The following is a 72,089-nucleotide window of genomic DNA, read 5'->3' as shown; positions in this document are numbered from 1 at the left end:
TTCTAGATCAAGTAATCTTTCTCAATTAGGGGCATCATGGTGGGGGGGTATCCAAGGTCTGTATGTACAAATAAAAAATTTCAATGCTTAGTAGACCCATATCCATAAAACTTTAACATGCATGCATCCATTAGATCATACAATATGCAAACTTTCTAGGTTGTTGTCCTAGGTCAAAATAACTTTGCAAAAATGTAAACATGAAATACCATAAGAACATGCACACAATTTGACACAAGAATTTTTCATGGAAACCTAATTTGGGAAAAACCACTAGTAACATGCTACTAATTCTCACTCTTTTGAAGTGATGGCCTGTTAAAGGTTACAATACACACTATAAATGTGACCTAGTCAAAGGATTTCAATCACCCTATTAGGAGTGAGACTTGTTAGAGGACATTAGACCATTCCATTAGAATGTCACCCAATTAAAGGATTTACAAATGAGTGTTAGGTCAACCTTAATCAAAAGGATTTATCCAAACTAGTAAAATTGTTAGAAAGTAATAACATGACTTGATTTGATAAAAACTTACAACTCACTTGTAGATTACAAATCTCTTTTTTGGTTCCCAATTCTGCTTGGCATTCATACTCTTCGGCTCTGATATGTAGTGCCTCTCCCATTTGACTTTTGTAAGTCATCCTGATGGATGCAACCTTGTTGATCTTTTGTTGTTATGGATCATGATTGTGACCATGAGTGGTCTACACCATTGAGGTGATTTGATGTATGTTTCTTTATTAGTTGCTTTGATTATGCTTATGGCTGAGTTATGAGATTATGATGTGATTTATGGTTCACTAAGGTTTGTGCCAGTGGTTACTAGGATCGATGCGGTATCATAAGGTTGTTCCACTACTACATTTGACCTCATTTTTCTACCAAAAATTTTGACCATCGACTAAAAAAATTTAGGTTGGTCAGAATGTAGAAGACAAACATTTCTTTTTTTTACATCTAAGCCCTGTGTTGGTCAAATTTTGACCAACACGGGGCTTAGATGTAAAAAACAAAAACATTTTCGTGCACGCAAGTTCATTTGCATTTTGTTGGTTTTGATCACAGCGGGCATTGAGGGAATGGAGATTGTTGCTACAGATCTATTTTCTATTGTCTAGGTAAGTGTGGACTTATCCGATCTGAACAACTTTACATGCATGATCTGAACAACTTGTTATAGAAAAAATTGTGAGTTTCGATCCATACTTGCAAAGTCAATATGTGGGTTCATGTGTTTATTAGTATTTTTAAATCGAGGGTTTATTATTTTTGTTTTACCAATGTGTAATCTCATAGGAATACATTTTAAATAGGAGGCACAATCCCTAACTCTGTGAAGGATTTTGAATGACATGGGTTTTCCTACATCCATAGCGGCACTCATGGTGGTGAATGAGATCTCTGCCTCCATTTTCTCCACTGCATCTTCCATTGGTCATGGATCCAAAACCCCCTCAAAAGGTTACACATTTTTGCTTTGTTTGTCTCTCCCCATTTATACTTGCGGTCTTCAATATCAAAATCTTTGCCCTCTAAATTGAAGCTTATGCTTCACATATTGATCACTGTATCTTGGGTGATCAATTGGGAGCTGGCAGAAGTAGCCACAAGATTGGCATCTAGTGTCACAATGGTCTACGGAATCTTCTTTTTTAGTTTGAACATGCGGACCTTCATGTTTTCTTTCATAGGGAGGAATGGGAATGCCACAACACTTGTGCATGCCATTTTTCTCTAAAACAAGTTCATACTCAAAGGACCCCATTTGGCCTGAAAACCCCTAGTTCATTTCACTACCTCAGAGAAGATTTCACATATTCCTAACATCTCACATTCATGGCTACAAACATGTTCATTTCCACACAAATGGTCTGTATTTTGATCCAAATCATGGAAGTGATCTTTGATACCACATGTCCTGCTACAATCATCTATCATGCACTTGCTCTTGGAATATCTCTTGTAATACTAATGCATTTTATGGTTGGATTCAATAGCCACAGCACAGGGATTATTGCACCTTGGAAGAGAATATTTTGTGCTAGAAATGTGTTGAGAACTGCATTTATGCTGGCCCAGGTGCCCTGGCTCGAGAGAACTTTGCTCGCTAAAATTTGAAGACATATCACATAAGTAGCAGCTCTCACCACATGTATGATTTTTCTTTTTGCAATTGTGATTTCCTTCATGCCCTACTAAATCCCCACATAAGCTTAAGTTGTCTCCTTCTTAAGCACAATAATTGTAATTTTCTATACACAAATGGCTCCCCATGCAAGAATGTTGATCACTATGGCCTTTCTCCATCACACACCTCTAGAAGAAAATAGAACATTTGCATCCACAAACTGATAGGCCTTGCTTTACTTTGTTAAGAGCTACATCAACCTCTAGCTGTAATCTTTGGACCTCATCATTATTAGAGAAATCTATGGTGTCTAGACTTATGCCCTAGTGAACTCTTGCATACCTTCTATCTACCAATGCCTCCAGGAAGCTCTCAAATGATGAATGCCACTCCTTGTTGTTGCTATCATTCTGGGGTAAAGAAATCTCCAATTTTAACTTGATTTGAGAAAAAATGTCTCTTATAGTAACACGAGTTTCTGACACTGTACATGGTGAGAGATATAATCTTGAATCTCTTAAGTTCCATGAAGAGTCGCCAACAACAAAAGGAAAATCAAAAACTTTTTCCTATGTGTAAAAATTATACAAACCTTCAATTCTCCATTTTTGTTTGTCACAGAAAGGTATCCCATGTGGACTACAAACATTAGATTTTTCCTCAAAATTTGAATTGTCATAGCGATTCACTTGGTGTTAATAGAAGTCCAGTATTTGGTTGCAATTTGGGCTATTATAAGCTTCAAATCCCTTAGGAAGGTGAATCCACTATCATAGAAAGAATCAATTCTTTCTACCACTATTTCTACTATTTCACTCAGACTCTCTCTATAATACTCTGATCTATTATAAGGAGCCATGGTAGCAATCTTGACCTTTCTGTCGAACATTTTCAAAATGAAATTCTCTTACGATTGGTTGTATAATTAAGAAATCTTTTGATGAAACTCTTGCATAAGATGTTCTACATCAGATGTTTCCACATCCTTGATGGTGATGTAAAATAGGCCTTTAAATAACATTTTGTCCTGCTTCAGCAAATTGATCCCACTTTGAGTTTGTAACCGGCTGAAAGAGACTTTTGTGTCTTTATCTAAGTCAAAATCCTATAATACCAAAAGAAGTTTCATGGTAGAAATGAAAAAATCATTCATGTTTTCTATTTTATACAAATTGAATTCCCCTCTCCCTTTGACTTATTACGCTATCTCTAGGAGGCCACGGTTTAATTAAAAATTGAAGAAAAGTTGTTGGTTATAGAGAAATGACCATTTTGTTGAATATTGTAATGTTTCTAACAGTGGCATTGAAAATAGAGAGAAGCATGTCTTCCTATTCACTTATCTCAAAACTGTCGAGTCCCTCAAAATCTAAGAGCACATACAAGCAGCTCCTTCCCTCACTGCAATCTCCATCTTCATCCATTGCAATGGTCATCCATACACCATCTGTGCACTTGTCACCTGCAACATCAAGAAGAGACCCTGATAGATAATTTAACAAATATGATTTTCCACTACTTTGCTTCCCCATGGAAGAAATGACCTTAATCTTTCCCTTCCAACTATTGAGGATTGCATCATAGAACCCAAAGTGTATAGAGTAAACAAGTGATACATTATCCACGTAACTAACATCAAGGGGTATTTGAAGTCCATCCTTCAAAGCTACCATTGCATTGTTTCCTGCATGAGCAATTTGGATGGGAACAAGGGAAATAAGCTTCTAAACCCACATTCCCATTTTCACATGTTTATGTTGCTCTGCGAAAGCTGAAATTAAGTATTTCTCTACATTATTCACTTCAAATTGAATCTTCATTCCTAAAAAATCTTTATTATTTCCGACCATTAATTTTCTAATTAGTGCTTCTAGATATGTGAGACAATGACCCTCCTCATGAGATTTCTGATGACCTCCTTGTCCCAATACTTGGCTAGAACCTTATGTAGTCTTGTCTTGACCACTTTCTTGCTGATATCAAATTTCCTTGGAATGAAAGTTGAGTTTCCATTTTTCCATTAAGAGAGAGTAGCCATTGAGCTTTTGATTTCCTTGACTGATAATAAAATTGCTCTATCATCCACTGATGGGAGTGTGTTCATTGAAAAGTCATTTGGGAGTTTCTAGATTTTATATCCATGGTTTCACTTTGATAATAATTGGGGAGGTTTTTCAATGAGATAAATGTTTATATCTTATGCATCCTTATTGAAAATCATGTTTAGATTAGATCATCCAATGCAATACACTGAAAACCATTTACTTTTAATTCTTATGCTAGAACATATAATGTTTCTTTTAAGTTCATTTCAAATATTTTAACTCATTATTAAGCTAAAGAGTATGTGCTTTGGGGATCACTTTGAAATTTGTCTTGTAAAACTTAATGAAAGATTCTAGAAAAAGAAACAGTTACAAGAAGTAGATACAAAACCAAAAGGTCAATTGGGTAGATCTATAATTATGTAATTTGAAAAACTATAGAGGTAGATATTTATGATCCCTCTCATGTTGTGAAATGTGAGTGCAAAATGATCAGAAGGGCTTCTTATGTTTTAGGAGGGAGAGCAGCAGTATGATTTCTTTCAAAAAATAATATTTTGTTTAGGGATTTCAAGTTTGTGAACTGAGTTTTCATCAAAGAAATAGAGTAGATCACTTAGAATCTTTGTGTCTATTTTCATTTCCTTTAGTTTGTCAATGTCTTGTGTGTCTTTGCAATTACTATTGTTTCTCTTTGTTATCATCAAATTATGAATATGTTAATGGCTGGATCTAAGAATCTTAATTTGTCCATATTACTTTGAGGGAAATTATTGTTTATCCTCCTAGTTTTTTATTGCGAGTTCAAAAGGGATGATCTATGTGTTTTCTTCTTTGTTCTCTTTATGCTAAAATTTTAGTTGCATATGTGGCATAGCTACGCACTTTTCTTAGTTTGCCTACTCTGCTTTCTGGTTTAAAGCATACCCCAAAATATCAAACTATATTATACGAGGGAGCTCTCTTTTCAAAATGTAGAGGAAGATTGCCAATGCAATGGTGATCTCTCAACTATTGTTAGGGTTTTTTTTTTTTTTTTTGGGTAAATGAAATTGACATTTAATTAAATATTATAAAATCAAATTCATTCACCAACATTTTATAAGCTTCAAGATTCATAAAGCTATATTTGATGCAACTACTAATGTAGCTGGCTTGTTAACATTACTGGTGAATCAAAACAAAAGATCATTTAATAAAGGCAATTCAATTTTTGCTTATTCAACAGGACCTAAAAATCTAAGTGGGATGGGTGGCAAAAATAGAGGATGATAATGTCCACATCAAATCTCAAGAGAAGAGTTTACAGTGCACATAGAACTTCCAAGAGAATAAGATCTACAAATTTTTCCAAAGGTGGTGATAATGTGAATTACAAGCATTATGGTGCCAGTTGCATGGTTGTTGAAATGGAAAATCATGTTCTCATGATGTTTTGATACAATCAAAGAAGATATTCTTATATTTTTTGATAATTTTGTTGAAAGTTGTTATATAACTTCATGGGTTACTAAACTACGATATCGTGAATTTCATGATTTTGTGAAATTGGATCACACAACTTTCAGTTTAATCTTTTGTGTTTAGAGCTAAAGCTTTAGGCTTTGAAGGGTGTCTAGACTCTAAAGTGGTCAAAAGTTTTCATTGGTAAATTAGAGATATTCAAAAGGAACTTTAAATAGGAATTTTAAACCACAAACTATATTCAATTCTATTATTAACAAAAACTTTTTAATCATAATGCCTGAGGAAATCTACTCAAATATATAGTTCTTTCCTAGTTTTAGACCTCTCTTTTATTTACTTTGAACTATGATTGTTCAATGCTATCATCAACCCAATAAAAAAAAATTCATCATAATGTTCAAGCAAATCAGCTCAAATCTATAGAGGTTCCTTCCTAGTTTTACAGTCTCTATCTTATTTACTTGGATCTATGATTGTTCAATGAGATGTTGTCAAAAAATAAAATTTCATCATAATGTTCAAGGAAATCTGTAGGACTCTTTCCTCATTTTAGATGTCTAAGAGTGATCAAACAAATATCTGAAATAGACGTTTGTAAAAATGTATCTTATGTTATCAATTTTGTTAGCTGGCTAAACTTAAACAAGTGGTATATTCTACTAAATCTCGCCGCTATTTACTTGGAAGGTCATTAGTCGATATTGCAATTTTTTATCTTCATAGTGAACCAACATTTCAAATACAGCCTATGCAAATCCAATTGAAATCTTGTAAAAGCTTGTAGAAGACACAGTCTTAATTTTAAAGAAAATCATTATTACCTTGAGGAAATGTTTTGTAAAATTGGATAGTAGAATGAGATGTGGTAGTCAAATTTGACATAAGCCCCAAGGTCACATGGGTCATTCCATCCATAGCTAAAATCCCATCCTGAAACTCATCCCATCTTTCAAGTCTAAAGAAGGAACATTGGTATTGAAGCCTGGGGTCTTTTTTTTTGAACTTATAAAAGATATCCTTCAATTTTGGGACAGATATGTCATACATGCCCTTATTTGCAAACGATAGATTTGTATTCTGTGAGTCAAGATGTGACCTTTTTTTGATTTTTTGCTGACATGCATAATATGGTTATAGAGTTGCATGGAGTTAGCATTGGCCTCTATGAACAAACATGGCCCTTTTGGGGTCTGTGAGAAGACATGGATGTTTGGGGTTTTGTATTTTATAGTCACTGTGTGATTTGAGAATGGTCTTTCTTGGCTTTCTTGTTTGACAATTTTACCAAAATATCATGACAATCTGAGCTCCATTCCTTATAAATGGAAGAGCAACCATATAATTGCTTACATCACTGCAATTCAAAAAACACCTAATTGTTGAAACATTTGCTTGTCTTATTACCAAAAACCATCTTGATGTTGATGTGCTTTTAAAACTAATTGAAACCTTGTAGTCACTGTAAATTCAAATGCTCAATTGCTAAAACATTACCTCTTCAACTTTTTATCAAATACTCAATTACTAATATTGATGTTGATTTAAAACTAATCCATGAAATTGCTTCCATCGGTGTAATTTAAATGCCCAATTACTAAAACATTAACTCTTTAACATTTTATGAGCTTTCAATATTTAATCAAATACCACTTTAATATTGATGTGATTAAAAAACTAATTGGAACCATTTGTTTGTTAAATCAAAGATGGCCATGCAATCGCATTTCATGTTTCAAATCAACTGAAATTTATTTCAGAATGAGAGAGAAACTCAGATTTGAGAGTAGCTTTAGAAGAGAAGCATTCTCACACACACGTGCACTTTTCTTCAACACTTAAACCCATTCTTCTTTTTGGGATAACAAGATACAGTCTTCCGCCATCTCCACCTATGTCTTTTAGTGATAAGGAGGATATTTTTAGCTCTTCAGAGTGTAAGACTTCAATAAATGATGCAAGACCTTTGTCACCTTCTCATTTGCCACAAGATATTAAGCATTTTATGTGTGGTGGAAAGAAAACATCTCAATTTACAGATTCAGTAAGGGCTAGAAAGCTTGATGATGAATCCAGAAGCTCCACAAATCATGCAGAGGACTACACATAGTCATCTGGAAGGATAGCTTTGCATATCAATGAGGAAGTGAAGAAGCCACATGTATTAAGTGGTCATTCAAAAGAGACTGAGCATCCACTTGACTATACTGACCATCCAATTCCTAAAAAATATGGTGCAAGTGATAGTGAACAAGTAGGCTACATGTAAATTTACATGATGGAAGAGAGCTTCTTGAGTTTTGATAGCCATTGCAAGCATCCCAGGTCACTTCATGAAAATGTTAGAAAAATGTATAGATCATTACATGTACCAATTCTTGAGCCCCTTTTTTCATTATTGGACCTTGCAAATATCACCAAGCGACCTAAAATCCAAAACTCTCAAAGTTAATCAGATGAAAAGAAATCACTATGGCTTCTCATTCAAACTCCTTTCCTGTTCATTTGCTAGATAAAAATTGGAGTCTAGATTAAGATAGTAGCATTTCATTCTATTATTCATTATTATAATGATTTTGTAAATTACCTCATTCTATGTACTATGATAATTATATTTTCTTATCAAGAATATCATGACACTCAATTGCTTCAGCTCAGTGGGGTTGGCTGTATACTAGTTGAAACATTTATTTATACTCCAATGTAGTCCAGTCTAAAATTTAGTCAATATTTCATTGTTCAAAAGCTATTATTATTCTATGTAATATCATATTTTTTTGAATTCAAGTGCATTTAATATCGACTCAGTCTTCATGCTTATTAGGCAGAAATAATATTAGAAAGAAATTGTGTAAAATATGGCAGCATGGAGTTCCTCACATTTTCTACAATGAATGTTTAAAAGAGAGCAATTCTTATGCTTTAGCTAAATGGTTATATCTTCCAGATCAACATGGTTATATCTTCCAAATCAACAAGACCTGAACATTGGTAATGCATTTAAGCACCATACTTGAAAAGGGTTTTTCATTTGTCTTATCAAAATAAATTTCCTTCAATCTAAGAAAAGGATTTGACAAATGTTTCTTTTGCATATGGTACCCATGTGGTGATACATAACATAATTAATTGTACTTGGAACAAATACAAATGTTAGTTTCACTGCCATTTCTGTGAACAATATATTTTTTGTGCTTACAATCAATGTCCCTTACTAATGTTTTTCATCCTAATTGTATGAACTAAGTCTTTTCTTGTGAACCATATTGAATTAAAGCATGCTTTTCCTTGAATAGGGTTGTTATGATTTTAGCAGATGTATAAACTATCATTGTTGGAGCTCTATTTCTCATGATAGATTTTGAGTTTTTGATCACTTCATGTACAAATCTTTCAAGCTTTGAAGAAATTTTTGAATGGAGATGTCATATTAACGTTAGATCCAAAAATAAACAAAAACCCTGCTGCAAACTTGGTGATAGAGAAAGTGTTATTAAGGAGTGGTTAAAAGGCTTGGCAGTGATTTTATTTTGATCAATCAGGTATGCTTCAGGTGTCCAGACTTTTTCTACTCAGAATTTAGCTCTTGTTTATGGACTATTATTATTATGAGCTTTATAAGTTTATATAGTTCATTTCTATGTTAAAAAATGCTATTACATTTTGGTTTTCTTTGTGTTGTACATAATCCAAATTAAACCCATTTATTTCTTATTATAGGGCCGCATCAACCTTATGCTTGAAAAAAGAAGAGGAAGCTTCATGTTATAACAGTAGAACCATAAGAGCCATAGATAATGTTGAAGATAGTCATGATGTGCCTATTAGCATCATGACTATCTTTGGCATTCTCCTATGGCTCCTAAGGGAGATTAGCTACCGAAGATGCTCTATTAGCTTTTAATATGCTTCATAGATGAGATTGCATTATATGAGATTCATTACTACACACGGGAATGGGCTCATCTTCAATCTTCAAAAGATTGAAGATGAGCCCATTCCAAGTGTAGTAATGAATCTCAAAGCTCCTTCAACCTGAGCATATGATGTCTTTCGAATGATCTTTCTGAAGCTACATCAACATTGTATCCTTCAAGTGTTTGATTCTTCATCTTTCTTCTTTATTATTCTACAGAACAATTCTTATGGTTTAAGTTTTTTAGCATCAATTTGTAATTTCAATCGGAAATCTCTATATATCTTTTCTTGCTAGATAGGGTTGCTTAGTTTTTATGTAAATGTCTTTTCTTTTGCAGCTTGGACTTGAATTCACCACCAATGTTCTTTATACTCAACCAACAATATATTTCTACCAAGTATAGTGCATTGTAATGGTATTGTTCATACAATGTTGATGTTTACTCAAGAAGACTATTTTTATTTAGTTTCACTCACCAAGTTTCCTCTTCGGTTTGATTTTGAGCTGGTGACACTTGAGACTCAAATGCCTACAAATGGTTCATGCAGTGTCCAGTCTCAAGCCCTGATCACTAGGCAAGCTCCTAGCTCTTATTATAGTTTGCTTACTATAATGTCACATCCAGTTTGTATGTGATTCTACTAACCTAAAGGATCCTTAACCACAAACAATAGTAGTCTCCTCTGCCCAAGATAATACAACTTTGTTTGGATTTAAATAAAAAAATCATAGTAGCATTATTAGTGAAGGTTTGTGTATGCTCAAAAACTTCTTATCTAAGAAAGCCTTCTTGAGGGTTGTGAGCTTGTGTACTTCCCCTTTACATCAAAGGTTCAATGCGAGCATGTTGCTAAGACCCTGCCCAAGGTTACAAATGCAAAGTGAACTAGTTTTTAATGCTTCTCACTAGCAATAAAGCATGTTTTATTAGCCCATTATCTAGCTAGTTCACCTTTATTTCAAATTTAATGCAAGGATGAGGAGCTTCTTGGTCAGGGTCTTGCATTAAATGATGAATTAGATTGTGTGCTAGGGAAATACAACTCCATTACTACAGGGTCTCCTATTACGTGAAAAAGAACATCAACTCATGCAGCTCCTCTTGTTAGTGTCAACCATGAGGAAGATGATATTGAGGATAATTTAACACAACTAGCTCACAGGTAGCTTATCTATGGATGGCTAGTTCTTATAGAAATGTGATTGTTGATTTAAACAAGTGGTAATTTAGTATTTTTTAAAGTGTCCGCAGAAGCTTTGCCAAGATGTTTCTTACACATGCCATGGGTTTGTGTAATTTTTAAATAATGTAGTTACTCATCAAACTCTTTCAACTAGTTCCTTTCATCTATTAAATCCATGTACTATGATTTGACAGGCTTCTATAGAGAAAAATCAAAAGAGAAATAACAGTATTTTATACATTGTAGGTCAAGATCTAGTGCACAAGCTCATCAGAGAGTTGATAACACTGAAAAGAATCAGTGAATAGGTCAACTCCCATTGATACCTCCACCACCAGGACTTTAAAATATTGATACTCACAGCCAGCAAACTGAGCAAACAATGGATTTCCTCAGTGCTAATGCTTACGAGTCACCAACTGCTGTAAACTTCTTATCTATAAAATGCAATGAGGTAACTTCACCTAGTAAAAGTGGAAGTTTTTAAAAATTAGAGGTTGTTCTCTGGGATGGTTTGTACTACATATCTTCAAGTTGCTTGCTACAAGTGATGGTTTAGGTGTCGCATCAATTTTATTGAAGCTGTTGTATAGTCTTTTGTTCAACTAAGGTTTAGTACTCATTATGTGCTATATTATTCCTAGTGCACTGCAATTTAATTTATTTATTTTTGTTACTTTTTTTTTTTTAATATGAAATTCCTTTTGAAGATTTGTATATTGAAACAAAATTATGTTCTTACCTAGAAGGTAAACAATTCTAGTGTGTGAGCATTATCTTTTCTTATCATAGTATTTATGGGAAGTAATTCCCTGTGTGGCCTTGCACCATTCTCTAGTTCACAATTTGATTGTGGCATTTTGTTTGAAGAAAATCTTTATAATTACAAATCATGATTAGAAAACTATTCCAAAATTTTGGAAGTTCTTCATTCACCATTGTTTTCATTGGTAGTTTATTCACTAGGTGATTTCAAATCATTGTGTTGTATTTGCAATGATTTAGTAATTGAAGCTCAGTTCCCTAATAACAGTATTTGGGACTTAACTAAAATTAAACAGACAAGAGAAGACTTTAGCATATGGATGCTAGACTTAACTAAAATTAACATTGAAAAAACTAATTTATTGTCAAGGTAATCAATCTGTGAAAAGGTCATCTAATCTGCCAAGCTAAAAGCATTTCAAATTCCATAAAGTAACTAATTTTCATAGTTATTCTTGATGGCAATACAAGACATAGTTTGGTTGCTTCGGTGTAACAACCTCAAAAATTGGGGTAGTGTCGAATGTGTGTGTTGTGAGTTTTACACTGCTTTTGCACGAGGCTGGTTAAACCAACACCATCAAAGTGGAAGAAGATGCCATAGATTTTGTACATGTTTACTCTTCCACAAATTCATCACTTCCCTTACCTCACCATGATTCCTTATGTAAAGGAATACTAATTGCTTAGTAAGGTTTGTCAAACATTAGGGTTATTATATTGCATATTAGTTTGACAGGAAAAATGGTAATCAATTTCTCATTCTTTTCCCCTATCTTAATATTTTAGTAGATAAGAATATAAACTGAAAGAACCATCTCTTTAATACATTGCATTATTAAATTACATTTATAATATATATTTTAGTGAAAAATGACAATTTGTTTGATTTTTCTTTGTGGGCAAGTTTTATAGGTTATGCTCCTCCACTCGGTAACAAGAATACCAAAAATAAAATTGCATTCAATCACATTGGATAAGGTTCAAAGTATTTCCAGGTATAAAGAAAATCACTTTTTCCTATTTTATTCAAAGTATTTGCAAGGTACAATAGTGCTTCCATCATTTTTGGGAAAATAATTCTATTAATTTTCTTGCTGTCAAGATTCATTTTGTAATAGCTTCATCATGGCACCCTAGATTCATGTTTCTTAAATCCTTAATATAATACTTCATGGCTTGATCAAGCATTTTCAATTTCTCATTATCATATAAATTATTAATATCAATTAACAAGTGAGCATCATCAAGACCCCAAAAAGTTGCTTTCTGATGATAATAAAGAACATAGTTGAGCATGGATAAAATTTCACAATTTTTCCCCTAAATCATATCACATAATAGTCTATTTGATTTATATCAATAAATCATTATTCAGCATCAACACTGACTGGAGTATTTTTCATTTCAACATATTCTTGCCCCATAAGTGCCCATGCTGAAAGGTAGTTCTTTTGATATGTAGGAGATAATTTTCACATCAAATTAGATTGTGATATTGCTGCCAGGATTTAACTATGTAGCTTTTGAGTCCAACTCATTGACTCATATTTCATGAGTAGTAATGAAATTTTCATGGCCGATGTTGTCGTCTGCTAATGAGGAGGCCAAGTTAGGGCTGAAGATGAGAGTGGCAGCATTGCTGGCTAATCTAGTAAGGGAAAATGAGAGCAGGAGGAGGGCTATTGTGGCTTTTGGTGGAGGGGTAGTGGTCGATTGGTTGTTTGATATGCTATCCTCTCCTTCTACGCCGCCACTCACTCAGCCTGAGGCAGCCAAGGCACTTTCCTTTTTTTTTTCAGATTCTACTACATGTGAAGTAGTTCTTGCCAGGTTGCTTGCCATTTCTCACTTGTTTTATTTTATTAACTCCATACATCCTCACTCTACCAAAAATGTAAGGATTTGGTATAGTTGATGCTTCCATAGCTCATAATTATGTTATAATGTTGAATTACTTTTCAGAAGAGTCTTCTAGTGCAAGCTGGAAAAGAAATGTTAGAACTTAAGTATGATAGATCACGGTTGTTATCAATAGATATATTAAAAACATGCTAGGAAATCAGTCACAACATTCAACTTTGGTTTGTAATGTTGGGATTGTTCCTTATTATAGAATACCTTCTATATATTGCAAAAATTTGGGATCCTTCCTCACCATATAATTATGTTTTTGCTGCCATTTCATAGACAACTGAAGAGGCCTTGATAATACCTTTTTCAGAAATAGCATAGTAGTCTTAAGACTTTGCCTAAATTAATTGTCTAGTCATCCCTATGAATTGCCACTTTGTAGTAATATCAACTTTGAAAGCATTCCCTTTAAGTATCTACCATTCTTTTACTTTTATATTTTGTTTCTTTTAACAGAAGTGATATGTCATTGAAGGTGTGAAATATATTCTTACGTACAGTTGCTAAATAATTATTGTAATATGTGTTGATAATTATGCCTTATTCTTCATAATGGTGAAACATCTCCTATTTGAAGGTTTCATTCTAAGGTTGCATTTTCTTTTTATACAGCCAAAAAAGATAAAGCTCTTACATGTCAATGGAGAAGTTTTAAAAGGCAAAAGCCTGCTTATTTCTGCCATTATGGATATTATTACAAGCAGCTGTGAGAACCCAAGCAAGAAAGTGTTTAGGTCAGGCTTCCTAAATGTGAAAACTTGAGAGACATTGCTATAATTCTTTAGGTCATTGAGGAGGGTGGACTAGAGTTAGATGAGTTGCATGATGGTGACGACAATGATGATGATAGGAAAGGGATGTGGGGTATTGGTATTAAGGTTCTTGGGCGCACATGTGTCATTGGGTTATTGAGATTCCATGATTTCTTTAGGCTAGAGTTTCCATTTTTAAGGCACTGGAATAACTATATATTACCTCATTCACATTTCTCTCAATGTTCTTTCTCTCAAAACCATTTGTCGGACCATGTTGCTATTGAAAATTTATCCACAAAAAGTGGCAGTTCCTATGTTTCAGTTCCATCAGTTTTTTTAAACACTGTTGCCTTAAATGAAAAGCCTTAACTATTACATGTTGCAGTGTCATTAGCTACATGGGCTCTTGATAGTTGGTCCTCAGCATCTGGTTCCAATCGATCTAAGATTGAAGAGTTAGATAGAGATGGTCATGCTATTATGATTTCATTAGCAGCACCTGAACGTATTGGTAAGTGGCATGGAGCATTGATTGCACAACTACTCATGGAGGATACAGGTGTACCTATAGTTGACTTTGGAGTTGAATGGAGTTCATCTATTCTTTCTATGGCTGTTCAAGCTTGTAAAGCTTAGGATATCCCTCTTGTACGTGTGGCACTTTCCTCATTTTTTGTGACCATAGAAAGAAGTAGTAATGCATGAAAGGTAGTAATGGAAAAATACCTAAAATTGATCTAGGAAATTTCCAAATAGACACAGATAGATTAGGACATTCAATAAATTCTAGCAAAAACAATAGAGTTGCTATGGACTATAGGATCCCCTCTTTCTCTTCAAGACAACAAGCAATGGTCTAGAATTCTTTTATGCTAGGTTTCTAGAAGACACTCTGTCGAAGGCACAAGGTCCTCAGCTGCAAATGTTCTTACACAAATTCCTGAAGTGCATGGGTCGAATACCATTATCATTTCTCAAACATGGATGACTCTATTACTTTCTGAACTCATTGGTCTTTGCAAGATCACACCTACAAAGAGGAATAATACTTCATCAAAATCTATAGAAGTCAAGGAAAATAGCAATGTGCAGGTGATTTTTTGACTCTATAAAATCTATTATATTGTAGTTATTAGGAGAAGCACACCTTTATTTCCCTTAAAGTCCTAATTTTTAAATGCAATTGAAAACAAAAAATTTTGGTGTTATCCACTGAATTTAAGTATAGAAGAGACAATGTGATTACTAATGTTTTAAGATCTTCTCCTTTAGAAAATTATCTTAGCACGACCATCACTTACCTAGTTTGAATTTATGAAGCCATGCACCAATACTGGCACAACCATGAATTGACTTTTATTTTAACTACAAGGAAAATATTAGGGTGGGTTACTCAGAATACATGAGGGAACATATTAACTAATTGGCTAATTAAGGTTTATACATCATTTAGGAAAGAATTCTTTTTATTATAATAATGTTTTTGGTATTTTCAAGCGTAAGGTCAATGAGAAAATTTACTTCTAATTCAAATTCTAAAGGTCAATGACAAAATTTATGTCTATTTCAAGTTGTGCATGGCCAAGCTTTTTCCTTTTGCATGAAAACTGATGTTTCAATAATGAATAGGTACTGTGTCACTTTAAAATAGAAAAGCTGGAGACTCCCTTGCCCCTCCTCAGGCTTGCATGTCCCTATATCTGTATCAAATACAGATACAATATGGCATGGATAGAAATTGGATTATAGTGGATTGTGGCATATATTCCCTTTTATCGTTCAAGGTAGTGAAAGGCATTATTTATCGTTTAGGAATGGGGGTCATTCCATGAATAGTTTAAAGGCCTTGTATTCATGGAATGAAAATTTCTAATTTGTATGATTAATTTACTAATCGTGCACATGCAGACTTATGGGAATAGGAGTGATCACAGGAAAGGTGTAGTTTGAAGGTATAATGAGATTGAAATCCAAATACAGTAGAGAATGATATGCCCAAGTTTGGAGTAGATTTTTATGTCTAAAAACATATAAATATATTGAATGGAGTGTGGCTCGATCATTATTCTAGTACAGGGTGGTGTAGAGATCTAGGTTTTGAGAAGGCCTTATGGAATGAGGGTTTGGAGCTGAGAAGAGCCAAAGTTATCAAGTATGCAGCATCTGAGTTCAATTTATAGGAGTATGGTATTGTCTTAAAAGCCTCTATGTCCAAGTTAGTTGGGTGTCTATGAAACCAATCAGTATTTAGGGATATTGTGACAAACCTAAACAAGCAATAGTCTTGAAGGATTTGAAATTTGTTAGACACAAGTGTCTAGAACCTCTAAAATTAGAAACTCTTATTGTGTTTTGAAAGCCATCAATCTTCCCTCTGCATCACTCACAAAAGTAGAAGAATGATCAATACAAGATCAAGGATAGATGGTGAGTTATTGATAAGATGTTAGGCCTAGTGGAAGGAGAGTATTACTTGAAAATTAAGATGTCCCAAGGTCTTGAGACTATGGGTATGGGTCTAGGATGATCCAATTAAAGGAGACAATAAGTGTTGTTATAAAACAAATTAAGGAAGAGATAGTTTCATAATGGAGATTTATTCTGATCTAATAGACTCTACATAAAAAATGATTCCACTCCATTTTGAATGCAATTTAAAGGTCTTTCATGATCAATATTGAAATGCTGATCCATTTATTTAAAATTGTCTTAAAAACCTCCAATTGAAGGGGCTAATAGAATACTTATTGATAACTCTCTAGAAATTGGGAGATTTTTGAAGGCTCTTTTAAATTCTTCTAGTCTCTATTTGGATGTTTGTTTTCATTAACAAAAAATGGATGCCCTAGGCAAGCTTTCATGTGAGTATTCATTGTTAGTGATAGTTTATTGTAATATTTTGATTAATTATTGATACGTATGGAGGTGCCAAAGGGTTCATGAGACTGAATTAGTATATAATGAGTTTGAAAATTCCCTCTATTATTGCTTGGCAATAAATTTGAGTTTCTTTAAATCTCTAATTTATAGAAATAGTATCCAAAATATCATAGGCAATAATAGTTGCAATTAGGGAGTTTTACTTTTATTAAGTGCAGGGACATCTCAGTTTGTATTCAATTTCAATGTTATATAATTTATATTTTAATTTATTAGTTGATAGGCTTTCCCATTGAGGTTGCCTACAATCAGAATTTGTCTCACACCATTAAACTTTTCCCTGCATACCATTTTTTAGTCGTCAATAAACAATTTTCACATCAACTAATTCTGTGTGGTTGGTGAGTGCAAGCAGAGTGGGTGAGTAGAGAAAGTGCATTCTCCACTCACCCACTGAACTGGATTGCGATGGGATGTCGGTACTCGTTAATTCTTATTAAGGTTGAATTGTCCTTATTTCATGGTAACAATGTTTTTATTTTGTGAGATTATCAACCTTTCAATGATGGGTTACTAGTGTAATTTTTGGATCAGTGTCTTGCATAGTCGACTTGGTGAGCTAACGAAGTGAGCTGACATGATGAGTGGGCTTAGAGAAGCAACTCAGTGGGGCAACTTGGCAAGCACACATAGCAAGCCAACTTGTTGAGGCAAGATGGTAAAACCATTGGGTGAGTCAACATGGTGAGCTAACTTAAAGAGTCAACTCGTTGAGGTGACTCAGTGGGGGTGACTTGGTGGCCTGACCTAGAGAGTTGACTTAGGGGGAAAACTTGGTGAGAAAACTTAAAGAGTCAACTTGGTGAGCATACTTGAATTGTCAGCTTGCCAAGCTGACTATAGGAGTCAGCCTGGCGAGCTGATATGGCAAGTCAACTTAAAGTGGTGACTTGGTGGTGCAAGTTGGTGAGTTCATTTATCAAGGCCACTTGGTGAGGCAACTTCGCGAAGCGACTTGGTGAGCTGACCTGCTGAGTGTACTTAAAGATTGACCTTGATGAGGCACTTTGGTTGGGTGACTTGATCAGAAAATTTAAAGTGTTAACTTGTTGAGCGTACTTGAACAGATGACTTGGTGACATGACTTGGTGGGGTGACTTCGTTAGCTGACTTGGCAAGTCGACCTAGCGAGCATACTAGAAAAATTGACATGGCATGCTGACCAAGTGAGTTTACATGGTGAGTAGGCTTAGAGAAGCAACTCTATGGTTCAACTTCGTCAGTGCACTGAGCAAGCCCACTTGCTGGGGCAAGGTGGTAAAACCACTCGGTGAGTTGACTTTGTGAGTTAACTTAATGAGTCAACTTGTTGAGGTGACTGGGTGGGGGTGACTTGGTGAGCTGACCTGGAGACTTGGCCTAGGGGACATACTTGGTGAGTGAACTTAGAGAGTTGACTTGGTGAGTGTACTTCAATTTTTAGCTTGGCGAGCTAACTTGGGGAGTCGGCCTAGCGATCTAACATGGTGAGTGGGCTTAAAGTGGCAACTTGGTGGGACAAGTTGGCGAGCCGACTTGGTGAGGCCACTTAGAGACGTAACATGGCTAGTTGACTTGGTGAGCAAGCTCAATGAGTGGACCTAAAGACTAACCTTGATGAGGCACTTTGATGGGGTGACTTGATGACCGAACTCAAAGAATCAACTTGGTGAGCATACTTGCACTAGTACATTTGGGTTCATTTTTTGACCTTTATTGGTCGAATTTTTGACCCAATTTTCAATCAAATTCAACCAACCCATTGGTTGAAATTTTTCTGGTCAAAATTTTGACCAACTCACTGGTACATGATTTGTCTCAATCATATAACTAATTATATATTCTTCATATTTTTTACTGTCGATGTTTTTAAGGAATTCTATAAAATAGTTCACATGCCTTGCGTATGATATGACATTTTGCATGCATCCTGCACTCTCTCTCATCTGGCTAATGATGGATTACGTAGAGTGATCTGAAATCATGATGCCAAAAAACACACAATCAAATCCAAAATGAACTTGCACTACAAATGGATTATGGAAATCTGATATTGGTAAAATTGCATGCATGTCTACCAGGACAATCACAACTTAAACACATATTTGTCCTAGTAGACATGCATGCAAAATTAACAATATCAAATTTCCACAATCCATTTGTAGTGCAAGTTCATTTTGGATTTTATTGTGTGTATTTTTTAGAATCATGGGTTCAGACCACTCTCCGTAATCCATCATCAACGAAATGAGAGAGTGTAGGATGCATGTAAAATGTCAGATCATACGCAAGACATGTGAACTATTTTATAGAATGCCTAAAAAAAAATTTACACCTAGCTATTGGTGGAAATTCCACCTTCATTGGTGGAAATTTCCACCAGTGCCTAAATTTTTTTCTACCTTTGTTGGTGGAAATTTCCACCAATGCCTAAATTTTTTTCTACTTTTGTTGGTCAAAATTTCCACCTTCATTGGTCAAAATTTCCACCAATGTTTAAATTTTTTTCTACCTTTGTTGGTCAAAATTTCCACCAATGCACAATTTTTTTCTACCTTTGTTGGTCGAAATTTCGACCATCATTGGTCAAAATTTCGACCAATTCCTATTTGAACTTACACAATGGGTTTGGCAGGTTTTCGACCAATGCATTGGTCAAAATTTTGACCAACCAGTGAGTTGGTCAAAATTTTGACCATAAAAATATCGACCAATGGGTTGGTCAAAATTGGTCAAAATTTGGGTCAAAAATTCAACCAATAATGGTCGAAAAATGACCTCAAATGTACTAGTGTTCCATGATTACCCTGAGATGTGTGCAGAGATTGTACTGTGTACTTTTTACCATGCCACACTGTACTAGGTTCTTGTAGTAGTGGTTAGTCATGTTTATGACCTCGTTCACTTATGTGTTTTAAGTGCCCTTTTTGTTGTTCTTTAATCAACCTTTATTAAATGCTTAAATGATTAAAAATGGATTGTCCATGTTGGATTATATTGGTTATGTACTGTGGACATTTACCTTGTTATATTTTGACTTGAGAGATATTTGTTACTTATGTTCTACATTTGAGAGGACCTAAGGGTTAGATGTTATACCTTGATTTCAGTCTCATAGATGTTAGACTACTATGTTGTTCAGTTAATCATTTTTCATGATGATGCTATTTTGACATGACAGTGTGTTTTATGATGATATATTGCTATCTAAAATTTGGACATACCATTGATTATGTTATGTGATGGATTTAATGCTATGGTTATTTACTTCATTCCTACATTGTTGTGCTTTATGCGAACGTGAGTGATGTAAATAGATTATTTTAATATAATTAAATAAATGGTTAAATCAGGTGATTTAATGCATTTATTGCTTCGACTATTTTATTATATGCAATTAAACTTGATCATGTTCTTTAGTGTGCAAGATTTATATCCCTAGTAGTGGCACATGGAGTTAATGATTCAGCTATTCATATTTTACCAATGTCATCCCTGTTTGGTTGATGTATCTTTATTTTAATTATTTACTTAAACCTTTCAATGATTATTAAATATGAACTCATTTGCATTATGTGATTAGACTAAAGAGCATGTCTGTGCATTTAGAGGTTCACATTATCATGAAAGTTGTTAAGGCAATTTATGTGTTTTTGGGTTTTCAAGCTTTTTAATTTATCTATTTTAATTTCTAGCAACTTTTCCATAGATGAATTCCTATTTCTAGGAATAGCCTATTTTTGTTTGGGTCGATATGGGGTTTGACTAGGTAGGCTAGTTATTTGCCCTTATTGATTATTCACTTGAAAAGTGAATAAATATCCAAAAAGGAATTTAATTCCTCACTTCTCACTTTTGAATTAGAAAGTTGGAGAGTAAAACCAAAAAAATCCTCTTCATGAGGAAATATTGTTTTGTTCGTTCTGGGAGCTATGGGCATGGGATCATCACGAGGGTGAGCTCGTTGGATCCAGCTCAAGGAAACCTTGGATTACCATGATTTTTAGCTACTTCTGTGAGCTATTAATTTTATATTTCAGATTCTCATTTTTCCCTTTTGGCTGTGAGGTAGGGCTTTCCCATTTTATTATTTCTGCTCTATTTCAGCTTCTATTTTTGGTAGCCATTTGTTTGGAGGATGAGAACTAGTGTTCCCCTCTATTTTTATATGCTAGTTCTACTCGATCAAGCGGGTATGAACATTTCCCTATTTTTCAAGATGAGAGTTTGGGGTTTTGGACCATTATGCTAACCATTTTTGCATACAGTGTCTGAACTTGTTTATTTTTGGATTTTTGGGATTTTTGTACCCAAAGGCCAAATGGGTTTTAATTTCAAAATTTTCCAAATTTGTGGGGTTTTTACCTCATTTTGCATACCGCCCTCTTTTCTCAAGTTTTCTTGGCATGAGTTAGGTTGTGGACCTAGATTAAATTTTTGGATATTAGTCAAACCCTTTTTGCACTTTTATGTTTTCTTTGAGATGCATCTCACATCCATACTCCCAACATTGTGTTCAATTGAGTGATTTTATACCTGGTTTTATTGTTTCTTTTAGACCTTTATTATTGTTTCATAGACACTAGGATTCATGTAGAATCCATGCTCCTAGATTGAGGCCAGTTGAGTGAGTTCATGATGTTTGGTCTTGTTGCATTATTGGGATTCATGTAAGTACATTCTCTCAGATTGAGGCCGGTTGAGTGATTTTATGATGTATGGTTTTATTAGTTCTTGGGATTCGTGTAGAATCCATCCTAACGAGTTATTTTTGGTTGAGTGTTGTTTTACATTGTGTTCTCATCCAATCCTTGTGTTATGATCTTTGTGATGGTGGCACCCCACATACGAGTACGTGTATGTACATTTGTCGGAGGACTTGCAGGTCTCAATCTTCCATGGTACTTCTCGAAGTTATGATCATTGGGGTCAAGATGGGAGTATGCATGCCCATGAGCACTTGTCATAGGATTAGCATGGGTAGGGTAGGGTAGCATATGGAGGGGCCTTCTATCTCATAGCCTAGTGACCTCAGTCCCATGGGGTTGGTAGAGGAAGTTCTAATCAAGTGATAACTACAAAGAATATGTGAATGGTAATAAAACTTAAGATAATGAAAAAGTTATATGTGCTGGCCTTCAAGGGAGTACCTTGAGTGAGTGTCAACATTCGTCTAATGGCCACTAAGGGAGTACCTTGAGAGTGTTTCCACATGTGATCCGAGCTTGAGCTTTTGGATGCCAAGGAACTCTCCATGATGTTAGCCCCTACTTAGTAGCCTATTGAGTGTCTAACCAAGACCTGTACTTCTTGCATTGTCATAGGTTCTTGGTTATAGTCATCATTACTATTTGGCATGAGTGATAGCCTTGGATGTTTCTTTGAGTGTTCATAGTTGGATCATTATCTCCATCAGCACGACAGGTTTGGACCTATGAGTGTCATGTGGTTGGGAGGCATAGCTACCTTCACCACTACTAGGGACCAGTGTACAGAGACAGTTTCTTATCCTAGTGCAACTGTTGCTAGATGTTTTCACTTGATGCCTTGGGTTTTAGAGTATTGTTTCTTGTGATTTATGCTTTCATTGGAATTCTTGGATATCATGTTTAGATGATGTTAGTTTATTTGATGCATTCCCATGTTATGATGTTAAGCATATGACTGGATGATGTGAATTTATGTATTGGATTATCTATTGCTTAGTGGGTTAGCATGTTAGATTTCCTTATTATGATGATTAACATGTGATAGGTGATGTTATCTACTTGTAAGATTATCTTATGCTTTACTACTAGCATGTTATATTTTCTTATCCTTATATTGTAGCATGTGTTTATTAGTGACATCCTTATTATGATAGTACTAATGATCTAATCGGTGGCTTGGGATGTTATGCACAGGGGATGGCTAGGGCCCACGATGGTCTTATGATGCCATTGATGGTTGGGAGCAACCGCATACTTAGTTTGGTTTTTTAGTTATTGTGATATTATTTCTATACATTGTGATGTTGCTTATATTCATTTCAATGTTGTTTTCATTGTGTTCTTTACCACTTGGTATAGATGGATAGATGTTCCTCTTTCTTGTTCCTTTTCATATTGTTGATTATGCACTCAAGTGTTCGCATCTCAATCTATGTTGATCGGGTACTCCCCAGTGTGGAGGTTGTTTTCCCATTTCATTCCTTGTTTTGACCCTTAGAGTAATTTTCTCTCTTTTCCTTGGTGACCATGTGTCAACATGGGGCGATAGAATATTGTGTTGCATGCCCAATGGAGATCTGTCATGCATCCCCTAATTCTTTCGCACGACTCTTGGAGAAATATCATCTGATACTTTCCAGTATCACACCTCCTTTTAAGAACTATCATACGATACCCTTAAAGTATCACACACCTTTGAGAGTAGTATCACCCAATCCCTATAAATGTTACCCTCCTTTATGCATGTCGCACAATACTTTCCAGTGCTGTATTATAGTATCACCTAGATTTTTGTGAAAACCTATGTAGGTGGACAATAGGCACTATTTGGTTTGAGCCAAACTTTTTGGGATTTTTTTGGGGTATCCTCTTAGGAGTTCTTTAGTCCTTTGGTGTCACATTTTGAATTCAAAATTTGTTTGATTCGAATTTAGTTATGCATTCTTCGTGATCAGTCGTTTTGGTCAGTAGTGGCATTTGGAGATTCGTTGGTTGCTAGGATTGTTGGTAAAGTCTTCCATTGTGATCTATGTGGTCCTTCTATCATGTTTTCATGTGCATTCATACTTGTTAAAAAAAATTACCTTGGCTTGTATTGAATCCTTGTTCTAAGGATCTCGGGGCGGTGCATTACATGATATCTTGTGCACCCTTCAAGAATTCATCTCCTTAAGCCTTCTTTCTCTATATGCCAACCACAGTCTCCTCTATTTTGCCACTACATGAAGCAATACCCTAGACTCCTTTTCTTCCTTAGGTTCTTGCACATAACTCTCTTTGCTTCTGTTCTTATGTCCTCTCATAAAGAAAAATTAGGTCATTTTTCACTCAATCATAATCATCTAATTTAGGGTTAGGTAGGATTCAATGAATCTACCCACTTTTCCATTTGAGTCCCTTCTACAAACTTCCTCTAAAATATTGTTTAAATTCAGCTAAAAATGGTTTACCTTGAATTCTATGCCACCAACTCATCATAGTTATTTTCCACACACTTCAAATAATTCAAGAAATTGAAACTATCAACCTAGATTTGTCAAATCTTTGATTTAATACATTTACTATCACTTGGCATCAATATGCTATCACTAGGCATCTATATTATTCTATCACTCAGCCAAAAAGTTCACTCAACAAACACTAAATTCTACTAATGCTTGACACCAACTGAACTTTATTTGGCATATAATAACATTCACTCGACTTGCACTATTTTTCTTCTTTTATCAACTCTTATTAATTCTTACTTGGCTTCTACTAATTTCAACTTGGCTTATACTAATTTCTTGACAAGACTTGGAAGAAACTTTTCATACTTGATCTTCTTTTAGTCTTAAGTTGGGTAGTCTTTCATTTCAGACTATAAGTAGGTAAATAATACACTATAGTAGCAATGTCTATCTTGGTCTTGGTGATCCTTTTTATACACCAAACAACTCAACGTTTCTCTAGGTTCTCTTGTTATATCCTCTTTTGAAATCTTCTTCATCAATCAACTAAATGATAGCTTTCATACCAAAAAGAAATTGTCTCACTAGCAAGTAGCATGTTTGACATCATTTGCAAAATAATGATTGTTCTAGATTGTAGGTTCTTCACTTCAAAATAATCTCTTTTCAAAAATCTTCCTCTTTGGCATTGATGGCAAACCAATACAAACAACAATACCAAAAAGAAAATAATATCTTCAAAATTTCACCCTCTATCAATATATGTCCTTCCTCTGTATAGGGTAATGTGATCTCTGTCAATCTCCTTTAGTGTATCTTCTCCCTTTGACTTGTAGATTACTTCTAGATTATTTCTCCCTTTTTCTTTATGTGTTTACTTCTTCGTTATAGATATTTATTTTTATGTAAGTTACTTCTCCCTCTTTTAGAACACTTCTCCCTCTTTGACAACAATGCCAAAGACTTGTCACCTATTCATGTGGATATAATCAATTCAATTTCTCCCTATATCACCTTACATGTCACTATAAATATGCTAATTCAACTCCTTCATTACTTTAGGTGTATCCAAAAGTATGATCTACTCTATTAATTTTTAGGATACAACATTCTACACAATTGATGCAGATCACTTCTCATGCTTCTTAAGTAGCTTTGGATAGGGGTATCACCCTAGTTTACCGCTAAGATATTCATGTGCATCCTTAGGTAAATTTTTTGTGAATATATAAACTATATGTTCTTTTGTATTCATATATTCCATCCTTACTTATTTGTCTTGAAACAACTCTCTCAAGTAATGATACTTGATTGCAATGTGCTTTGTCTTTGTGAGCATCATAAGGTTTTTTGATATGTTTATAGAACTTATATTATCACAATAAAGCATTGTGATGTGGAGCCTAATAAAATTTAGAAGTTTATTCGGCACAATGTTCTCCCCATATTATTTTTATGAGGGTTTATGGGTAGCACCCCCAAGTGCGGTCAAGAGGAAACTAATTTTGTAAAAAATGGCTTACGGTTAGGGAGTTCATAATGTAATGGTGATATTATAGCTTCAAACAAGGTATTAGTCATGAAGCATTTATTTAATATGAAGATGGTAGAAGGTTGATCTATTGCAAATAATTTAAATGAGTTTAATATTGTTACTTGTCATTTATATTCTATGGATGTCAATTTTGATGAAGAAATTAGGGCTCTCTTGATTTTGTGTCCTTTGGTTGAAAGTTGGAATGGCTTGGTCATGGTTGTGAATAAATCTATTTCTAGATCTAATAACCTAAAACTTGATGATGTGATTTGTGTTATTCGAAGTGAGAAAACTCGTAGGAAAGCCTTAGGTGGATCTACATTAGGAAGTGTCTTGAATGCACTAAGAAGAGGCATAACGAGTGAGAGAGGAAATAATTATGGAAATTATGGGAAATCAAGAGGAAAGTCAAAGGGGAAGAGTTCTAAATCTAGAGGACCAAGAGATTGTTGGTATTGTGGTAAACTAGGGAATAAGAAGAAACATTATTGGACTCGAAAGAACAGTGAATGAGACAAACCAGATTGAAAGAAGGATGCAAATGTGGTAAGTAACAAATTTGAAGATGGTGCTTTGCTTCTTTCTTTAGAAAGTGTTGATGATTCATGGAATTTAATTTTAGTAGGGAAACTTGGTGATGAGGGTTGTGTAGTTACTTTTAATGACAAAAATTGGAAGGTTTCAAAATGTTCCCTTGTAGTAGAAAAAGGTGTGAAAGTAGGCACTTTATATCTTTGTACAAGTCATATTGTTCCTTCTACTTTAAATGTTTTAGAGAAAAATGAATGTTCAAGAATAGTTGCTGCAATTGAGCAAAGAGAATTAAAAATGTTGTAGATTTTGATACAAAACTACGGCACCAGACTTGGGCACATGAGTGAGAAAGGTATGAAATTACTTCATTCAAAGAAAGTTTTACTAGGTCTGAAATGTGTTAATACGGGTTTTTGTGAAAAGTGTGTGCATGGAAAATAAAAGAGAGTGGGTCTTGTGAAGAGTGGGAAGGAAAATAAAAGTGAGAGATTAGAGCTTGTGCATACAAATGTATGGGGATCAGCTTAGGTTTCTTTCATTGGTGGATCTCATTATTATGTTATATTTATTGATGATGAAACTAGAAAAGTATGAGTTTATTTTATTAGACATAAATCTAATGTATTTCAAACTTTTAAGAAATGGAAATGCTTGGTTGAAAATGAGACTAGTAAGAAATTCAAATGTCTCAGATCTAATAATGGTGGTGAGTATGCAGTCATAAACTTTACTATTATTGCTCCACTAATAGTATTCATAGACAGAAATTGTTCCAAGGATTCAACAAAAAAATGGAGTGGTTGAACGCATGAACATGACAATAATGGAGGGTGCAAGAAACATGAGGTTGCATGTTGGGTTGCCCTTAAACATGTCGGACTATTAATACTATTGTATATTTGATTAATAGAGGTCCTTCTACTCTTTTGGGTTGTGGTATTCCATATGAAGCATGGACCAGTAAGAAGGTGAGTTATTCTTTTCTCAAAACTTTTAGTTGTGAAGCATTTTGTCATATAGATTCTAAAAATAGAACCAAGCTAGAAGTAATGTTAATGAAATCGTATTTTTTGAATATTGCACTAATGAATTTTGTTATAGGCTTTGGAATTTTGAAAATCGTAAAATTGTAAGAAGTAGGGATGTAATATTCAATGAGAAAGTGTTGTATAAAGATCTATTGCAGAAGTATGAGAAGAAAGAAAATGATTGTGTAGTGCTCAATGATACTCCAAAAGATGATGTTCCAACAGTTCCTCATGACTACAAAAATTGCAACAAAAAATACCACACACCCCAATGAATGTTAGACAATCAACAAGGCTAAGTAGACCTCCATAAATATTTTCTCCTTCTTTGTATTCTATTTTACTTACTAATATTGGTGAACCTAGATGTTATGATGAAGTTGTCCAAGTGTATACAAAGATTCAATGGGAGTCTAAAATGAAAGAAGAAATGAACTCTTTGCTAAAAAATAAGACATGGGATTTATGCAAGTCTCCTATAGGTAAAAGGGATTTGTAAAATAAATGGATTTACAGGTTAAAAGAAGAGGATGGAGGCAACAAATAATTTAAAGATAGCTTAGTGGTATAAGGATTTGCATCGAAAAAGGGCATTGGTTTTGATGAGATATTTTCTCATGTTGTTAAAATGACTTCAATTTGCATTGTTTTAAGTATTGTGGCTACTGAACATTTGCATTTGGAGTAGCTTAATGTTAAAACAACTTTTCTTCATGGTGATTTGGATAAAGAGATACATATGGCACATCCATAGGGATTTGAGGTCAAAGGTAGGGAGAACTTAGTGTGCATATTGAAGAAATGTTTATATGGCTTTAAGAAAGCACCTCGGAAATGGTATTTGAAATTTGATAGTTTTATGCATGAGCATGGATATAGTAGGTGTCATTCGGGTCATTGTGTTTATTTTAAGATGTTGGATGATGAAAACTACATTATTTTATGTTTATATGTTGATGATATGATTGTAGTTGGGTCTAAGATGGATCACATTAATGGGTTAAAGGAATAATTAGCACATTCATTTTCTATGAAGGATTTGGGGGCAGCAAGGAAAATCTTTGGTATAAAAATCTAGAGATATAGGAAAAATAGAAAATTAGCATTATCTCAGGCTGATTATATTGTGAAGGTGTTGCAACATTTCTCTGTGGAGAATGCTAAATTTGTCAAGACACCTTTACCTAATCATTTAAAATTGAATAAGGATATGTATCAAAAGACACAAGAAGAGGAGGTCAAGATGTCCAAGGTATCCTATACTTCAGTTGTAGGACGCTTGATGTATGCTATGGTATGTACTAGGCTAGATATTGCATATGCAATGGGAGTTGTTAACAAGTATATGAGTTATCCAGGAATTGAGCATTGGAATGTAGTTAAATGGATTCCCAGATATTTGAGAGGAACATCTAATAAGTGTTTACATTTTTCGGGCTCTACTACTAATTTGCAGGGCTATGTTGACTTGTATTTGGTAGGGATATTGATACTCGATGGTGTACTACAGGTTATGTATTTACTATTAGTGGGACAACAATGAGTTGAGTTTCTTGATTAGAAAAGGTTAATTTTTTATCCACTATAGAGGTAGAGTATGTTATTTCTACAAAGGAAACCAAGGAGATGATATGGTTTCAGTTCTTCATGGAAAAATTAGGACACCCACAAAGGGATAATTATGTGTTCACAAATAGCTAGAGTTCCATTCATCTTGTAAGAATTCAACTTTGCATTCAAAGAGACAACACATACAGTTGTGGTACCATTTCATTCAGTTAGTTTTGGATGTTGGACAAATAAGGCTAGAGAAGATACATACAGATGATAATCTAGTAGATATGTTTACCAAGGTAGTGACAAGGGAGAAGTTAAACTCCTCTTTAGCTTCGATTGGTCTTCTAAACTGAACAGAATAAAAGAACCATAGAGTCTACGATGGTTTGATATTCTAGTGGGAGCTATAGGTTTAGCAGTGTTATGATCAATTTCTAAGTGGGAGGTTATTTTTGTGGAGTCTAATCAGTCTCTAAGTAGGAGATTGTTGTGATGTGGAGCCTAATCAAACTCAAAGGTTTATTCGGCACAATTTTCTCCCCATATTATATCTATAGGGGTTTGTGGGAAGCACCCCCAAGATAGGTTCAAGGGGAAACATCCCTATAGGGTCCTAGGGTAGCACCCCAAGTGCACTTCTTGTCACACTAAAGGGTGGGGTCATGAGGCAATGCCCGCACGGGGGTTTTCGGAGGCAACACCCCTAAAGCCAAAAATGACCTTATGTTGTAAAAGGCGTCGACTACTATTTTTTCTATTAGACAACTTATTCTTGCCCTAATTTAGTAAGTGGAAAAAGCTTGTATAAAAAGGCTTAGGGTTAGGGATTTCATAATGTAATGGTGATATCATAGCTTCTTGTGGCGGTATTGAGTCATAATGGATTACAATTTATGATCACTGGAAAATAATAATATTGGACTTGCTATTGGTGGATGTAGCCCAAGGATTCAATGAACCACATTAAATCTTGGTGTCTTGTGTGTTCTCTTCTATGCAATCTATTATTTTATGATATTGGTTATATTTGTATGTAACTATTATTTCTATCTAAGGTTAATCCTAACATAAAGTACCATAGGCTTAGTGATTTCCTCCTTCATATTTTTGAGTTGTGTTTGATCCATACCACATTTGTACAATTCACTATTGCAGACATATATTTAGCTTCAACAGTAGATTGAAGTATACAATTTTGTTTCTTACTAGTACCAAATTACCAATCTCTTTCCTAAGAAAAATGCTCCACCGCTTGTACTTTTTCTATCATCAATATTTCCAACCCAATTAGGATTTGTATAGGCTCTAAACTCATATTTGTCATTTTTCTTGTAGTATAGACCATAGCCTTCTATTCCTTTCATATATCTCATAATTCTTTTTACAACCATCAAGTGATTCTCCTTATAATTTTCATAGAATCTTGCAACAATCCAAACAACTAATGGAATGCCAAGTGTACTATGTACCACATATTCCAACTTTCAAATCATAGACATGTACAATGTTTGATTCACTTTAGTAGAATCATCATTATTTGAAATTTTATGTCCTATCACCATAGGTATGCTAACTAGTTTTGAATCCTCTAATCCAAAATTTTTCAATATTTCCTTCACATACTTAGACTGAGTGATGTATATACCATATTTCAACTTATATACTTGCAAACAAACAAAGAACTTGATCTATCCAAAAATAGACATCTCAAATTCTTTCTCCATTTTATTAGCAAATGACTTACATAATGCATCTTGATCTCTAAATATGATATCATCAACAAAAATTTTAATTAGTAAAATACCTTTATCTCCTCTTTTCTTCAAGTATAGATTGTTGTTATCATCAGTCCTCTCAAAACCAATCCTCACAAGATAATTGTGAAGCCTTTCATATCATGCTTTCAATAAATAGGATAATGTACTTGCCACCTTTTTAGCTTTGCACATAAATTGGTCCACACAAATAAATATGAACTAATTCTACAATTTCCTTAGAGGTGTGAATATTACTTTTAAAACTAGATTTTTTCATCTTGTCTAACTGACATTGTTTACAAATCATATTGTTAGGTTTCTTCAGTTTAGGAAAACCTCACACTCATTTCATGTTACTCATACTGAATAAGTTATGAAAGTTAACATGACATAACCTCTTGTGTCATAGCCACACATCATCAAATTCTACAACAAGACAAGTAGCGTCATTCATGTCAAGATTAAACAAATTACCTCTAGTCTTATCACCTTTACCAATTAGTTTCCCATCAGTTTCATAGATCTTTTATTTCTTTCTCTAAAACTCAACTTTGAAACCTAAACTATTCAATTGTGACACACTCAACAAGTTATAGTTAAATCCTTTTATATAATAATCATTTTTACAAATGATCTTTTACCTTTTATTAGACAGGCTACATCATTACCAAATATTACACTATTTCAATTATAATAATCAAGGGTAATGAACTTACTTTTATCTCCAGTCATGTGATGTGAGCATCCATTTTCAATGATCCATCTATCACTCTTGTTTACATAAGATACTAGTGCAGTTGCCTCATCCTCATTAGAATCATCCTTCATTGCAACATACGCCACCTCATCATGATGATCATCATAACCATCTTTTTTTCCTCCTTGACTATGTAGCAAGACTTCTTTCATTTATCTTTATAATCTTTTTTTTCTTCATATCTTTAACATTTGTACTTGTCTCCACTTTTATTGTTCTTCTTCTCTGAACATTGAGCAACAATATGACCAACCTCATTATAATTAAAGCACATGATAGGTATCTTACCTTGTTATTTCCCTTTGCCTCTATAAAATCTCCTTGCTTGCAATACTTGAAGTTGTCCAACATCTTCCTCATATGCATCACTATCACTAGAAACATATTTTTCCTTTTTCTTCTTCTCTTTAGGTTCCTTCAATGATAGTTTAGTTTTAATAGAAAATTGAACATTTTTAGTTTTGTAATTATCAAAATTAGAGAGTTTGAAAGCAGTGAGTCAACCCATCAATCCTTCAAGGGTCAAATTTCTACTAGGTATACATCTTAGTTCTTATATAGAAAAAACTCTAATAACATAGATAGGTAGTAGTGTTCTTGAGTATTTTGTTGATTACAGTACCATCATCAATGATACCATTAACTCCCCTTATACCATTCACAACATCTTTTACTTTAGTGCAATACTGAACAATATTCTCACCTTCTTGCATTTTCATGTCATCAAACTTACCTTTGAGACTTTCATATTTTTCTCTCAAAACATTTGTATCTCCTCCATAATTGTTTGTATCACATCCCACATCTTCTTTGCATTCTCACATCTTTTTATGTCATCAAACTCTTAGCAGCTTAGGGAAGAGGCAATATCCAGCATTGCTTGGTTATGTTCTTTCTTCATTTTCAAATCATCAGTAGTAGGGGCTCTACTAGGGTCAACATGTTCAACATAAATGATAGATTGTGCATAGTCTCCAAGACCTCCTAGATGTAGCTTCATTAGAATTTTCCATGCAGAGAAGTTATCCTTGTTAAGCTTGGGTACCTCTCTTAAAGAAATCTTGATCTTTTTGTCTTATTACCTTAAAACTAACCCTCAAAAAACTGGTGCTCTGATACCAATTGTTGGAATTCTTTAGAGGGGGGGGGGGGGGGGGGCGGCGAGCGGTCGGGGGGTTGAATTAATTATCCAAGTTCCATACGTTAAAACAAAACTTCTCAATTCTTAGTAGACCCATATCCATAAAACTTTAACATGCATGCATCCATTAGATCATACAATAATTAAACTTAGTAGGTTTTTGTCCTAGGTCGAAATAATTTTGCATAAATGTAAACAAGAAATACCATAAGAACATTCACACAATTTGACAAAAGGATTTTATGTGGAAACCAATTTGAGAAAAACCACCTGTACCATGCTATTGATTTTCACTCTTCTAAAGTGATGCCCTATGAAAGGTCAACCCTATTAAAGGTTACAATACACACTATTAAATGTGACCTAGATAAAGTATGTCAATCACCCTATTAGGAGTGAGCCTTGTTAGAGGACTTGAGAACATTCCATTAGAATCTCACCTAGTTAAAGGATTTACAAATGACAATTAGGTCAACCTTAATCAAAAGGATTTATCCAAACTAATATAATTTTTAGAAAGTAACAATAGGACAATCTAATAAAAACTTACAACTCACTTGCAGATTATAGATCTCTTTTTCAATTCTTTGTTCTACTTGGCATTCATACTCTTTAGCTCTGATAGATTGTGAACCCTTCAAGCATTCATCTCCTTAAGTTGTCTTTCTTTGTATGCCAACTATAGTCTCCTTTATTTTCCCACTACATGAAGCAATACCCTAGACTCCTTATCTTCCTTAGGTTCTCACACATAAATCTCTTTGTTTTGGCCTTACATCCTCTTATAAAGAGAAATTAGGTCTTTTTCTTTCTCAATTACAATCATTAATTTTAGGGTTAGGTAGGATTCAATGAATCTTCCCACATTTTCATTTGAGTCCCTTTAAGAAACTTCCTCTAGAATCCTCTTTGAATTCACCTCAAAATGGTTTACCTTGAATTCTATGCCACCAACTCATCATAGTTATTTTCCACATGCTTCACATAATTCAAGAAATCAAAATAGGTAGGCCAGATTTGTCGAATCTATGATTTATCACATTTACTATCACTCAACATCAATATGTTGTCACTCAGCATCTATACTATTTTGTCACTCAGCCAACACTAGTTCACTCATAAAAAACTAAAGTTTATTGATGCTCAACACCAACTAAACTTTACTTGGCATAGACTAACATTCACTTGGCTTTCACTATTTTTCTTTTTTTCTTGATTCTTATTGATTTTAACTCAACTTCTACTAATTTCTACTTGGCTTGCACTAATTGCTAGACAAGGCTTGGCAGACACTTTTCATACTCGATCTTCTTTCAATCTTAACTTGTGTAGTCTTTCATTTCAAACTATAAGTAGGTAGAAAATACACTATAGTATCAATGTCTTACTTTTTCTTAGTGCTCTTTTTTATATACCAAATAACTCAACCTGTCTCTAGGTTCTCTTGTTATCTCCTCTTTTCAAATCCTCTTTATCAATCAACTAAATGATAGATTTCAAATCAAAAAGAGTAGGTTTGACATCATGTTCATTTGTGGTGACTAATTAGGGAAGTATTGTACATACTTCATAAATTATAATTATTAATTATAATCCTAAAGTGGCAAAACTACCTATATAAAAGGGCTTAGGGTTAGGGATTGTTTCATTGTGGGTGATGGGAAAATTGGTTCTTGTGGCGGTATGGAGTTGTAAGGGATTATAGATTGTAATCAGAGTGTAATCATTGGATCGTAATAATATTGGACTTGTTTTTTAGTGGACGTAGCCAAGGGATTGGGTGAACCATGTTAAATGTTGGTGTCTTGTGTTCTTTTCTCTGTGCTCTATTATTTCTTGATATTATTTATATTTGCATGTAATTGTTATTTCTGTCTATGGTTTAATCCTAACACATTATTAACAAAATAATGACTTTTCCATTGCAAGTTCTTCATTTCAAAATAATCTCTTCTCAACACTCCAAGTCCATGGGAAAATCAACACTAATCTCTTTATCTTTTTCAATAGTTACCTCCTCATTAGGGATTACTTGGATGGAGGGAGCCATCCTTAAACATCACACTCTAAGGATCAAATTAAACTTGGAAAAAAAGTAAGCTTCGACTATTTAACACTTGTATCTATGGAATTAGTCATTAGTGTGTTATGTTTAAGCCAATTGGGTGGAGGGCAGAATATATTTATCCCAAATAGAAAAATCAAAATCCTTAGAATGAGAAATTAGATGATTTGGATGATATTTCATATTAACTCTGTTGGGTCTTGATCTCACTTTTCTCTTTCTTTGATTGAGTTAAAAATAATCGTGCTCGAGATTTTTCAAGGACATGTAATATGGACCCTCCTCATCCAAGGAATTAATAATCTTCCACTAAGATGCAAAACGGATGGAGATAAATTGATGGATGAAAGCCTTTTTTGTTTTTAAATATATGATAGACTTCATCTTGATTAGAATCAACATCATTGTGATCAAAACTAGAAGTGTCATAATGAACCCTATATATTTCTTATACTCAATCTCAGACTTTGGACCTAGAGGAATCTTTTTTATTTAGATGGCTTTAGTGTATTCCAAGACAAGTAGAATGAGTCCCTATTGTAGAATGGGGAAAGAGGGTTTCTTCTTATAAGGAAGCACATTTTGAGTAAATAAAGAAAATAGATTAAATGGTATCAATATATTATTATCAAGGCAAAACTTATTCAAAATGATGAAATAATAGCTAAAATGATTCTCCATTTACCCTAGAACTCACAGATATCAAAGTAATTTGGCTTTTCATCAAGGATGAACTCACATATAGCTTTCTCATAGAGGCACCTCATAATTATTACATAGTGGTAGTTCAAATACTATATACCACCTATCCCAAAAACATGATCTCATCCTAGCATGAGTGCACCAATGAATAGGAAAAGTTTTGGTTGTGCATAATAGTGAGATTCCAGATATAGGATCAATGAAAAAAACACATATACTATCTTTATGTCCTTATATTTCACTTTATGATATGATAATCCATCAACATATAATGAACGATACCTATCCCTCTATGAATCCCATTTCATAACCCCCTAATCACCTTATTCACATTTTGGGTCATTTTTTCAAGTTTATTCGTCAGGGTTGAGTGGTTAGAAAGTGTAGATGACTGCAACTTATTGACCATTTGGGTAATACGAGTGTTATTTTGTGCAAGGTGGTTTATGAGGTCATCTTGCAAAATATTTAAATGATGTAGTGGTATGCATGGAAAGTTTATAGGTGGTGGTGGTTATTGAATGAGAATATTGAATGGAGGGTTTTGTGCCTATGTTGCAAAGGGTGGATGGTTTTGTGATTGTGTCACAATGGGTAGAGTGTTTAGTGGTTGTGTTACTATGGGTGGAGGGTTTGATTGTGGTGTTTGTGCTAGAGGTGATCTTTTGGCTCTACCTCATTTTCTTGGATTCGTTGATGCATCTAATATTAAAAAATAATAATTTTAAATTACAAATTATGAAAACAAATTACAAATCTTACAAATTACAAAAATGTGTTACAAATTATGATGAAAAAATACATAAACGACAAAGATAATGAACACATACCTTGTTTGTGGGACACCACGGACAAAAATGCAAAAAAAACTAATTTATTTACAAACACAATCAGGTTTTTTTCTCTCACTACTAGTGTTATTTGATGGTATATAAATGTCCTAAAATGCGTGTAAAAAATATTATTTATACTCAGGTTTTAAGAAACCCAATCGAATTTTTAGTAATATAAATTTTAAAAAATTGATCAGGTTTTAAAAAACCCATTCAAGTTATTTTTTAATTATTATGGGCAAGCTTGGATACAAAACCTATGCCGCATTTAAATTTTTGAATAACCCGATTGGATTATTGAGATTTTTTTGGCTTTTTTGGTGGGTTGTCCACCATTTTGTATACCAACTTGGTGTACACATCTAGGCATTTCATAAAAGTTTTAGATAAATAATGTTTATGTCTAACAAAATAAACCCATGCTTTTCTAGTTGCATCATCAATAAATGTAACATAATAATGAGAGTCACCAAGGGAAGATACCTAACCTAGTCCCCTTACATCTATATGCAAAAGCTCTAATTTCTCATTTTTCTTTTCCTTCCCATGCTTCACACAACTCTCTCTTTTGTTTTTCATACACAACTTTCATAGAAATCCATATTGACACATTTTAAACCTAGTAAAACTTTCTTTAAATGAATTAATTTCGTACCTTTCTCACTTATGTTCCCAAGTTTGGTGTGCCATAGCACTGTATCTAAATCTACAAGAATTGTTTGTTCTCCCTACTCAATTGTAGCAACTGTTCTTGAACATTCATTTCTCTCTAAAATGATTAAAGTAGAAGGAATTGTTGATATATGATTTAAAAGATCATTTGAGTTAGAAGGTTGTTCTAAGAAGTGTTTTCAATCATTGTTTTATCACTGATGTCAAACATGCTATATGTTGGTAGGACAATTACTTACATGTTTCAAGTACTATCACTTAGTTGATTGATGAAGAGGATTTGATCAACAAGATGTAACAAAAGTACCTAGAGGAAAGGTTGATTTATGATTATGTATTAAAGTGCAAGAATCAGTTAAGACAGTAATAAAATAATGTATTGATGATCTACTTGGGATTACAAAATGTTTGGCTACACTTAGAAAGTTTAGATGAAAAAGGTTGAACAAAGTTGCTAAGCTTGACCAAGTTGATAGAAGAAGGTGCTGAGTAAAGTTAGTGCAAGCTGAGTGAAAAGTCAGTTGTAGCTGAGTGAAAGCAATTTCTAGTGGATGTCGACAAAAGTAATAGTTGTCGAGCAAGTTAGTAGATGCCAAGTAATTTTTAGTATGTGTTAAGCACTAGTAAAATCCAGTTGATGCTGAGTGATTTTACAGTAGATGTCGAGTAACATAGTATGTTCTGAGCATCAGTAAATTGATAATGTCGAGATACTGCATTATGAATAAAATCAAAGATTCACCATATGAAATCTAAAAAGTTTTTTTTCTTGGAACTTGTGAATGAAGAGGAAGATAAGATTAATGAGCTGGAGGCATAGAATCTTATGTAAATCATTTTGGAGGCAAATTCAAATGGATTCTAGGAGAAGTTTCTAGAGAAGACAAGATATGGGGTAGATACATTGTATCCTACCTAATCCATTGAAAACCCTAATTTTTGAGAGGGATAATGAGCGAGAAAAAGAGTTCTAATTCCCTATATCTAGGGATGCCTGGTCATGAAGAAAATGTTGAGAGGTCAGAGAGTTTTTAGATGCAAACATAGGACAAACTAAAGGAAGAGGGTTTTGCTTCATCAAGTGACCCAAGAGGAGAAGTTTGCAATGGTGAACTAAGAAAGAAGGCTTAATGAGAATGAATGCTTGAAATGGTGAACAAGTTGTTAGAACTGCAAAGATTTGAAGCCAAGCAGAGATGAGGACTAAATAGTGATCTATAATCTACAAGTAAAGTTGTAAGTTCTATCAAATCAAACTCTACTCTTACTCTCTAACAATTGTATCAAATTAGGGTAAAATCCTTTGGAGAAAGGTTGACTTAACAGTCATTGGAAAATCCTTTAATAGGGTGGAATTCAATGTGAATGGCTAAAGTCCTCTAAAAAGGCTCACTTTTAATAGGGTGATTGAAATCCCTTAACCAGGTCACATTTAATAGTGTGTGTTGTAATCTTTAATAGGGTTGGCATTTAATAGGGCATCACTTCAAAAGAGTCAAAAAGGAGTAGCATGTTACTATTGATTTTTTCCAAATTGGGTTTCCATGTTAAATCATTGTGTCAAGTGTGTTGATGGATGTGTTGTGAAAAAGTTTTATTTGTGCATCTGGACCTTGAATAACTGATTCAACCCCCCCCTCCCCTCCTACTCTCAGTTGTTCTAAAGAATTCCAACAATTGGTATCAGAGAACAATTTCTTAAGAGGATTAATTTCAAGGTACTAAAAGCATAAAGATCAAGATGTAAAAGAGAGAGGTACCCAAGATGAACAGAGATAACTTTCCTGCATGGAAAAGTTTGATGAAGCTTCACCTTGGATGACTTGGAGACCATCCACAAACCTACATTATAGTAGAACATGTTGATCCAGCAAGGGCCCTAACTGCTGAAGATTTGAAGAAAAAGAAAGAACACAATTGGGCGATGTTGGAGATTGCCTCTACCCTGAGCTATGTTGAGTTTGATGATATCAAAGACCTTAAAAGTGAAAATCAAATGTGGGATTCCCTAAACACTATCTATGAAGGAGACAAAAATGTTAAAAGAGCCAAGTTAGAGAGCCTTAGACGTAAGTTTGATGACATGAGAATGGAAGAAGGTAAAAATATTGCTCAATATGTTGCTAGAATAAAAGAGGTTGTTAGTGATATAAAAGGTGCAATTGGTAAAATATATGATGAAACTATGATAAGTAAAGTCTTGAGAACATTGTTGCTTTTATATGCCATTAGAGTGTCTGCTATTCAAGAGTTAAGATGTATACCAAGAAATGATCTAACTCTTGAAGGTATAGTGGGTAGACTCACTACATTTGAGTTATCTAATTTTGACAACTATAGATCAAAGAGTATTGAATCAACTTTCAAAGGCAAATTATTACTGAAAGATTCTAAGGAGGTGAAGCCAAAGAAGAAGAAAAGAAAGATAAAGTATTGATTGAGTGACAATAGTACATATGAAGAAGACATTGAACAATTGGAAGCATTACTGGCCAAAAGATTCCCCAAAGGAAAAGGTAAATTCAAAGGTAAGTTGCCTATAATTTGTTTTAATTGCAATGAATTTGGTCATATTGCAACAAGATGTACACAAAAGAAGAACTCCAAAGAAGGGAACAAGTACAAAAATAGAAGAGAAGATGATGGGAGATACTATAGAGATAAAGGCAAGAAGTCATGCTACATTGTTGATGAAAATGATGATGAAGTGGTATATGTGGCAATGAAGGATGAATCAGATGAGGATGAGGCTATTGCACTTATGACTTGTGTGAACAAGAATGACAAATGGATCATTGATAGTGGATGTTTACATCACATGACTGGAGACAAAAGTAAGTTCATTACCTTAACTTGTTATGATGGAAATACTATAAGATTTGGTAATGATGCACCATGTTCAATAAAAGGAAAAATAGTCTATTAAGCTTACAGACAAGATCTCAAAGTATAGACCAGAGAGTATTGAATCAACTTTCAAAGTGAAATTGTTACTAAAGGATTCTAAGGAGGTGAAGCCAAAGAAGAAGAAAAGAAAGATAAAGTATCCATCCAGTGATAGTAGTATAGATGAAGAAGACATTAAAAAATTAGAAGCATTATTGGCCAGAAGATTCCACAAAGGAAAAGGTAAATTCAAAGGTAAGTTACCTATCATTTATTTTAATTGCAATGAAGTTGGTCATATTGCAGCAAGATGTACACAGAAGAAGAACTCTAAAGAAAACAAAAGAGAAGATGATGGAAGAGACTATAGAGATAAAGGCAAGAAGTCATGCTACATTGCTAAAGAAAACAACTCTGATGAAAATGATGATGAAGTGGTATATGTTGCAATGAAGGATGAATCAGATGAGGATGAGGCTACTGCACTTATGACTTGTGTGAACAAGAATGACAAATGGATCATTGATAGTGGATGCTCACATCACATGACTCGAGACAAAAGTAAGTTCATTACCTTAACTTGTTATGATGGAAATACTATAAGATTTGGTAATGATACACCATGTTCAATAAAAAGAAAAATAGTATATTAAGGTTACAGAAAAGATCTCATGTGACAATTCTTATTATGTTGAAGGATTGAATTATAATTTTCTAAGTGTGTCACAATTGAACAATTTGGGGTGCAAAGTTGAGTTTGAAAACAAATCAGCCAAGATATATGATACAAATGGATACTTGATTGGAAAAGGTGATCAAACTAGGAGTAATCTATTATATGAAGATGCTACATGTCTTATTGCAAAATTTGATGATGTATGGCTTTGGCACAAGAGATTATGTCGTGTTAACTTTGATAATCTAATTAGTATAAGTAACATGAAAAGAGTTAGAGGTTTGCCTACATTGAAGAAACCAGAAAATATAATGTGTAAACAATGTCAACTAGGCAAAATGAAAAAGTTAAGCTTCAAAAGTAAAGCTTATACCTCTAAGGAAATACTTGAAATTGTTCATATTGACTTGTGTGGACCTGTTGAAGAGCAAACGTAAAAAGGAGATAGGTATATAATGCTACTTGTTGATGATTACTCTAGAATGATGGCTATCATCTTTCTAAAACAGAAATTAGATGCTTTTCAAATGTTTAAATGGTACTTGGCAAGAGTTGAGAAAGAAATAGGTAAGAGATTGAAATGCTTGAGATCAAACAGAGGAGGTGAATTCACTTCACATGAATTTGAAGTGTTCTAGAATGACAAAGGAATCAAGAGACAGACATCAACATCAAGGACTCCCCCACAAAATGGAATTGCTGAAAGAAGAAACATATTTGTAATGGATTGTTCCATAACACTAATGATAGAGAAAAAATTTGCTTCAAAATATTGGAAAGAAGCTGTAAGTACTACAGTATACACTCTAAACCATGTGCAAGTAAAGAAAGGTACTCACTCAACACCTTTTGAACTATGGTATGGTCATCCACCTAATGTGAAATATTTTAAGGTATTTCAAAGAAAATGCTATATTCTCAAAGATGTTAGAAGTGGAAAGTTTGATGCAAAGAGAAAAGAAGGTATATTCCTTGGTTACTCCACAAGAAGTAAAGCTTACAAGTGTTTAATTACTAACACTAAAAAAATTGTGGAAAGTGCAAACGTGAATTTTGATGAGTTTATAGAAGCACATGAAGCTGAACCTACAAAAGAACCAGAAGATTACAAGACATTTGCATACTACTATGAAGGAATTCCTACTGAAGAAGATGTCACAAATCATGTAGCAAATTAGCAACAAGTTTCAACAACTGTTGAGTCACATCCTGTGCATTTCAAGTCGCATTTAGATGTTCAGTTACAAAATGAAGAAAATGCATAATCTGACTCTAAGATTAGCATACATGAAAGAGATGCTAAAATACCTAACAGAGATGCACATAGTGATACTAAAGCTAAGAGATAGAATACAGCCATAAGAATTGAGCCTAGACTGTCCAAATATGTCAAAAGACACCATCCTACAAATCAAATCATTGGAGATGAGGATGCAAGGCCAATGAAAAGAAGAAGATTAAGACATGAATCGTGCTTGCTAAGCATGAAGGAACCTAAGATAGTGAGAGATGCATTGGAAGATGATGATTGGTACAAGGCTATGGAAGAGGAAATTCAGTAGATAAAAAAGAACAAGACTTGGAGCCTAGTTCCTAGACTAGAAGACAAGAATGTGATTAGCACAAAATGGATCTTCAGGAACAAGATAGATGAGAATGGTGAAGTAACAAGAAATAAAGCAAGACTAGTTTGCAAAGGGTATGCACAAAAAGAAGGAATTGACTATGGTGAAAAATTTGCCCTGTTGTAAGAATGGAAGAAGTAAGAATTATGTTTTCTTATGTTGCTTACAAAGGTTTCAAATTTTATCAGATGGATGTCAAGTCTGCATTTCTGAATGGAATATTAGAAGAGCAAGTCTACATAGAATAGCTAGAAAGATTTGTGGATAAAAACAATAAAAACATGGTATGCAAACTACACAAAACCCTGTATGAATTGAAACAAGCACCAAGAGCATGGTATGAGAGACTTCATACTTATCTTGTTAAGATTTGATTTGAAAATACAAATGATAACATCAATTTTTACATGAAGACAGATAAAGAAAGAGGTATACTGTTATCTAAAATTTTTGTTGATGACATTATATTTGGAGGACAAGATGCTTTGTGTAAAGATTTTTCAAATTAGATTAAGTAAGAGTTTGAAATGTCAAGGTTTGGTGAGATCAATTTTTTTGTGGGATTACAAGTATATCAAATGAAGTATGGTGTATATATTACTCAGTCAAAATATGTGAAGGAGATATTGAAGACTTTTGGACTTGAGGACTCAAAACTAGTAAGTGTAGAACTAGAATCAGTATGCAAAGAACATTAACAAATGAAGTAAACATTCACAAACCAAAAACTAAATTCACAAATATGCTTAGACTAAGAAAGAAAATAAGAAGTGCAAACCTCACAAGAGAAAACACTCCATGCTTTCTTGATTCTGTAGATGTGTCCTTTTGCTGTGGATGTATGCTCAAGATGCTCAAAAGCTACTTCAATGGAGATGGGTAATGGCAAATTGGTAGCTTTGTGAGCTCTCAATTTGGCATTATAAGGGTATGGTTGATGGCTTTGGTTCTCAAAATAGCATGGTAACTTTAGCTCAAAGATTGTTGATGAAATGGCTTGGGATGGGATTCAATTTATAGGCTAAGGGGTAGAGGGATGGAGGGCTTAGATGCAAGGATGGATGAAGGCTTAAGGAGGGCTAAGATGCACTCAAAGGGGAGTACATGGATTGTGCTTGTTTAGCACCAATGGGAAGGTGACACTTGTCACAAGGAGGATGAGTGTGAGAGGGTAGGGTTAAGGGTTGGTTAAAGTCATGATGAGTGGGGTTGAGTATGTAAGAGGGATGTAAGAGGAATGAGTGTGGAAGAGGGAAGAGTGTGTAAGATGGATGTAAGAGTCATGAGTGGGCTTGTAAGAGCACTCATGACTTAGTGGTTGGGTTTTTTTGAGGGGAGACTTTGGTTTGGATTAGGAAAGTCTTAAACTTGTTTAAGGAATGTGACAACATTAGGGGGTGGATTAGGCTTGGGTATAGGATTAGATTAGGGATGTTAGAGATGTGCAAGTGGATGGCATTAATGAGGGTGGGTGAGTTAGTGGCTAAGCTTGGTTAGTATGGGTGGATGGGGTGGATTAGGCTAAATGGAGGATTAGAAATAGGTTAGGGGTTTTTGAATTTGAGGATTTCATTTATCAAATAGATTTATTTAATAAATGGGGATTTTTGGAATTAGATAGAAGAATAGGATTTAATTGATAAATAATAGATTATTTGATTTATCAATTAGGACTATAGATGATTAATTAAATTAATCAACTAGGGTATGACAAAGGATTAATTAAATAGAAATTTAATTAATAATGCCTTTTTAGATAACTAAATAGGATTACTAAAATAGTGTAATCAAATTTAGGTGTCTACAGTAAGTAGACCTATGGTACTAGCACTCAAACTATCAAAGAATGATGAATTAGCTGAGGTCAATCAAACATTGTATAGATCCATGATTGGAAAATTGCAATATGTAGTACATAGCTAACCTAATATTGCATTAGTTGCGGAAATAGTTGCTAGATTCTCTACTAATCCTAGAGAGAATCACTTAATGGCAGTGAAAAGGATAATGAGATACTTGAAAGGAACATAAGAGTATAGTTTATACTATAAGAAGAATGAAAAGTCTGAACTGAAAGCCTACACTGATGCTGATTGGGCTAGATATATTGATGACATAAAGAGCACCAGTGGAGGAGCATTTTTCTTAGGCAAAAGACTTGTTACATGGACAAGCAAGAAGTAGAGTTGTACTTCTCAATCTACTACTGAAGCAGAGTATGTTGTTGTTGCTATCAATTGCATAAACATTGTATGGATCAAATAGTTGCTAAAGGGAATGAAGGAAGAAATCACTAAACCAGTGACACTTTATTGTGATAACACAATTGCTATAAATATATCAAATAATCCTATTATGCATACAAAGACAAAGTACATTGCAATAAAGTATCATTATGTAAGGAAGTTGGTTCAAGACAAAGAGGTGAAGATGGAATATATCAACACAAAGGAACAAATTGCTAATATCTTCACCAAAGCATTACCTAAGGATGTTTATGAGTATCTGAGAGGTAAATTAGGGGCAATACCCCTATCAAAGGCTATGTAAAACACAAAGGGAGTATCCTACATCAAATAAATTGACATTCATTTTATACAAATTGATCCAGTGGATCTTACTTTAGCAAACTACCTAAAGTAATCACAGAGCTGAAATTTCAAATCAGTCACAAGCAAGGTGACAGAGGGAGAAGATTGAAGAGCCTGCAAAAACCTAAGTTTGCATATATAAAGGTGCCAAGTGTTGAGCACACATCTTTGGCATTGTTGTCAAAGAGGGAGAAAGTACAATAAATTGATCAAGTGCATATTGACCAAGAGGGAGATAATCAAAGAAAAAAATCAAGTCAAAGGGAGAAATCACATTGGATGAAAGTAAAGTGCAAAAGAAGTTCAATAAAGTGAAGATACATCATCAGAAGATCAGAAGACTGGAAGCAAGAAAAAGGGAGAAAGAAAAAAAACAAAAGAGGGAGATATTTTGATATTTTTCTGATTAATGACATGAGAATCAAATAAGTGAGATTTTGTAACCTAAGAAGGAGTTGTTGATAGAGGGAGAAGTTTCATTCACAAGTTTTTTGGTATTGCCTTACTGTTTAACCTACTTAGTTTGATATTTGACTGGTTGATCAGTTTGGTTTGCCATCAATGCCAAAGAGGGAGATTGTTGATATATGATTGAAAACATCATTTGAGTTTGAAAGTTTTTGTAACAATTGTTTTCAATCATTGTTTTGTCACTAATGTCAAACTTGTTATATGTCGGTAAGAAAATTGCTTATATGTTTCAAGAACTATCATTTAGTTGATTGATGAAGAGGATCTAATCAACAAGATGTAACAAAAATTACCTAGAGGAAAGGTTGACTTATGATTATGTATTGAAGTGCAAGAATTAGTTAAGATAGTGATAACATAATGTATTGATGATGTACTTGGGATTACAAAATGTTTGGCTACACTTAGAAAGTTCAGATGAAAAAGGTTGAACAAAGTTCATTTGCTAAGCTTGACCAAGTTGATAGAAGGTGTTGAGTAAAGTTAGTGCAAGCTAAGAGAAAATTTAGTTGGAGCCGAGTGAAAGTAATTTCTAGTGGATGCCGAGCAAACTAATAGGTGGCAAGCAAGTTAGTAGATGCCAAGTGATTTTAAATATGTGTTGAGCACCAATAAAATCTAGTTGATACCGAGTGATTTTATAGTAGATGTTGAGTAACACAGTATGTGCCGAGAATTAGTAAATTGATAATGTCGAGCTACTACATTATGAATAGAATCCAAGATTAGCCAAATGAAAGTTGACAAGTTTTTTTTCTTAGAACTTGTGAATTAGGAGGAAGATAAGACTGATGAGCTAGAGGCACAGAATCTTATGTCAACTATTTTGGAAGCAAATTCAAATGGATTCTAGGATATGTTTCTAGAGAAGACAAGATATGGGGTAGATACATTGTATCCTACCTAATCCATCAAAAACCATAATTTTTGAGAGTGGTAATAAGCGAGAAAAAGAGTTCTAATTCCCTATATCTAGGGATGCCTAGTCATGAAGCAAAGGTTGAGAGGTCAAAGAGTTTTTAGATGCAAAAATCTGACAAATAGAAGCAATCATCAAAACTTTCTAAAGAAAGAAGAAAAGAATCCTCTTTAGATTTTTTACTTACCACATTTGCCTCCTTGTTCCCTTTTGGTTTATCTCCATCATCGATCTTCCAAGTCTAGTAATCTTTCTTCTTATACCCTGGCATCCCATAGTACCAACTCAATCTCTCAATCCTATAGATTGAGACCTCTTTCCCTTTTGATTTCCTCTTGATTTTCCATGATTTCTAGAATTACTTCCTCTCTCAGTCATTTTACCCTTGCTTTGTGCATTCAAAACACTTCCAGATGTAGATTCACCTAAGGTTTTCCTATGAGTTTCCTCACTTATAATAACACCAATCACATCATTAAATTTTAGGGTATTAGATCTGGAATCAAAATTACTCACATCCATTACCAAGCCATTCCAACATTTTAGCAAAGAACACAAAATCAAGAGAACCCTAATTTCTTCATGAAAATTGACATTCATAGAAGATAATTGACTAGTAATAGATTTAACTCATTTAAATGATCTATAGAAAATATACCTTTTGTCATCTTCATATCAAATAAACAATTCATGAGAAATACCTTATTTGAATCAAAGGGCTTTTAATACAATTTGACTAAGGTTTGCATCAACTCTTCCATCATCTTCACTTTTGCAATGTTAAATTTCACTGATGGTGCCAGGCATAATTGAATGCTTCGAAGTGCCTTTGTATCTAAAATTTCTCATTCCTCTTATGTCATAGTTCTATGTTTCTTGGTTTTTCCTTCCAACGGCTTCTATAAATCTTTCTAATAAAGATAGTCCTCCATATGCATCTTCCATAACTAAAAGTTCTACCCATTAAACTTCTCAATCTTCAGCTTACCCTCATCTACGATCGCTCCCACTTAACCATGAGACTTTGATGCAAAGGATAACTAAAAAGACAACCTTTCTCCGATATCACTTGTTAGGATTAACCAAAGAAAAACATAAAAATTAAATGCAAATATAACCAATATCAGAAAATAATAAATTGCATAGAAGAGAATTAAAGAAACCAAGATTTAAAGTGGTTCACCAAATCTCTAGGCTATGTCCACCAAATACTGAGTCCAATATTATTACTATCCAATGATTAAAGATTATTACAATATGCAATCCCTTATAGCTCAATACAAATGCAAGAAGCAACTACCACATCACACCTTATGAAATCCCTAACCGCAAGCCTTTTTATACAAGATTTTTGGCACTTCGAGATTATAATTAATTAAAACATGTTACAATCTTGTACATCCTTGATTAGTCACCACATATCAATGGAAATAGGTTAGATCCAAAAAGAACATAACTCATATGTTTTAAACTCCATAACTAATAATAGGAATGAAGTTTTATTGTATGGAAAGGAGTATATTATGTGACAATGTTACATTTGAGTTCAACTCAATTCTTATCTTTAAATGTATTGAGATAACATAGTTAGCAAAGGTAAATTTTTCCATAAATTATCTCTTGAAATCTCAAATTCCAATAATTGAATTAATATGGATTGACATTAATAGGATCATGGAATTTTATGAGAAGATTTAAATTAAAGTTGGAACAGATCTCTTAAGAGTTCATGTTAAGTTTTAATGTACAAATTTATACATATGTCCTAAATTTTCACTTTAACCTTACATAGTAAATTCAATGGTTCACCAATAGAGAAACACATATAAAATTATTTTTCCTGGTTTATTTGCTCTAATACAAGATTAATGGAACATAGAGAAACATATATAAAATTCTACAATTTTAAAGTAAGCATACACAAGAACATATATTACAAAGAAACAAAACATGGATTTACTAATGTGTTTCTTTTAAAATAGAGCTACTAACACTCTCAAAACATTCATACAAAATAGAGATGTTTTCTTCTTTTAAAACAAGGCCATTTACATTTAAAATTTGTTTTCTATGGTAAGATAGAAACTTCTAGATTTTTTGTAAAGGAAAAATCCTTCGTTACTAAATAAGCTTGAAACACATTGGGTTTAGATTTGGGTATGAATTGGATTCTGATTTAGAATAGGATTTGTGAGGATCTTGGCAAGGTTTGTGATCTTGCACGTGGATCTATGACCCAATGATCTGAATGGATCTAGATGTAGGATCGTAGACCTTTCTGAGATCCTCTAAGAATTAACATTATAGCCTAAGGATCTAGTATGAATCTATGCAAATCCACAGTAATCGAAGCTTGAAAAAAGGTTATAAGTGGGACCAACTTGGTTTTTCAATGTTTTTTTTCCTCAAAACCTTAAAAATGACCCTTCTGTTCATGATAAAAATACATTTGCTCTCAAATTTTCTCTCTCATTATTGCTAGTTTGAAGTGAAGTGCTTGGATTCAAATGAGATTGGTTGTGGAGCTACAAATACATTGAAAGAAGTGACTAAGGTATGCATTTAGACCATTTTCTTTAGTTCTTTCATAGATTTTTGAGTTTTTTCAATGTTTTCAAAACTTATAAAATTATCTCAACTTTTCAACTATAAGTTTTGAAGCATGGTTTTCTTTCATTTTTGTTTCGAGATTAAAAGAATCATACACTAAGTATTCAAGGCTCAATGGGAGGGGCTGGATCAAAAAAATTCAAAATTGATAAGGGGTCTCCTTTATGGAGACACACAACAAGAATCATGCAATGTCCTTGGGGTGGGTCATAACTATAGAAACATAATTATTGTAATGTACAATATAAAAGCTCTTATTCGTGACTGAAACTACATATTTTTACTCACCCACAAGAGAGGTCTGTTGGAATATCTTAATGGAAAGAATGCTTCTGAGAGGGGCGGGGGGGGGGTGAATCAGAAGTACTAGCTTCTAACCTATTTTCTCAAATCCTTAATAACATAATATTGAAATGTACATGCATGCATATCAACATTAAACAATTATGAAAAACACATGTGCATCACCACATAACACTAGAAATTTTGGTAACACAGAAACCCTCTAGGAATAAGAAGGTAAAACTGGGGTGGGGATGATACCCACAAAAATTACTGCAGCAATAATGTTTAACCACTTCTGATGGTCTGCCTTGTTAAAGGCTTTACACTGTATCAATAGTGAGGTGGTTGAAGGATTTACAAACACTTTACAAGAAGTGTTACCCTATTAAAGGATTTAATCACCTATTTAAAGGATCTACAAAATAGTTGTTAAGCTAACCTATCACCATAGGGTTTCCTTCTAATACAATTGCTAGAGAGTATTAGGTGTAATAAACCTAATAGTTTACAATCCTTCGATTGCTGAATACAGGCACTTGATTTGCTTTCTCTGATCTTGATCCTCTGAGATCTGATATTTTTCACTCTGAAAAATAGTTTCCCTTACATATCTTCGTCCCTCTTCATAAAATGAGACTTAGTCTTCCTTATAAAGACATTTGAAGACTTAGGATTAGATGTGGATCTACGATCCATATTGAATCTCTGTGTCTCTCTCATTCCTTGCAAGTTTATTATTGGTTGCATGCCTTCTCCATTTTTCTTATTGGCTGCATGTAGATTGCATAGGAAATACAAAATATTTGATCTTATTATTTAATCCTTAGAGATTCATCATATGTCAGCCATGAAAAAGGTTTACATCTGAATTTGTATAATGCTTGGCACCTAAAGTCATTCAGCACTTGATCTTCACTCAGCACCTGATCCTCACTCGACACCTGAAAGCTACTCAACACCTGAAGACCACTCGGTACCTATTGGATTTCCTAACTTAGCTTATGTTGTGGCTCAGCATACATAGTGTGCTTGGCTCCAATGTAGAAAATGGTTAAGTGTGATGGTACTCAAATGTCAAAACCATTTTGACACTAACAATCTCTCCCTTTGACATGAGTGACAAAAACACTTAACTGACCTTATGAGTACATTTAGGTTTTAAGAACTTGATCAAAATTTTGTAATATACAATATATACCTCAAAATTGTTGTAACTCCCCCTAAGTTGATTGTGTCATTATCTGTGCTATCTTGGTATCCAAAATTTTATGCTATATATCATGCTCCCCTTTTATCTGTCTTCCCCTATTAACTTCCCCTTTAATCTTGTCTCCCCATCTCATCTTGTCTCCCCCTTTTTGATACTTATGTCAAATGGTTTTAAGGGTTAAGACCATATTTTGCCAAAAATGTGTTGTTTACCTCCACAATCATCCTGAAAGTTGCATCCCAATTATGCAAAGCAATTTCTAATGACTTGTGCTGGATGGCAGACTCTGTAGCAAAGTGAATAAGTCCTTTTGAAGTAGAAAGATTAGGATCTTTCTTGAGAACAGCTTCAGCATAGACTTGTTCTTTATAGAGTACTTCTAAATGTGGGGTAATGGAGGATTGGAGCTGTTTTAGTTTTTCCTTGATGGTGGCCTCTTCTGCTGTTAATACAACTATTTCTTTTTGAGTGTGAAGCATTTGAGAAAAATTCTTCTCACTTTGAGTTGGATCTTTGGGTAGTTGTATGCTTGAAATATTTAAATTCCTCTCCAGGATCATTATATTTTGGCTAGTTTCCTGTGTGAAGTATGAAAAGTCACACAACTTTGTGTACAATGAGAATATATTCTCAAGTACCTTTTTCACTTTGTCTATTACCTTTGCCAATTCAATCTGTGAAAGTGCTATTTCACTAGATATTTTCTCATTAACTTTCCCTTGAAATTTTCTTTCAAACCGTTCCATGAGTTTTGCATTTGTCTCTTGGTCTGCATTTGTCACCTGGTCAACAATATCTGATAATTGTTCCATGATATGCTTGGACTCATCTGGTGACTGAATACTGAAGGCATCCATAAATATGTCTTTAATTTCATGTAGAGTTTATTTTGTTGATACTCCTTCCTGAGTATCTCTTGCCTCTTTCTTCTATTTAATGCTTCCTGCACCTCATTGATTTGATCAATGTTTATTGGTTTTGAGTCATAACTTGGTATGACTATCTCCTCATCTAGTTTAGGGTCTCCATAGTGAAGTATCCTTGAAACTTTTGTAGAACTAGATCCTGGTGCTGATATTTGCAATGGCTTTTGTGAAGGAGTCCCCGAGGTAGGAAAATTTATCAATGTTTGTATTGCCTCCTTCTCTTTAGGGTTTTCCTCTATTTTCTCCTCCTACAGTCTACCTTGATCAATTATTATAATTTTAAGAAGTGCACCTTGAGTTTGTGCTGTAGGATCAGATGTAATAGTCTATCCTGTTTGTTCTGTATCTTTATCTGTTGCTGCACTTGGTTCTTGTATTGTTGTGTCAACTATGCCTAATAAAACAAATATTGGCATTTGAAGTTGACCACTAGTAGCTATAGAGATGATGGAAGGTGGTTCTTGTGGATTCACCTTATCTCTAATTGTGTTTTCTACTAGTTTGTGTAATTCATCCATACTGACCAATACTGGATCTCCACATAATCTTGCTTGTTGCATGGATTGGTCAAGGATTCTTTTGAGATCTTCTGTAGTTAATGGATTGATGTTCTGAGCGAAAATTTCAAGAACATCTTGTACTGCTATAGTTTCTACAGGTGTGATGGGTACATCAGGAGGGCTAGAAGGTGGCAATTGTGTGTCTTGCACACTCTGGTCTTGTTGCTGCTCTTGCTCAGCTGTTGCCGTTTCATCTTGCTTTTGTGTCTCCTCCTCTGTTTCTTTCTTTTCTTCTTCTGTCTTCTCTTCTTCTTGTTTCTTTTCTTCTCTACCTTTCTCTACTTCTATCTTCTCTTCTCTCATTTTTCTTCTTTCTTCTAGCGGAGCAGTAGCTTCTTCCTTGTATTCTTCTTCAAGAAAATCTTCAATCTTTTTGTACAAGTTTTTCCATGATTTTGTTGTTCTTTGTACAATTTCTCCCATTTTGTTTTGAAGAATGAAGAATACCCTGTACTCAGGTTTAAACCTAGCATTATGCCTTTTGAATGCTTTCTCTATTTTCTCCTTAGTCAAATCAGGCAGTATGCTTGCTAGGGTTGATTCTCTCATCTCCTTCTCCATTTTCAAACAAAAATTCCATCTGTCTTCCACAATTTTAGATAGTTCATTTGGCAATTGTCCATCTAGTTCAAGAGGAGTATACTTGAACTGTGCCATCATTCCATACACTAATTCTTCTATTCTATTTTGTTCATCTTTAGTGAACTTATTGAAATCAACTTTATTTATGTTGCGTAAGTCTCCATTTATAATCTTTTTACATAATGTATCAACTAAAAAATGGCTTACCTTTTTAGATTGATCTTCTTCATTAGTCTCAGGTTGAGCCACGTATTTTCTTCTTTTCCTCGGCTCTTCATGTGTCTTCTTGATTGTTTTCTTCTTTGTGGCTTCCCCTTTAGCTTTTTGTGTGGAGGTCCTTGTTGTAGCTCTGGTTGTTGGCTTTTGGCGTGATGGCATGGCAGTTTTCTTTGGTGTGGGCTGAGCTGGGGGCTGTTCTGTTGCCTTTCTCTTCTTTGGCTCAGCTTGGATTGGTGCTTCCTTGGCTTCTTCTTCCTCAATACCTTCCTCCTTGTCTTCTCCTAGGTTTTGAGTTAATTCCATTGGGCCTTGTTCTTGTTCATCCTCATCATCATCATTGTCATCATCATCTTCTTCTTCAGCTTCAGCCTCTATTCCTTCACCAAATTTCTTCTTAATTTTCTTCATCAATTTTTCTTTCTTTTTCAATGTGGAGGCAATTTTTAATTCCATATTTATCTTTGACCTTACCACATCATAAGTGCCAAAGTGTGGGGCACTCTTATCCATCTCTTCTACCAATAATGCAGTTATTGCTACAGATGCTTCATCTATGTTGATCTGATAACCAAATGGCCTTAGCCATCTCACCCTTGGAATTCTTGCTTGGATATAGGTGAAGTCAATATCAACTAAGAAGCATATATCATTAATATGTTTTTCCACTAGGGAAACTGGTATTCTCACCCTTTGCTTCATGGATTTCTTAAAATCCTCAAAATAGTTTGTCATCACGGTATCAAAATTGTCTCCCATTTGTTCCATATATTCATTTATTTGGGATATGATAGTTCTATCACTTCTCCAAGTAAATTTTCCAAAAGAGGGAAACTCATTCTGAACATAAAAGAATACACAAACTAGAATTGCTCCAAATTTACATTGAGCACCCTTTGTGCTTCTTATGGCAGCTAGGTTTTTATTAATCTATTATAGTTGCAGTTCTGCAAGATCATAAGTATGATCTTTTTTCACCAGTTTGTAGCCTACATCTACTGCAATACATGGCACACTGTAGAGTCTACTAGATTGATAGAATTTGTGTGCAATAACTCTAACAACAAACTCAACTAGAGGATCCTAAATGGTATAAATTATCATTCCTCTTTTATTCCACTGAGCACCTGTGTTCCTTTCTATAACCTCCTTGGATTCACTTCTCAAGGTCTTCTGCTGATCTAGGGTAGGATACCTAGTTACCCTATGAATGATTCTTTTTGTGATTTTGACAGGGACATCTTCTAACCACAGACTACCATCATGAATTCTACTCAACACAAACCTGATCTATTCTATTTTAAATATGGTAGGAAAACTCAAAACTCATGTTAAACCCTTCTTTTCAACAATTTTTATTCATCTTTGAAGACTCCATCGACACACAGCTTCACATAGGCTTCTCTTATTTCCATGTCTCTTATGGCTCCTCTCTTGCAATTATAAAATCTCCTTACATCTTGAACCATAACAACATTTGGGGGTATGCAAGAAAGGGCTCCGGTGGGATCATTTTTGTATGCAACTTTAGGGATAGGGTGAAAATTAGGTTGCCTAACCTCATTAGATACTAATTGGACTTCAAATGACTCTTTTTTTTGGGTTGTCTTAGAACTCGAAGCCATTTGCACAAACTAGGGTTTCCTTTTTATAGAAATATGAAACTGCATAGCTCGACACAAATGGAAAATACCTCAAGATTGATGAAAATGCATTGTAAGGGGTTGCAATCTATTTGGAATGCTGGATTCACTATTATGAAGTCACTCTGCTCTCTTTCTCTTCGTTGCTTCTTGATCGCGATGAAGAAAAATGATTGAAATCGCAATAATATACCCTATTTCTATCACATTAAATGCTCAATTGCAAACTCGACCTCTGAAGGATTTTTGACATTACTCAACTTACACTACATTTCCACTTTTCTCGGCTTCCATAGGAGTTACTCAACTCGGCATCAACTATCAACTCGTTCGCTCTTAGGAACTCGGCATGTATTGGAGTTTTACTTGGCATCCAAAGATAGCTCGGCAACATCATTTAATATTTTTTCTTGGCATCTTGTTTCATGCCTATTTCTACTTTGCATTTCTTCTTCATGGTTTAGGGCTGATATATGATACTTTCTTATATGTATCAGCCATGTAGTCTCTTTCATATGTTTAATTGAATGAGAAATGATCACTTGACCTTGTGGGTGAAGTGACCCTTTCATTGGATGAACTTGATTCATTATTTTGCTGCCATATTTTCTTCATGTCTATTCTTATGTGTTTCACATCAATCTTTTATTTGCCCTTGTTTACTTTAATCTTTGGTACCTTTGACCTTGTAGGATAGTTTCTGCTGATATGACCAATTTTTAAGCAAATAAAACATGTGGTTTGGTTCAACCATCTTTTATAGTTCCCTTTGAAATGTGTTCTTATGCAGTTCTGGGGTATATGTCCATATTCTTGACAATAGTGACAGCTATACCTGGTGTTGTAATCCCAATGGTACTGACTTTCATTTCCTTTTGTTTTTGCTGGTTGATTTGATGCCCACATAGGCTTTGATCTGCATTCAAATGCTCTATGTCCATACTTCTTACAATTATGATAGTGTCCATCAAATCTTTGTGTCCTCGTGACTTTGGATTTTCAATCTTGTGTCACATGTCCTTGCATGTTGCACTTGTGATAGTAACTCTTGCTCTTGGGTGTGTTTTGTTGATTGAATCTTCTACTCCTGCAAATATTAGCAGTATGCCCCTTTTTATTACAGTAATGATGAATGGGTTTTGAATCCTTACCTTTGTCACCTTTTTTCTCAACATTCTTTGATGATTCCCCAATTTCAATGTTGTTGTATCCAAGTCCTGATCTATCATGGGTTGATCTTGGAAATTTCATCAACTGTTCAAAGTACTTGATGGCTTCACTTGACTTGTTTAGATTCTCTACTACCTCTTTTTCTCTATTCAATTCATTCATGATTTGTTCATTCTATATCTTTAGAGTAGAGATCTCAATATCCTTCACATTGAGCTCATGATGAAGGTTCATCATTTGGGCAAGTGTATCCATCTACATGTTTGACATCCTTGTTAATTCAATACATTTTTCTTCAAGTCTGTTTGTAAGATTTCTTTTGTCATCTTCCATCATGACTTTATCCTTGACTATTCTTTTCTTTTGTTCAATGATTTCACATAACATTATGGCCTATGATTCATGTTCCATCTTGAGAGATCTTATCTCTTCTGCTTGAACTTTGTTTTTCTCCATCAGTTCTGCTATTGCTACATCAAACTCTTTAGTGTCTCCATTGGAAAATAGTTTTGTGGTATCTATCTCCTTGTAGTTTGTATCATTTTTAGCTATGGCTATATCCTTTCTTCTTTTCAAGGATTTTCTTAGTTCCTCCCTTGCTTCCTCTACTTTGTGTAGAGCCAGTTGCATATCAATCACTTGATTGTCAATAATCTTTCCAAGTTTGAAGACTTCCATATTTAGACCTTTTTCTCCAAGTTGTTAGACTTCTCCTTGTGAGAACCTTGCAGCTCTGATACCAATTGTTGGAATATCTTAATGGAAAGAATGCTTCTGAGAGGGTGGGGGGGGGGGGGGGGGGGGGGGGGGTGAATCAGAAGTACTAGCTTCTAACCTATTTTCTCAAATCCTTAATAACATAATATTGAAATGTACATGCATACATATCAACATTAAATAATTATGAAAAACACATGTGCATCACCACATAACACTATAAATTTTGGTAACCCAGAAACCCTCTAGGAATAAGAAGGTAAAATTGGGGTGGGGATGATACCCACAAAAATTACTACAGCAATAATGTTTAACCACTTCTGATGGTCTACCCTGTTAAAGGCTTTACACTATATCAATAGTGACTTGGTTAAAGGATTTACAAACACTTTACAAGAAGTGTTACCCTGTTAAAGGATTTAATCACCTATTTAAAGGATCTACAAAATAGCTGTTAAGCTAACCTATCACCATAGGGTTTCCTTTCTAATACAGTTGCTAGAGAGTATTAGGTGTAATAAACCTAATAGTTTATAATCCTTCCATTGCTGAATATACGCACTTGATTTGCTTTCTTTGATCTTGATCCTCTGAGATCTTATATTCTTCACTCTGAAAAATAGTTTCCCTTACATATATTCATCCCTCTTCATACAATGATACTTAGTCTTCCTTATAAAGACATTCAAAGACTTAAGATTAGATGTGGATCTATGATCCATATTGAATCTCTGTTTCCCACTCATTCCTTGCAATTTTATTATTGGTTGCATGCCTTCTCCATTTTTCTTATTGGTTGCATGTAGATTGCATAGGAAATACAAAAGATTTTATCTTATTATTTAATGCTTCGAGATTCATCATATGTCGGCCATAAAAATGGTTTACATCTGAATTTGTAAAGTTACAGACTCATATGTGTATTATGTGTTACTCAGTACTTACTGATCCAGATGCTTGACACATGTAACAAACTAGCTTACTCAGCTCCTGTTACATTTCTGTATTGCTCAGCATCGTATGTGACTCGGCACTCAAATATCACTTGGCACTTGTATGATGCTCAGCACCTAAAGTCATTCAGCACTTGATCTTCACTCAGCACCTAATCCTCACTCGGCACCTGAGAGCTACTCGACACTTGAAGATCACTCGGCACCTGTTGGATTTCCTAACTTGACTTATGTTGTGGCTCGGCATACATAGTGTGCTCGGCTCCAATGTAGAAAATGGTAAAGTGTGATGGCACTCAAATGTCAAAACCATTTTGAGACTAACAAGGTCCACTAGATAGGGCATTCCAAAATGAATTGAGAGACATTGTTGATCATAAAGTTGGATGTTGTCTAATTCTAAATGGTGCTCCATTCAATTTAGTGAGATCGCCTTATTGGAGGGAGATGATGCAAGTAGTAAAGGAAGTAGTTTCCCTTGGTTAGAAAGCACCTAAGACTTGGGAATTACAATGATATGCGGTGAGAGGAAAAATGTAGAGGCCAAACTTCAACCAACAAGAGATTCTTGGTTCGATTCCAAAGGGTGTGTCTATTATTTAGATGGATGGAAAGATTGTAGAAATCGTCCATTTGATAAATGTCATTCATGTATGCTCTAAGGGGGAAATTTTCTTGAAAGAAATTGATGGTGAAGAGAAAATCAAAGATACTAAATGTATTTCCTTCATTCTCATTGATGCCATAGAGTGAGTGGGTGTTGATAATGTTGCCCAAGTAGTCACGGACAATGTGAAAGTAATAAAGGTTGTAGGGTTATTGGTAAAGTCTAAATATGATAATATCTTTTGGAGACCATGCATTGTCCACTCTCTCAATTTGATGATGAAATCAATTGGCACCCAAATAGATTTGGTGAAATAAATATTTGAGGATGTTGAAGAGATTCAAATTTTTGTGTCAAATCATGACATGTCACAAGCAATTTTTAGGAATTTCTCAGACTTGGAATTATTGAAGGTAAATTCATAAATTTAAAATTTAATCTATATATTTTTAGATTACATTTTTTTTTTGTTGTTGTTTGCATTAACATATTTTAAATGTATTAATAACTTGAGGTTGGCATGTTCTTAGGTTGTTGAAACCCACTTTGCTTCTCAAACAATCATCTTGAGATGACTTGTGAAGGTAAAGGAAGCATTAAAAAAAATAGTCATTAGCCCTAATGGGGTATTTGGAAGAATTACAATACAAAAAGGACCTAAAATGTGAGAAGATTGATATTAGATGAGGACTAGAGGGTTCTTGTGAATTATATGTTGGAATTCACTTATCCAATCATAGCAATGCTTCTCTTTGCATATAGTGATGAGCCATTCCTTGGGGATATTTATGATTCCATGTGCACTATGTTGGAAAATATTAAAATGGTAAGTTTTACATTCTTTTAATATTTTTTATTTGAAAGCTATTCAGATTCTAAAGTTTAAATTGACATAATCACTAACTATAATTTTTATTCATATCTCATATCCTAGTTCATATAGAGGAGGAAGAATGATCCTCATGAAAACTTTTACAAAAAGGTGGAAGAAATTATTCATTATCGATGAAACAAGATGACCACACCTTTGCACCTCCTTGCATATATTCTATCCCCAAGGTAGTGTAGTGCTTAGAAAATGTTTGTGCTATAGATATTTGTTAATGTTAAATTGTATTGCATTATCCCCTAGGTACTATAGTGTAGATGTGCTTTTCCTTTTAGGTAGAGTGGCACCATTTAGACATGCAAAGGTTGCAAATGCGTATAAGTGGGCATTAACTAAAATGTTTCAAAATCTAGAAATTGGGGTGATTGTGAGGAATGAATAATTTTCTATTTGAACATCTTAAGAAATGATTTCCACCCCCGTGCTATAGCAAACCAAAGAAAGATGGATGTCATTAAATGATGGTACCTTCATGGGCAAGATTTTATGTACCTCCAACATCTTTCCATAAAGATCCTATCCCAAGAAAGTTTGTAAAATTTAACACCTAATATTAATTTCTTACACTTAAAGTTTTTGATTAGATAAATAGGTTTTACAGGGATCTTGAAACCCAAAAGTTAAAACATATAAGGCTGATAATAAGCGTGAAAGTCCAGCCAAAAAGTATAAGTTCATAGGCTGATAATAAGCATAGAGCCCAGCAAAAAAGTAGAGTTCTGAGAAAAGACAAGTAAAACCACGGCCTAAAGCTAGACCAAAAGCCAAAAGACAAAGAAAAACAAAAGAACAGGCAAGAGTTATTCCTCGCTCTTTCACTGCAGCTCTTGCATAACCTGAGCAGCCTCGAAGGCCAGTTGGTTCTCCTCCGCTTCTAGCTGTTACACCCTTTGGTCCCCCTGGTCTTGATTAGGAATGGTTTTGTCCTTTGTAGAGTCATCCTCCATTCTGGCTTCATCCCTATCTTTTCCTTCCTCATCATCCTGCATTTCTCTATCTTTGATCCAAGTTGTAAGAGAGATGATGGTGTTGTTAATGGAGCTTAACAAACTGAACATCTAATTCGCAAGGTTTTGATTGTAGTTCTCCAGGTTGTGTATCCTTCTTTTCGCTAGACTAAGCCTGTCAGCCGAATCTATCCTCCTATTAGCATCCATCCCATTTGTTGTTGCCTCAATGTGTCTCACCTGTTCTTTGACCTCCTCCAGCTCATTGAAAAGCCATTTGATTGATCTAAAATGTTCAATCATGTTGCTATGATCATTCTTCAAGAGGTTCATCCCTATCTCCCTGGCTCTATCTGAAATAGCCTCTATCACCAGGTCAATGAGTTCTTCCAGCCATTGTTCCTCTTGATTTTCTATGAGGATTTGGGGATTCATGGCCTCTCTAAAGATGCCCATCTTCGAAGTCTTGACATTAAAATTTATCCAAGCTTTCCTTCTATCATTGACCTACACTTCCCCTTCCACATACCTTGCATTCTCCTCTTTCTGTTCCTCAGGTTGGCCTTGGAGGTGGATAGGAGATAGGGCCAGCATAGATGCCTCCTCAAACTGAGAGCGCACTTCCTCCAAACTCTCCCTCTTGTATTTATTCCTTCCACTTATATCCTTAATTTCCTCATGTGTCTCCTTAACCACCTCCTCAGACTCTGACTCCTCCTCATCATCGTTGACACCCTCATCATCCTTCTTAGGAGTCTTCTTCCCAAGATCCTTAGGGCTTTTTCTGCTAGGGATTATGGGGGAGGGAAAAAATTTAGCTTAGTGAGTCGCTAATTTCCCCGAAGAAGAGATCCCTCCTTCCTCAAAGCTAAGGCTCTGAATTTCATCTGAGTTAGAGGAGTAACTAGAGCTACCAGACTCCACCTTCTCTACTTGAGGGGAAGGGATGCTTATAGTCTGAGCCTTGAAGTGCTCATGGATAAGCAACAACAACCCCTCGTGTAGAGCTAGGTTTGTGGTGGGCTTCTTTTTGAAGCTGTCCACTGCTTTGCTCATCGAAGTTAATAGATAATATGGAAAGGAAATATTTGCATTATGCCGGAAATGATTCAATATAACAAAGTGGTGGGTATGAGCTTTATCAAACCTAGGGTCCAACATTAACATATTTTAAATGTATTACTAACCTGAGGTTAACATGTTCTTAGGTTGCTGAAACCCACTTTTCTTCTCAAAAAATCATCTTGAGATGACTTGTGAAGGTAAAGGAAGCATTGAAATAGATAGTCATTAGCCCTAATCAGGTATTTGGAAGAATTCCAATACAAAAAGGTCCTAAAATGTGAGAAGAATGATATTAGATGAGGACTAGAGGGGTCTTGTGAATTATATGTTGGAATTAACTTATAGAATCATAGTAATGCTTCTCTTTGCATATAGTGATGAGCCATGCCTTGGGGATATTTATGATTCCATGCACACTATGTTGGAAAATATTAAAATGGTAAGTTGTACATTCTTTTACAATTTTTTATTTGAAATATATTCAGATTTTAAAGTTTAAATTGACATAATCACTAACTATAATTATTATTCATATCTCATATCCTAGTTCATACAGAGGAGGAAGAATGATCCTCATGAGAACTTTTACAAAAAGGTGGAAGAAATTATTCATTATCGATGAAACAAGATGACCAAACCTTTGCACGTCATTGCATATGCTCTATCCCCAAGGTAATGTAGTGCTTAGAAAATATTTGTGCTATAGATATTTGTTAATGTTCAATTGTATTGCATTATCCCCTAGGCACTATAGTACAGATGTACTTTTCCTTCTAGGTAGAGTGGCACCATTTAGACATGTAGAGGCTACAAATGAGTTTAAGTGGGCAATAACTAAAATGTTCCAAAATCTAGAAATTTGGGTGATTGTGAGGAATGAATAATTTGTTGTTTGAACATCTTAAGAAATGATTTCCACCCTCTTGCTATAGTGGACCAAAGAAAGATGGATGTCATTAAATGATGGTACCTTCATGGGCAAGATTTTACGTACCTTCAACATCTTTCCATAAAAATCCTATCCCAAGTAAGTTTTTAAAATTTAACACCTAATATAATTTCTTACACTTAAAGTTAATACTCTTGATTACTTGAATTTTTGTTGATTCTTGTATTGACATTCTTTTAATTTCTCTCTAGGTTTCTGACCCTTCTGTAGCTAAGCTGAATTGAAGTACCTACTCCTTTATCCATTCAGTCAAACATAACTAGGAGGTAGTAAAAAACTAGGAGACCTTGTTTCATTGACAAAAATTTACACTTGTCACAAAAATTTACGTAAAAGATTTGGGATGTATCGCCCTAAACTCCTAATTTAGATATGATCATCTAAGATCTTGCTAGACCTGCTTTGGTTGATGTGGATGATGATCACAATCCCCTATAGTACTAGTGGAGTTGGTTTGGGTTCCTCTAATGATGCAGATATTGCACTTGCCACTCATCAATGCTCCTCTAATGCGAATTTTCTTTAAAAGTCATTTGATGATTGAAATCAAAAACTTTAGTCTTGACTCTTAATTCTTTTATGAACAAATCATATTACAAAATTTAAGTTTAATGATCTATATCTTTGAATTTTTATGATTGAATTTGGTAATTTAGTAAGCCAATGTGGATGTGTTGATTTTCTTTATAACCATGAAATAGATCGATTATCAAGTATATTAGTTCATAGATCCATACTAGAATCATAGATTCATACAATAAAATGATTTAGTTTTAGAATTATGTACATTTCTCTTATTTTTTATTATATACATATATACACACTCAGAAATCCTCTATGACACCAATTTCAAAAGCCAATTTTAAAAAATTGCACATGGCATTCACTTCCGCAAAATGATTGGTTTGGAATCCAAGCGGGAGAGAAAAGGCCGCAATACTATCTCCATTTTCATTCCTTATCACGCCTCCACTACTCGAGGAGCTAGGGTTGCCCTTGGAGGCTCCGTCAAAGTTGGCTTTGTGCTAGCCTTTAGGGGGAAGGTACCACTTGGCTTCTTGTCTTTTCCTCGAACTGTCTTTTACCTTCTCCTTGATCCTGCCTCCTATCTCAAATTCTCTCTCCTTCCTCATAGAAAATTTTTCCTTTATGTTACTGAAAATATTTCTCCCAATAACTAAAGCCAGCTTCTCCCTATCTCTGAAAATCCTATTGTTTCCCTCCTTCCATATGCTCCAAAAAAAATGGGGCAGGATCTAGGAGCTAATTTCCTTCAAGACATACCCATTGAACAAGCCATGCCATTGACAAAAAAAAGTCCATGAGGTTAGAAGGAAAGCACCAGCTATGGCCTAAGTCTTGGGTGAGGATGCCCCAAACTATCCTGGAGAAAGAGCAGTGAATGAACATATGATTGCCTGTCTCTGACTCTTCTTTACACAAAACACATATGTTGGGCATGGTGTGACCTCTTTTGATGAGATTTTCCTGGGTTAGAGTTTTGTCCTGAAGAGCCAACCAAAAAAACATGTTGACTTTTGGCATAAGGCCAGGGATCCAAGCCCTCAACCAAGGGGGAGACTCTTTTAAGCTCCATAAAGAAAAGTACCCAGAGGCAACCAAATAGAGCCCATTGGCATTATCCCTCCAAACTAGTTCACCCTTATAATTACTAAGGGACAAGGAATTAAGCATGATCATGATTGGTTTGAGGTCATCAAAGATAATGGAAAGGTCCCTCCAACCCTGTTCGGTCCTGTAATTGCTAACTTTGTGCCCATATCTTAGACTTAAAGTTAATACTCTTGATTACTTGAATTTATGTTGATTCTTGTATTGAAATTCTTTTAATTTCTCTCCAGGTTTCCAACTCTTTTGTAGCTAAGTCGAATCAAAGTACCTACTCCTTTATCCATTCAGTCAAACATAACTAGGAGGTAGGAAAAAACTAGAAGATCTTGTGTCAATCACAAAAATTTATGCTTGTCACAAAAATTTACGTAAAAGATTTGGGATGTATCACCCGAAACTCTTGATTTAGATATGATCATCTGAGATATTGCTAGACCTGATTTGGTTGATGTGGATGATGATCACAATCCCCTATAGTAATAGTGGAGTTGGTTTGGGTTTCTCTAGTGATATAGATATTGCACTTGCCACTCATTAGTGCTCCTCTAATGCAAATTTTCTTTAAAAGTCATTTGATGATTGAAATCAAAAACTTTAGTCTTCACTCTTAACTCTTTTATGAATGAATCATATTACAAACTTTAAGTTTAATGATCTATATCTTGAATTTTTATAATTGCATTTTGTAATCCAATAATTCAATGTGGATGTGTTGATATTCTTTATAACCATGAAATAGATCAATTATCAAGTATATTAGTTCATAGATCCATACTAGAATCATAGATTCATACAAAAAAATGATTTAGTTTTAGAATTATGTATATTTCTCTTATTTTTTATTATATACATATATACACACTCAAGAATCCTTCGTGAATCATAATTGGGAGAAAAAAATCACAAATCCACGAATCTAATTCACATGCCCAAATCATATTCATTTCACAAATTGGTAACTAAGGAAAAATCTAGAAGGATAATGGACAAAATAAGAAATTATAGTAGTAATTGGAATAGACAGAACAAATAAACCTACATGTCATTGGGGAAGTTAAAAGAGCCTAGTTGGAGGGTAGGTTATCAAACAAGTGTGCCTTTAAACATTTCCAATTTCTTGATAAATCCTTTCTTTTATTTCGTTGCCACATTCATTTCATTGAGAGAAACCTACTCCAATTTAAGAAGGGAATTACAAAGAGTATTGGGAATTATAAAGAGTGTTATTCTCATCTCAACTTACTTCTTTTGCCTAAAAATATATTCAATTTGTTGTTTGTCCTTTGATGGCTATGTTGGCTTCTTCATCTCTAGACCGTTGTGTGAATTGAAAATTAATTAGTCAAATCAAACATTGTTAGTAAACCTCTTGGTTGCAAAATTTCTTTTTTCACATATAAGTTTGTGTTTACATTAATAGAAAATGTCTCATCTTATTCTCTTCCACTTAGGAAGGACTAGCTGAGGAAAAGAGTCTGCCAAACTTGGACAGTGTGTACATTAGTGTTGAAAAAAATGGCTCATCAAATAAATTAATAAATAATTTGTTTCTTTAACTGAGAAAACAAAATCTATTTCATTCCTAATTATTATTGTATTTGACGTAGGCAATATACTATTGCAATCACTTCTATCTATCTAGTGATTAATCCTCTTTATTTCAACCAATTAATTTGATTATTTTTATTTTAGATTTTAATGTTTCATTTTTCTAATGTATATATCTAAAAATAATAATTTTTCAAATCAATAAAATCATTTTACTTCTATTTGATTGGCTCGTTAATTTGGGGCGTTATAGGAGCAAATTTTCAGCAATATTTTTGTATACACAAATTTATTAAACTATGAAATAAATTTTGAATTTAAGATTGAAATAACTTTTTAAAATAGAATGATAATTTCTACAATCTTATAATTTTTAAATTTTTAATAAAATATTGAATAAATTATGTTAAATACTATCACCAAATTAGAATTATTATCTTTAATGTACTATCTATCTAATTAAACTATAATATTAACTTCGATGTATTATCTATCTGATTAAATTATAATTATTAAGTTTAATGTAATAATAAAATATTAATTATATTATATTAAATATTATTACCAAATTATACTATTTAAGTTTAGTATACTATTATTATCAAATTATAATTATAATTATCAAGAATGTACTATATATCTAATTTAACTATAATTATTAAATTTAATTACATTATTTAATTAGCTATTATAACTATGACAAATACAAGCCACTATGTGGCACTTGTTGATTTTACAAACTAATTGCATTCTGTGTGAGAAAGATAAATTTTCAAGATTTATGAAGAACTATGTAGTCAAGCCACATTTTAAACCCAACTATAGTTGCTTAGCACTAATATCCCTTCGAAAGATTAGGCAGGTTATTGAGTTGACACTTTTAGTAGGGCAATGTTATATTGAGTGCCAACCTATTGCTTTGCTTTAAACTTTTGTGCTTTCATATGAAACGTGTGAATAGATGGTTATTTAAGTCTATTTAACACAACATTTTCATTGGAAACTAAGTTCAATCTTGTACAACATAATAGAAAACTTCCTTATGAAAAGTGGGAATCAAATATTTTGAGCCAAAATTGTTGCGTATTAATGAACATGTTAACGATTTTAATCATTTCAAAAAGAAGATAATCAAATTTAATGATAGTTTTTTTTATTAAAAAAAAGGATGATCAAATTTGTACTCTAGATTCTCCTTTGGATTTAAGCATGGGCATAGGTCAGACCTCTTCTGAAATAGTAATTAATGGAGTTTAGGAAGAATGTTATTATCTATCTTACTTTGTTCTATATGTGAACTTATTAATTATGTTTAATTCCTTGGGAAATTTACTTTGTCATTATTTGATATGAAGAAACCATTAAATGTTGTTTCATATTGCTTGACATTGATTAATATCGAATAATGATCCAATGAAAGAATAAAATAAACAAAGAATCACAATTAGATGAATTCAATGATAAAGATAATTCTCAAATTACGGAACAAAAATGTGTATATCTAGTTTTATTTTTCTATTGTGAGTTTCTTGTTAAGGGTTATTGAAAAGACTTACTAGAATGAATTGAATGAAATAACTTTATTGTGTTTCTCAAAGAACATATTCATGAATGGTGCAGTCAATGATTAGGTGATTTTGAGTGAATGCTTTCTGGTTATCTATAAATATATTAGATGAACATAGTCATTACAGGTGATTTAGGGTGAAATAGAGCTATTCATTGTAGTGTATAATACCAATATTGAGGATTGTTAACTTGAATGTAAAGAGTACCATATTTCTATTGATTAGCAAGTAATTATTGATGTGCTTCTCCTCTAAACTCTCTATTCTAAAAGTTCTGAGAGGAAGAATTCCAAATTGTTGTTGTTTCTTTTGTACTTTGGCACATGTTTGAACTCATAAGTGCAATATATATAATAATAGATTAATGTATGGTTTAATAATAGCATATGATAAGTTATAATGATCAAATAGGAAGAGTTTCTCCTTGCACATTTGATGTGTTTCATGTTGGATACTTCTTTTATGAAATAGATTCACACCTTTCCATTGTTTTGGTTTTCTTAAGATTATTCTTTATTTCTTCTAAGATAATGATCTATAGGTATAAATGGAAGGGTGTTGAATGTGAATTATCAACAAATATAAAAAATTAAAATATTGTACTTTCTTTATGGATCTTTTAGTAGAAGTTTGACGTTGAATGCTTTGGGAAAAGATATCATTGCATGTGTTTCTCTACACATGGTTATGTTTCATCTTCCCGCCCCATCCATGATTGTGTTTTACATTTAGCATACCTACTTGTAATTAGTTTCATGGTTGCACTAGATCCATCTAATCCACTAGTTACAGGTTGCTAGGCTTCTCAAAAAAGTCAAAGATTTCTTTGTGTCAAGAAGGACCCTAGGGGAGATAACCACTCTGTGATTAGGTGGAAAAAGTATATGGTTTACATGCCCATCTTCAAATTGTTAGAAATAGTGAATACTAGGAGTGGGGGGAGTTGAATCCGTGTTTCACATTTTCTTGCCAACTATGGATATCAGTAACAATCTTTAAACATGCATATATGATCAAACCGAAAAGTAAGCACAATCATAAGGCAATGCAACTCATAAAACCATTATTTGTTAACTAGAGAAAATTTTGGTGGGAGTGGTACCCACAAAATGATTCACTAATCAAAATTTCCTTCTGAAAGATATTGACCCTATTAGGAGTGGATTGCATCTATTTATTGTATTTTTTCTTGTTAGATGACTAGGACTTGTTAGAGGCTTCAACCCTATTAGGAGTTGGTATTACAATACAAGTAGCAAGTCAAGAGCACTACCTAAACATGCATATACAATAGTACAATCATTATACAAAAGGTGTAGATACAAAAACTTTTACAAAGTGATGATATCTTCAAAATCTGATCTATACTTGTAGCTATATCTTAAAAAATTATTATACATTAGTACTATACTATAATATCATCAATTTCACATCAATAATGATTATACAAAGTGTGAATTTAAATATTATATCATTATAATAAAATCCTATAGTAATACCCCTCATTTTCTATCATGTTAGACTTTGTTGTTAAAGTTCTATATAACTCTTCTATAGATGTGTTAGCCCTTAATTGATATTAGAAATGCAATACTTTAATATGTTGAGTAATTGATTATCCTAGGTTGTAACAATTTCCTCCTTGCAATGATGATGCTTTAATCTCTCTTAGTTAGTTAATCAAATTACTTTTATAATGATGTGATGATATTTCTTAGAAAGTTCTTTATTATGTCCTCACGATGATGAGATGTCCATGTTAGAGTATGATGTTATTTATATTTAGGATTTGCTATTATACATACCCCATACTTGCATGTGTGTGTCTGTGTGTTTGTGTGTCTATGTGTGTGTGTTTGTTCTATATTTATGTTTGACGTGTTTGATATGGTTGAGGGAGGGAGTCATAATCACTTGCTAATCGGGATCTACATGATGTACCACACCCCTTAATTTATTTTTTAGCTTAGATATATATGCACATGTACATGCTTGTCTTTTATACATATTTTCAGGTACCAAACATCAACTTTGATGAATTGCCAAGATAAGTGTGCCTTATCTCAATAACTCAATGGTAAGAATAAGGAGAAAATGTTCAGGTCCAATCACAGCTATAGCCTAATAACTTATCCTAAGAAGGAGGATATGTATCTGACTTTCAACCCTTTTTAAACCCCCAAGTTTATCTTTTCCCATGTTGTTTAATTTTGAGTTTTGGTTGGTTTGGATAATTTTTCTTTTATGTGGATTTGTTATGTGATTTATTTAGTAAATGATGTAATTATTGTTAGAGTAAAAGACTTAACTTTAATTATTTAATTAAAGTTTGTTTTTTTATCCTCTCTTAAGATTTCACCTTTATGCATAGTTGGCATTTAATAAATGTTTTCATTTATTAAATGGCTTTATCTCTTTAGGGAATCTATGAAAGGATTGCATGGTCCCCTTATCTCTTTAGGTGTGGATGACAAGGATTCCCTTATTAACTTATACTTCTTAGAGATTTTATATATTAATCTCATTATGGTTTTGACAAAGTAGTGACAAAACACTAAATCATTATCTAGCAAAGAATAATGTAAGCCGAGTGCATAGTATATATTGAGCATAAGCCACCAAACAATACTTGCTAAGTAATATGATAGTTAGTGTCTAGCACCAATGTGTGCATAGCAGTTAGTGTGTGTCAAATAACTCAAGTGTTGAGAAAATAAAAGGAGCCAAGTAGAAAATGTGTTCTGAGTGATTTTGGTGCTAAGAAAGAGTAAGTGTTGAGCCATTCAAAAGTTGAGTATCAGTTTAAAGAGAATATTGAAGGTTGAGCAATAGAGTCTATTGATGCAGAGTTACCAATATTTGACATAGATGTTTGTTATGACACAAAATTCTATGTAAACTATTTTTGGCCAACATAATTTTTTAATATTAAGAAATAAGGATCCAATCATATTATGAATCCCTATGCAAATACATCCATCCAATCAAATTAAGGGAAAATTTATGCTATAATATGCATCAACCACAACCATTAATTATGACTTAGCCCATCTCCATAATGCCTACTTAAAGAGGTAAACCCTAAGGGGATTATGTATGCAAAGAATTTGTGAAGAGAAACATTACATGCTCAAGGAGAGGAATGCTAAAATCATAGAGAGCATTTCAAGGTGGAAATGATAGCTAAGTTATGGAACTAGAATCGCTACAAAATTTGGTGTCAAATTGCAATGATAACTTGCGATGGCAGTGTAATTTGTGGTCATTTTCATATGTTTTTTGTAATTGTCCCTAATGACATTGCAATACTGATATTGGCATCATAATTTTGACACCCTCATGAGCATTAAAAAAGTGGAACATGACAATAATTTTCCATTTTTTTAAATTTTGGAGAGAGTTCTACGTGAAAGAGGTGGAGAGGTATGAACATTGTCATGACACCCTTGTTCTTGGTGCATTTGGTTGTTGCACTCTCGTGATCTCTACATTTCATCATCATGCCCTTGCTCTTTGATTTCATTGTCATGTCGTGACCTTTCTTTGTGATTTCAATGTCATGTTGTGCCCTTGCTCTATGATTTCATTATCATGTTGTGCCCTTGTGATCTACATGCCCTAGCTCTACAATTTTCTTCAAGTGTCAAAAGGGGTACATATGAAAATGTTTTTTTCTTTTCCTTGTAAAAATGTATGTCTTTATATTTCCTTCTAAACATGTATCTCCTTATATATTTAGAGAATTTTTTTTAAAGGTGCTTATTACATATATGATGCAACTGTATACATATTCTAGAATCCAAATACTAAAACAATAAAACTCAGTCAACCCATGCTAAGTGACTTACCTCAAGATCCTACACAAAAATAATGTAGACTACAAAAAATGGGCCGAGTTCACAAGAAATGTACAAAAACATATCATATTAGACATTTTTAGAAGGAAATTAGCCATAACCAATTAAATGGGTGGTTTGATATATACATATACTTAACTAGGTTATGGCATCTACAAGGGAATGAGCCTCATGATTATGCATATGTGTTTGGTGCATTTCTTCCCTGTGATATATCTCTGCATTTTTTTGTTGTGATCTTGCTATGTGATTTGGTTGTCATGCCCTTAGGATCTCTATGTTTTGTTGTCATGCCCTTGCTCTATGATGTCGTTGTCATGTGTACCCTTTCTCTACAATATTGTTACATTGCCCTACCTTTGTGATTTTCTTCAAGGGTATGTAAATGTTGGTTTCTTTTCCTTCCAACCAAGTACCCCTTTATATCCCCTTTTGAACATGTATATCTAGAGATATTTTTAAAGATGATTATTACATATTAGCTCCACAACAAAAAAAAATCAATCCAGTTGCATACATATTCTAGATTCTAAATAATAATAAAATAAAACTCACTCAACCCATGCTAAGTGACTTACCTCAAGATCCTCCACAAAAATAATGTAGACTAGGAAAAATGGGCAGAGTTGACAAGAAATTTTACAAAAATATATCATACTAGATTTTTTTGAAAGAAACAAGCCATAATCAATAGACTCATTCCCTTGCAGAAGCCTATGCTGCAATGAAATTACCTCTAAACCTTGCAAAGGATGTTGAAGTTGTTCCCAACCTTGAAACACTCTTATAATAATTTGATACTTGGGATCATCGCAAGGAGATTGTGCCAATACTTGAAACACTCTTATAAGCATTTGATATTTGGGTTGTAAATTCTCAAAGAAACTTGCAATTTATTCCAATGTCATAGTACCTACTGTAAAACTTTCCTAGATTCTATCCAATGGCTCCCATAATATCCTCTATGTTTTCTAGTTGTTTTTTATGTTGTGCAATCTCCTTATAAAGCCCCTCCTTCTCATTCTCTTTCTAAAGTTGCTCCTTATTCTTTGCTCGTGTTTCTTAAATTTTGATTACCAAACTTTTGAATATCTGCCTCTACCTTATGTAAAATCAACTTCATAGTGTGTTGTAACTTTGGAATTGGTGTTTGATCATCGATAGCTTTCATTTCAGCATTCAAGTTTTCAAGATTGGTCAACACCCTCACCTGTGGACCTCTCATGTCAAGCACTTTTTGTATTGTTTCAACACCATGTGCTTGCTTTTGAGCTAAGAGCTCTTCAGAAGCATTTTCTTGTAAAACATTACTTTTTTTGAACAATTGTAAGCTCTTATAAATTCTATTGTTGTTTTCATGTATATATGTATGCATAGATGTATGTATGCATAATACATGTATCTATGAATGTGTGTGTGTGTGTGTGTGTGTGTGTGTGTGTGTAGAGATCTTGTGGATTGTGGATTATGGATCATAAAAAAAAATGAAAAGAAAACATGAAATTAATCATTCCCCATTTTTTTTGATTGAGTATGGAAAGTTGTGCACGAAAGAGTTGTGCATTTTCTTGTAAAACATTACTTTTGTTGAAAAATTGTAAGCTCTTATAAAGTCTATTGTTGTTTTCATGTATGTATGTATGCATAGATGTATGAATGTATAATACATGTATCTATGAATGTGTGTGTGTGTGTGTGTGTAGAGATCTTGTGGATTGTAGATTATGGATCATAAAAAAAAATGAAAAGAAAACATGAAATTAATCATTTCTCATTTTTTTGATTGAGTATGGAGAGTTGTGCACGAAAGAGGATGGAATGCTCCAGACAAGGGTGGAGAGCTTTGAATGTTGGTGGAGATCAATGGAGATCTAGGATTTTGTTGCCATTCCCTTGTGATCTCCATGCCCTTGCTCTATGATTTTCTTCAAGGGGAGAAGAGGTACCTATATAAATGTTTTTTTATTTTCTGTTTAAACATGTATCTCTTGTTCATATATAGTAGCTTTGGTCAAATTCAAGGATAAATGATTATGGTGATTGTATGCATATGTGCATGTATGCATGTAAATTAGTTCACATTGTGAACTACTTTACATGCATACATACACAATTGCATAGTACTTGTGCTAAATTAAATTAATC

Source organism: Cupressus sempervirens, chromosome 8 (genome assembly GCF_028749045.1).
Source record: "Cupressus sempervirens isolate cs-2001-9-10 chromosome 8, ASM2874904v1, whole genome shotgun sequence".
In the NCBI taxonomy this organism is placed as follows: Eukaryota; Viridiplantae; Streptophyta; class Pinopsida; order Cupressales; family Cupressaceae; genus Cupressus; species Cupressus sempervirens.
The sequence above is the reverse complement of the archived record's forward strand: the minus strand, read 5'-3'. Positions refer to the sequence as shown.